Source organism: Hemiscyllium ocellatum, chromosome 29, assembly GCF_020745735.1.
Source record: "Hemiscyllium ocellatum isolate sHemOce1 chromosome 29, sHemOce1.pat.X.cur, whole genome shotgun sequence".
NCBI lineage: Eukaryota > Metazoa > Chordata > Chondrichthyes > Orectolobiformes > Hemiscylliidae > Hemiscyllium > Hemiscyllium ocellatum.
The window spans coordinates 41473091-41545179 of NC_083429.1; positions in this window are offsets into that span (position 1 = coordinate 41473091).

The following is a 72089-nucleotide window of genomic DNA, read 5'->3' on the forward strand; positions in this document are numbered from 1 at the left end:
TTCCTATTCCTTTAACAGAACTTCTTTCCTCTTATTTTTTCTATCATTAGTACCTCCATGGATCATGACAACTGAATCTTTCCCCTCCCAGTTCAAATTCTTCTACAGCAGATGAGATATCCTGAACTTGGAGACCTGGAGGACAACATAGTCTTCAGGACTTTCGATCCTAGCCATTGAGAACAGTGTCTTTCCCCGAGTATGCTATCCCAGATTACAAACCCATTTCTCTTTTCCCTCTCCTCATGAATGACTCCCTGTACCACAGTGGTATGGTCAGTTTGCTCCTTCTCCCTCCAGCCTCCACTCTCATTTACACAGTGAACATAATCTCAAACTGCTTAGATACGCTCAAGAGTTGAGGCTCCTTCAACACTACCTCCTAGATTTTCTACCTGCTTTGCTGGTAGTTCCACTCTCTTATTACTGGCCACTGACTGAATTTGAAGTAATTAGCCTAACAGTTGTGACTGCCTCCTGAAATATAACATCCAACTAAGTCTTCGCTACTGTAATGAGTCACTGTGTTTGATGGTCAGACTCCAGCTCATCAATTCTGAGCCAGAGTTCCTCAATCAAGCAACACTTGTTACAGATATAGTTACTAATGGAGTCCAGCAGCTCCCATCATCACCTAGGTCCAACACATTACCTGGCCTGATGTTTTTATTTTATTTTAGTTTCCAATGGTCTTTTAGTTTCTAACCTGTCAATATTTCCCCTAATTAATTTCAATCTGACAGTAATCTGTAATTGTCAAATTAATAGATATCACTAACCAATGATGGATTTAACTGGATTTTCTGTAATTAAATGTTCATGCTAGTGGAGGAAAATGAGAAGATGAGGCATTTCTTTTTAATGATTGTTAGGTTTCAAGTCCAATTTAACTCTCTTCTTTGGAAATCAAGAGTATTAAAGAAGAATGATACTGGACCTGTAATTTTTATTTTGGAAAGGAAGTGAAAGAAGCTGAACATTGTGGATCTTTTAGAAAATACTTTTACTGTTAAACTTCTGATGGACAGTTGAAGACTGTTTCCCTGACGATGTCTGACTTTCCTCTGACAATTAGGCAATCTTCCATTGACTTTTTTTCTTATTCATTCGTGGGATGTGTCAATGGCTGGACCAGCATTTATAGCCCATCCCTCATTGCCCTTGTGAAGGTGGTGAGCTACCTCCTTGAACCATTGCAGACTACATGCAGTAGGTTGATCCACGATGCCATTAAGGAATGAATTCTAAGATTTTGACCCGGCGACTGTGAAGGAATGGCAATATATTTCCAAGTCAGGATGGTGAGTGGCTTCAGGGGAACTTGCAGATAGTGGTGTTCCCAGCTATCTGCTGCCCTTGACCTCCTAGATAGGGGTGGTCATGGGTTTGGAAGATGCTGTCTGAGGGTCACTGGTGAATTTCTGCAGTGCATGTATACACTGCTGCTATTGAACGCTGATGGTGGAGGGAATGGATGCTTGTAAGTGTCGTGCTCTGGCTGGTGTTGAGCTTCTTGAGTGTTGCTGGAAATGTACTCATCCATTTCTTTAAACACACTGGAAATTTGCTGGCTTTTTCAGAGGCTGTGCTGTTTGCTCTTTTGGTTTTTTTATGGAATGTGGCCATTGCTGGCAATCTTTGTCCCTCAGAGTCGACCACTTTGCCATGGGTCTGGAGTCACAAGTACTCTAGGTGGATTTCCTTGCGTAAAGGGTATTAATGAATGAGATGGGTCTTTCTAACAATTGATGATTGTCATGCTCACCATTACTGAGAAGTGTCAAGACCGTGGTGGTGGAAAAACACAGCATCCAAGGAGCAGGAGAATCGACATTTCAGGCATGAACCCTTCATCAGGAATGAGATCTGTCTTTCACTCTAGACTTTTAAACTGCATTCAAATGCTCCACCAGTTAGTCCAGTGGGATCTGAATCCATCTCCCCACAGCGTTACCTTAGGAATATGGATTACTGTGACCATATCACTACTCGGTCATCTTCCCTTTGAAGAACTAAATTACAAAACAGAAGTTTCCACATTACCAATTATACTTTTGAAAATGTGTTGCTGGAAAAGCGCAGCAGGTCAGGCAGCATCCAAGGAACGGGAGATTCGATGTTTCGGACATAAGCCCTTCTTCAGGAAAGGCTTCCTAATTCCTGAAGAAGGGCTTATGCCTGAAACGTCGATTCTCCCGTTCCTTGGATGCTGTCTGACCTGCTGCGCTTTTCCAGCAACACATTTTCAGCTCTGATCTCCAGCATCTGCAGTCCTCACTTTCTCCTCAATTATACTTTTGCTCAGTTTTTCCACTCACTCTTTTCTGCATTGATCACAATAAATCTTCTGTATTGCTCTGGCAAAGTGAACTTCACTCACTTTAAAAGTGCAAGACAAATTGAAAAGTGTTAGAGCGTAATCAACCCACAAGAGGTGTTATTATAGTCATTGGCAGACATATATATCATTATAGTTGTTTCTAATCAACCCATTTGCACTTATCATGACCCCTTTGAAGCAGATGGGATTTCAGGCTGAGAGCTCAGGACACTACCGCCATGTCACAAGAGTCTTTAAGGGCAGTAATTAATATTTGTAATATCCACATATTTTTAAGCAACCTGTTCAGATACTTTATGACATGTCTCTGGGGCTTGAACCTATGTCTCTTCACCCTGAGGTGGAGATACTACTACTGCACCCCACAATCATTCTGCGAAAAAAATGTGGTGAGATAATGAGGAACAGGGATCTTGATTGGTCCCTCCTGCTTGTAAAATTTGGTTAATTGAACAATGAATCTATCTGTGGATAAAATCAAATAGCATGGATTAGGCTGCATCATGCAATGCATTTAGTCACAGAGTTCTGGTCAGACATTCTAACCATCTGGACAAATGTTAAAGCAAATAATGGTTACTCCCATTTATTGTAACATGGAGTTGTCTTGCAGCCAGCACCAAATGAAGCTAGTTGTTCAGCTGTTTTGATCCAACCCAGAAACTTTTCATGATCTTGCAGCATTGTTTTCTCAGCAGTATTTCATCAGAGAGGAATGAAAGAGCGCTATTTTTTAACTTAAAATCTAAAAGGTAATAACAGTATGTCTTCTTTTAGACTTATGTCAGGAAAAGCCTTGTACAAAAGTTTTCCAAATTAAATTTGGTCCTGTACATATATCCTAGTTGCCCATTTATAACAAGTCAATGGGAGCAGGTTACAAAGCTCCGAATAGAAATATTATGATTAGCATTCACTTCACACCATCATTTGCCATTTGTTGTTTGTGTATTGTTCAATGCTGACATTCCTTGAGGCATAAGTCATATTTAAATAAAAAATTTCCTTTTGTAATTACGTACCAGCAAAATAAAAGAAAAATAGAGACTAACAATTGGAAATAAAAGTCTCCTTCATTATCATGACTTTTGAACAGGCATTACCCACAACTGCTGTTTATTTCCTATCTTCTTTAAATGAATGTTTCTAATAATTCATAAACGTTATGCAAAGCCATCTCTTGCATGTAAAAAAACCCACGATGTCAGGATTAAATAGGAATTCATCTTTCTTTGGTTCTCTCCCATCCCAAGTATGCATGGAGCAAACAAAGCACATGCTCCCATTTTATTCCATGGCTGCGTTTTCTTGGACCATGTTGCCAGCCTTTCACCAGAGGTTAGAAGTTAATACCCTTCATCAAGCAAGGCTGACTGAGGGATCATCTTTCTCATGCTACCTACCAGCAGGTTTACTGGAAGCATGTACAGATTGATAAACAACCTGATAGCTGTTTTATGAATTAAACTTCCTTGAGTCAAAGGTGGGACTTGAACTCTTCATAATAAATAATGCAGATAATATCAACTGTCCCAAAAATGCATCTACTACGGCCAGGTAAGACATAAAATCCTTTTAAAATCTCAAACATGGCCTTATTTTGCCTCCACCCAGCTCACTTCCATGAATACTGGAAGCCTTGTGTTTAACCAGTTTTATTCATTTAAATCTGCCCGGGTGGATTTTCTTGATCTCTTGATTCCTAGCAGCTTATCAATTGCAAGATGAGCTTTAGGCAAAAGATACATACCTTAATAGCATTTCTTGCGAACTGAAAAAAAACAGTCATGTTTTCTCCCAATGTCCCAAATTAATTGTTTCTGTAACATTGAACAATCCTTTTCCCAAGCAGGTTATTCCCTATTCATGGCTTTCTTGTCTCCTTTTGGAAAGGGCTGTTGTGGTGCAGTGGCAGTGTGCTACCTCTGGGCCAGGACACCCAGGTTAATGTCCCACCTGCTGCAGAGATATGTGATAATGCCTCTAAGCATGTTGACATAGACAATATCGATCCCTTCTGGGGCAGAAATCATACTCAATCCCCATCCTCTGTCAGCCACCACAAGGCTATTGTTAATGGTGTTGTTTCAGGCTCCCAAGCATAGCGGTACCCTGCTTCATGGTAGTCCCTTCTGATTGAGGTCAATTCTGTCAATCAGGCTAACGATTAGACAAGGAACCTATCCGAAATAAAAGAGGTGCACTGTGAAGTTGAAACTCAGTGGCAAGCAGAAAAAACTGTCAGAGTTGTGACTGAAATTTCCTCTCCTTGACAAATCTCTTTTTGCTAATGTGGGGCCTGTATTTGTTAGCAACAGAATACATTTAACGGACATGCCTGACAGGAAATCCACGGAGATCTTGCAATTTTGCACCCCTCAATTTTGCTGTACATTATCAAAACTGGAGGGAAGCTGAACTGCACTCACTCCGATCCATTTCAAGGTAAACAGCAAAGGTTTTAAATGTCGCATTGGAACCACTGGCATGGTGAGCAATTTGCACTCTGAATCAAATTATTTAATGATTCAATAAGAACAAAATTGCTGTGGTGATTTAGCAAATTTTCATTTTGCAAAGGCAGTCTGAATCCAACTAAAGCTATTAGGTGTAATTGTCTTTTGAACTTTAACCTTTGTTTGTAAGGCTGGTCAATTCTTTGTCATGAGACTGGACTAAGAGAAACGAGCATAGTTGACTTTTCTTGATGAAAATACCTTTATTTAGATGAGAATCGTGAAATAACATTGATGATAGCAATGGACATGCTTTGTTTACCTCAAGAAAGCAGTGTGCTCTTGTATAATCTGTATTTACTTAAACTCTCAGTTCTATCCATGTAAACAGCACTTTGTGATGCTAATGATTTGGGGTTAAGCCTTTGTCTCTTGCAGTAACAGACAACAACATTACCCATAATCCTTAGGCTCTAGCTGATTAAGATTAAGAACAGGTTTAAGGTTCTTTAAGGCCCAGAGCTCAGTTCATGGTGCAGATGTTCAGGTTTGATTATATTTGTTCAAATCAATTCCAGTGAGGATGTTTTGACCTTCTAGCTGTGATCTTTATCCACTTATTAGACAACTGACAGAGAACAGAATGTTACACAATGAACATGGGACTTTGCAAAAAGAAAATTGAATTGTTTAGTAGTTGGATTGTCCATAAAGAATCAACCAGATTAATTGTTGAATAAGTTGTATTTTCACATTTCTCCTGATTCAAAGAAACATGCAGAATAAATTATAATGTAAGGTATTGATGATCATAATGTGAGGGTCTTTCTAGGTGGAAGAAAAATTAAATTTAATAAAAAAAACTTGGCTCCAAAATGAACTTTGCCCAGAAAGCCAAATTCACAATAATCTTTTTTTTTGTCTATTATGGTTTCAGGTGTTTAATAGGGCATCAGTGGTACTTGTTCCAATTCTAAGCTGATCAGACTTGATTCCTGATGAAGGGCTTGTGCCCGAAACGTCGAATTTCCTGTTCCTTGGATGCTGCCTGACCTGCTGCGCTTTAACCAGCAACACATTTTCAGCTCAGACTTCAATTCAGCCTCGTTAATTTGTAGTGGGAAGATTGGCTCAATGGAGTACCTAGATATGCCTTTGGGCTGTCTGTGGAGATATTGGTCTCCCTTACTTGCCTCTGTAATATATATGGCTGCCAGCAGGGAATCCACCTACACTCTGGCAGGGACAATTTCCTGAATAAATCATTTTACCACAGTACATACCTGGTGCTTTCACTGCTGGTGCTTGGTTGCTTTAATAGAAGAGATTTCTCAGCTGTCTGCACCATAATGTCCATGTGGGGACATTGAGAAAATAATTGTATACCAATATAGTGAAATACAGCATGGAAAGGTAGTGAGAGAGGCATAAGTCATTGAGTCACAGCCAAACATGTTGAAGTTAATTAATCATAAACGCTAACTTCCATGGCATATCTCTTCATTAACAAATGTGTTATGCAAGTACAAACATAGAACACCAGCTTTTTATATTTATACAACAGAATATCAGATACATCAGTATGATTTATAAAACACATTGCAGAATTTTTATCTTAAAAAAGTGCAAATAATTAAATACATTTGATAACCTGGAAACTTGCAAGTGGCATGACAACACCACCTAGATATCCATGTGGCAACATTCCCAAAGAACAAATATCCCCAGGAATGGAAACATGCATACATTTTAGAAAATACAACTTAAGAAAAGGAAGACAGGAACTGTGGCATTTTGACCCAACCAAGACCAACAATGGCAATAGACTTTTTAAGCTAATCTGCTGGGACTCAACCACTTGTCTTTTTCCACTTTTCTCACACATCATTAACTGTAATAAACTGTGAACAGTAGCTCGAAGACATAGCCAGCTCTGAAAGAATTCTCCTTTTTATTGTAGTCAAACTTTAAAATGTCAATCACATACCAAAGATTGATTTTTTTCTTTCCATTTCCTGCAACAGTTTACATTTTGCATGTTTCATTTACCTACATTTAAACAAAAGATGTATGTAAATGTGATACATATTTAATAATTAAGTATTTTGATCATTTTCTTATTAAAGTCCTTTGAAATCCTTTACACAGTGATAGGTTTGTACTTGACACAAATCGTCTGTAATATTCTTTAAAGAAAAAATGTAAGTATATATACGAGCCAATTTAACGTAGATTGTCTTGACGTAGGTCTCCTCCTCTTTTATGTCACTAACCTGTACTGAGTGTCAGACAAGGCTGAAACCTAAGCAATCCAATTCTGATTTAAGCCAGCACAAAATGGAAGAACATGTTAACTATTTTTAGATCTCAAAGGGAATATCAAAGAGAATTGCATTCCTGTTATAACAAAATTGAAGCAATGCAGCTAGTGTGGAGAATGAAAATGAGATCAGGTGCATCAAAGGCTTAGAGAGAATTTCTTTGAGGGATTGAGATAAGCCAAATTAACCTTGATCATCAGAGGCTCAAGTGCAGATAATGGAGTTTCTTCACGTTAATTTTCTCATATTGTTATTCTAATGTAACTGAAAGAAGCCTTGAGGTAAGTTAGACGGGATGAACTCAAGAGAACTGAGCAAGTCACAGTGGTGGGGAAGAGAGATGTGAATAACTGTACACTTCTCTTCAGTGATCCACACAATGACAAACCTTGCATCGAACATATGCATATCATATTTCAAAGCACAAACATGAAAAGGAGATGTCGTGTCACAGGTCTTTCTTTGCCTATAATGTCATAATCTAGTTTTTTGTGTCTGTCATGAACTTGAATTCTTTCCACTGTATTGAATACTTCCATTTCTTAATGTGCTTGGTAAGAGTACATTAAATATTTCAATAAGTAGACAACAAAATAAAGCAGACCTTAATGAAATGAAACATACCTTTCCTATGATATATGATTCCCTTAACTCTGCTGTTTGCCTTCAAGTAAATTTCCATTTCTCCAGGTGATCCTTTGTTTCGAATGTAAAAACAAGTATCCCTTGATTTTGAAAAAGCACAAGAAATAGAAAGAGGAGTCTTATCATTTGGCGAAAGTCAGAACTCACACAACACAAGGTTATAATCCAACAGGTTTATTAGATATCACAAGCTTTCGCAGAGCTGCTCCTTCATCAGGTGAAGTTTGATTTCTGACTTTGTCCACCCCAGTCCAACACTGGCACCTCCACATCATGGCTATCATTTAGCTAGTTGAGGCTGGTCTGCCATTCAATGTTATCCTGGCTGATCTTGGACACCAGCTTCACCCTCCTTTTACTCCCCAAATCCCATGATTCTCTGAGAGACCAAAATATGTCTATCCTACCTTTGAATTAACAACATTAACAGCATATGAGTAAATCTGTCCCATGTGGTGCAAAAAGCTTGCTTTGAGTCAAACAGCATATTTATCATGCGCCTGAACAAATCATCTAGGGTCACATTAAATAATAATGGTTTCAGGGGTCCTGCAAACTTAAGGTAGAGGTAAGGAGATAGTTCTTCTTTCAGGAGGTTGTGCATCTGTGGAATTCTTTACTGCAGAGGATCGGTGAGGCTGGATCATTAAGTCTATATGTTTGAGATGGACAGGTGTTTAATCAACGAGGTAAAAACAATGATTGCAGATGCTGGAAACCAGATTCGGGATCAGTGGTGCTGGAAGAGCACAGCAGTTCAAGCAGCATCCAACAAGCAGCGAAATCGATGTTTCAGGCAAAAGCCCTTCGTGAGGGAATCAAGGTTTATGGGGGAAAGGTAGGAAGTTGAATTGCGGATTGTCAGATCAGCCATGATCTCATTGAATGGGAGAGCAGAATGAATGGCCTAATTCTATTCCAATATGTTATGGTTTTATAATCAGGACAGATAAGTTCAAATCCAGCCATAGCAGCTCAGATTTGAAACTAAACTGTTTGACCAAAACTCCAACTGAAAAGGTGGTGTAAGTTAATTGTCAGCATGAACGTCTGCAATTATTATGTAAATCCATCAGCAAAGAAAACTGCCACCTTTACACAGGCACAGCTATATGTGATTCCAGACCCACAGCAATGTGGATGATTTTTAACTCTTCACTGAAATAAGCTACTTTCAATAAGATAGCTCTCCATCACTTTTTTATGGGCAAACAACGTAGCCTTGCCAGAAAACTCCCAATTCCTATGACTACATTTTTTAAAAGTGTGCACACATGGATGTTGGAGAGGTCGCACTGTCTTTTTGATGTGATTGCAATTACAAAGTTGAGGTTTAAGCAAACCAATCTAGTTGCTGCATAGTCGAGAGTGTGGTGCTGGAAAAGCACAGTAGGTCAGGCAGCATCCGAGGAGCAGGAGAATCAATGTTTCAGGCAAGAGTCCTTCATCAGGAATTCCTGATGATGGACTTTTGCCCGAAACGTCAACTCTCCTGCCCCTCGAACGCTGCCTGACCTGCCGTGCTTTTCCAGCTCCACACTCTCGACTCTGATCTTCAGCATCCACCGTCCTCACTTCCTCCCAATTTAGTTGCTGCAGTTTTGTACTTTTATCTAGTGCACCTGTACCAGAGTTGTAGGCAACTAATATTGATATTAAATGACAGAAGTGGCTGAGAGTTCTATAGCTCAGTGACACGTTCATAAATCCACCAAAAACACAAATTAAATCCTATCCCCTGGGAAGGCCATAGCTGTTTCAAATTGTGAAATTCATGCCATTATTTTAAAATCCACAGAGACTCGTGTGAAGTGCTATTGTTAGAGATGAAATACTCCAGTAGGAAAAATATGTAACAGGCTCGTACCCAACAATCCCCCGACTCCCAACGTCAACGTAGGGACCGAAACTCAGACAAAGTAAAATAGTTTTTCTAGCATAACATTTACTTGGCACCTGACAGCTCTATTGTCATGGGAAATATAAAGGTTGCTTTAGCTTGTCTTGATCTAGATGTTTTTTTAAGGCAAACAACATAATGTGCTTTTTTTTCACATTGAGCTTTTTCCCAACTGCACAAAATAGTTCATTGTCCAGAGCTCCTGGGATTGAAGATCAACAATCCACTACCAAGATGAAAATGAAAATGAAATGATACTCACTCAGTACAAAGAAACAAATTCCTCTGGTATAACATTGGCTATGATCATTGTACCCAGGAATATCTGTGGAGAATATAAAACAGACGTGTTCTATAGATTATTATTGTCTCACTCCTGATGATATTATGACAGTCTGATAGCTGCTTCTCTTTTGATACTAAATGTCAGATGATAAGAAAGGAATATTAACATTTCAAAATTCTAAATATGGTAAATACCATGTACAATGAACATCACTTAACAATCACTGATTGCAGTTATTCATCCAATACCTAACTGATTGCATTGACTATTAAATATATTTTACTGACCAGGTGTATCTTGGGACAGTTCAATACAACAGAAGTAAAATAAGTATTCATAACAGCTTCCTTCCTGAAGAAATGATATGTAGCCCATTTATGAGGTTTCGCATTGAATCCTTTATCTCCTTATTCCAGGTACGTCTGAGAAACATCGACCAAACCTTCCTGCTCAAGAGTCTTGTGGGTGGAAGTTCACAAAAAATATCATTGTCCATTTTGGGGAATTTATGAAGGGTTTCTCACTATGAGCTCTTGTGAGTTCTCTCAAGTAATTCATGGCTGCTTACTGACATTCACTGAATGCACCATCCTTCTCATGTATGAATCTTGTGTCAATGGTGCCATTCTTCTGCTGTTGTGCACTCACCAGCTTTGGGAGCACTAGTGTTATGGACCAGACCAAACCCCTTCAAAATATTTGGAAGACAGTCCGGACCCTAACCTTTTCTTATCATAAAAGTAAATATAAGACGTTGTGTTCCTGATGCAGTTCAATTGGTCAAACTGCCAGATTTGAAACAAAGCACACATTATTAATTTGTTATAGTTAAATACAACAAAACAAAGAAGGAATTAGAATAATTGAACTCTACTGTAAAATTTAACAGAATAGTAGACCCAATAGCTATTACTAATTAACTGTACCGGTATAGTAACATCCCATGAACACACCCTTGACAAAAGGCAAATTGAGAAAATTTCCCTCCCTATCCCTATCAGTGTTCCATTAAAAACCATTCCCTTCGCAACTCTCATGTCAGGTCCACGCGGCCACACCAACCCACACTTCCCTCCCAACACTTTCCCTTGCCACCACAGGAATTGCAAAACCTGTGCCCACACCTCGCCTCTCAACTCTGTCCAAGGGCCCAATGGAGCCTTCCTCAACCATTAGAATTTTACCTGCATTTCCACCCATGTCATTTACTGTATCCGATGCGGTCTCCTCGACGTTGGAGGAGACAGGACGCCTACTTGCAGAACATTTCAGAGAACACTCCAGGACACCTGCACCAACCAACACCATCACCCTATGGCTGAACACTTTAATTTCCCCTCCACCAAGGACATGCAGGTCTGGGTGTCCTCCATCGCCAAGCCCAAACCACCTGACGCCTGGAGGAAAAACGCCTCCATCTTGGGTTTCCAACCACACAGGATCAATGTGGATTTCACCAGTTTCCTCATTTCCCCTCCCCCCATCTCATGCAAGTTCTAACCTTCCAACTCAGCACCACTTCATGACCTGTCCTCCATGTCCATCTTCCTTCAGACCTATCTGTTCCACCCTCCTCTCTGACCTATCATCATTACTGCCACCTCCATCTACCTATCTACCGTCCCACCCCCTCCTATTTATCTCTCCACCTCCTTGGCTCACAAGCCTCATTCCTGTTGAAGGGCTATGCCGAAACATGGATTTTCCTGCTCCTTGGATGCTACATGACCTGCTGTGCTTTTCCAGCACCACACTCTTGATTCTAATCTCCAGCATCTGCAGTCCTCATTTTTTTCCAAATTCCAAAAACGGTTTGTTTTAAATGCAAGTCCAGCAGCAGGAAGAGAAACCCCAGTTTCTGGCTATAACTGAGAGAAGGTACAAAATAACTTCTACTTATTCAAGACATCAAAAGGAACTGCTTTGAAAGCTGAAAGTAAAAGTTTAGTTTCTGTACTATCTTGACACCACTCATCCAGGCTGCTTCTATTGTTCCAATTTTTTAAAATGTCCCAAGACCTCACAAGTTGTTTACTCTAGTGGCTCTGATGGACTGTTCATCATCGTTGACTTAAAACCTTGCTTTAAAAACTCCAGGACCAAATAACCTCTTATAGCCATAGTATCACTACACTAGCAGTTACTGGGAAATTCTGGATTTCTGCCAATGGCACCATATTTAAATCCTAGCTGTGTACCAGGTCAAACGTTGCCAGCCACAAACAGTCCTTTGTAATGCACTGAGGTAGCCAAAAAACAAGAGTTTCTGAGGTCACACTCATGATACTTCATGAGAAATTGAATCTCTCATCTGTAAAAAGATTGCCATTTACATGTCTAATCAACTGGTATTATAACTGCAGTTACAAGAATGAAGGGACATGGGCTACTCTTCTTCATTGCCATACCATGTTATAGCCATGTCTGAAGGAGTGCCATTATTTTCCTCATGCCCAGAGTTGAGCAATGTCTTGTCATTTTTTCAATGTGGCAGCATCACATGTTGGAAAGCCTTCCCACAGTTGGGAACATTAACCTTAATTAAAAGACAGCATGGTGAAGAAAGAACAATCAAACAAAAAGATGCATTTGCTTCTGGGACTGCTTGGCTTCATGCAACAACTAATTTTCATTAAGTGAATGATCACTCCATACGATGCAGGACTGTTGGAAGTAAGTGTCAATTCAGTCCTGTCTGACCATTGTGCCTGATGCTGCAGTGCTCTATCACACTGAACCTCCGCTCAATGTCCTCATTTTCTCCTCAGAAGACTGCCATCAATCTTCCAGCTCTTCAATGTCAATCACATGCCCAGACTCTGCTGGTTCCAGTTGAGCAGAACAGAGTTAGAAAGGCTTGCACAACACTCTTGAACTGGAGCACACATTCAAGTTCCCTCTTCCCCCACTGTTCAACCAATTCAAACTTTGCAACTTCATCTTCAGGTAGACCTGGTGGAAGAATGGCCTGCATTGTGTCTATGTTTGATCGAAAAGGGGGGGGATGCATAATGGAACCATTAGCCATGGTTACAGAGAGTAGCCAGCTTTTTGCTCTCAGGCTTCATCCTTACAAGATATCAGGTCATTGAAATGCTGCGGGAACATAACAGTTAGCAAGGATTTATGAATAATGGCAGCTTCCAATGTATTTTGTGCAGATCTCTATGATGTGATGCTGATGATTACAGAAGATCTGAAGGTTCATTTAAAAGCAAAACACTGCAGATTCTGGAAATCTGAAACAAGTTTGGAAAATGCTGAAGTATCTCAGTGGGTCAGGCAACATCTGTCAAGAGAGGAACAGAGTTAATGTTTTGAGTCTGATATGACTGTTCTCCAGGATTCAGACTTGTACATTGACTGAAGGGAATGCTTTTCAATTGAAGAACTCCAGTACTGGCTCTTAAAATGATATCTGTGCAGTCTATAGCACTTGCACTTGGGAAAGACAACAGTGTTATCAAAGCCTATTGCCCTGGCTGTAGCACTGACACAGTGTGATCTGGCAAAAATTGCATCGACAACAGCATTGATACGTTTGTGTGTTGTGGGTTGAAAGATCCCATACAGGACTTCAGTGGATATTTAGAAGCATCAATTTGCATAAAAATGTAGCCCCGCTGTCAGCTTATTGGCAGCTGGAATAGAATGAACACGCCACAGTTCCAAGTTTTGGGTTCCACTTCAGGAAGTGACATAGGTATGTAATGCTGTTCTGAACCATCCTCATACTTTGCCCGTCTGGAGGAAATTGCATTGCGGACGATAGACTCTGACCCTCCTTCACTACCTTCTCATCCTGAAGGGACATTCTGCTGCAAAATCCTCATGTGGAACTTAATCCACTCGTCCTGGATTTTCTAAAACATTTTTTCATTCTCAGTTTCTCTGTACTTGAGCTGTGCAGTTGCCACAGAGATGACAAAACCTACTGAAACCATTGGTAATGGTTTGAAAGAATCAAGGCAGGGAGTCATAGAGTCACAGAGATGTACAGCATGGAAACAGACTTTTCGGTCCAACTTGTCCATGCTGAACAGATATCCCAACCCAATCTAGTCCCATTTGCCAGCATTTGACCCTTATCCCTACAAACCCTTCCCATTCATGTACCCATCCAGATGCCTTTTAAAAGTTGCAATTGTACTAGCCTCCACCACTTCCTCTGGCAGCTCATTCCACAAACGTACCACCCTCTGTGTGAAAAAGTTGCTCCTTAGTCTCTTTTATATAGAGTCATAGTCATAGCATCAGAAACAAATTATCTCCTTAAGAATATGAGCTGCCAGCTTTTGAATCACACACAAATCAGAGTTTGCTATTGACGTGGATACAATAGGACAAGAAGGAAGGCCATGGAATGTCTATACTTGGATATTTTGACATCATTGACTTTATTTTGATTTATGCAGCACTGGCCAAGTCACTCAAATATCACAGAAGATTGTAAATCCTGTAGGATGACTGAAGCCTGGCATCTCCACATCCTCCAGGGAAGGCAGCATTGCATCGTAGAACATATGCTGTCAAATGTTTGCAGTTCAAAGCGTGAGGAAATCAATTGGGTACCCATGAGTAGTCTATGAGATCTCTGATCATCTTTGTTGATTATGGCCTATAAATGCTTCTGTTTCACTGAGATGACTATGATTAATTTGTAAAGACCAATAACAAGATTGCTTCTGGCCAGGATTTGTATTCAACATCATTGATCATTGTGGTTCACATAAGCAGGAGTGGATACTGCAGATGCTGGAGATTAGATTCAAGGTGCTGAAAAAGCACAGCAGGTCAGGCAGCATCCGAGGAGCCGGAAAATCAATGTTTTAGGCGTTTTCTAATCTTGACTGTGGATCACATGCAGAGCTCTGTCATTACAAAGGTTTAAACCTGTATGATGCAGGCATTTCATCTATTCAATTGCACCTCGAAGGTCCTCACATTACTTACAGGTTTAGCCCTTTTCCTCAGACAGAAGAGGATACTTGCACTGCCCACTCCAGGTTTGGTGGCATCCATTTTTCATTTCCATTGTGCATTTGTACTTTGAACAAGGACAGGAGGCAGCATAGATTGTTCTTTACAGAGTGAGTCATTGATTCAGCTTGTCTTTCCCACATCGTAATGTTCCTTTCTTCTTCGAATGCCTTGTTGGTCCCATCAGGTCTGAGTTTGCACACATCCTCAGCCAGCTCTCCTAGTCTTCATCTCCTCACTTTACCCCCTGAACCCCAGGCCTACAGCTTATTTATGCAAACCATTACTGGGACATCCTAGATTTCCTGGTGCCAGCACCATATTGAAAGCTCAACCAGGCACCCAGTCAAGTATTGTCAGTCAGAGTGTATAATAGAGGAGAACCAAAACCAAATCTTTCTCAGAACACAGAGGTGACACGGCTAGCATCACTGCTAATACAAGAGCACAATCATAAATCTATTATTATTGAAGAACCAAGCTGCACAGATTATGCTGTCTTACCGTCATTTCACCTCAAGGCCCTGTCTAAGGGGAGTGGTTCTCCCTACCCATTGTCCAATGTAGCTACTACTTATTTATGTTAAACATTTTCTGCACTCTCTAATCCCTCCCAATGCATCAATTGAGGCCAGGGTCATTGTAACCAATGATCTCCCTTCCTGCAGTAACCCATATCCTCCAGTGCACTGTTATCAACCCCCTCCTCACCAAGTATGTTGAGTTTCTCCTTTCACTGTTACAGTCTTATAGAATCACGGAATCATAGAACCACTACAGTATGGAAGCAGGCCATTGAGTCCACACTTACGCTCTGAAGAGCATCCCACCCAGGTCCAACCCAATACCTATCACTTTAACTGTGCAATTCCCGTGGCCAATACATCTAAACTGCACATCTTTGGACTGTGGGAGGAAACCGGATCATCTAGAGGAAACCCACAGAACCATGAGGAGAATGTGTAAACAGTCACCTGAGGGTGGAATCAATCTGGGTGCAATCAGAGGTACTTGTAGCTATATCTGTTGAATGATATTATTGGACTCACGTCATCAAGCAAGCAAGTAACCACAGGGGGTTTGCAGCCTGGGAACGTAAACAAAGAAGAAGATGGGCCAGAAGATGTTTAAATGGTTAAATATTGTCTGGTTTAATCAATGGCACCAACAGATCATGAGTACTCCCCTGTGCTCCACAAGGAATACTGATGGCTTGGTCCCTCCCAATCACAGCACCTGCCCACATCCCCATCTTCCTCAGATCAAATCTTGATTAAAGTCGAAATTAAATCTAAATTGAGATGTTGCGTGTCTAGCATATAAGTGCTACATGAAAGATGAAAATGTATCTGTTTGTTTATGAATTATACATTGTAGGATCCCTACACCTTTGAGTAACAGAAAGTGATATTTTATAAAGAAGGAAATGTCATACTGGTTTATGCAGAGTTTATTTTTCTCTGCTGCTGAAGTCTGCTAGGAGTCACATCTAGCCTTCCATGTCACTGAGATATTTTCTGTTACAAGTAGAGTTTCTCTGTCAGTTCTAAGTCATTGACTAGCTTTCTCTTTAATAGAATACTTCTTGAAGTGCCACACATTGCAAAGTGAAAGACATTTGCATACAGAGAAAACACATGCTAGAGCATGACATGCATTTTATTTCTTTCTTCTTCATCATTTGTTTGTTTAAGTGAATTTTCTTGCATTAACAATGGTATGTCTGATGATAGAGTCATGGAGTCTTACAGCGTGGAAACAGGCGATTCAGCCCAACTTGTCCATGCTGACCAAATTTCCCACTTCCACAGTTTTTACTGTCTCTCTCTAACCAGATTTCCTAAACCAAATAATTTGCCTGCATTTGGCCCATATCCCTAGAAACCTTTCCAATCCATGTACCTGCTCAAATGTCTTTTAAATGTAATTGTACCCACCTCAACCACTTCTTTGGCCAGCTCATTCCACACATGCACCCACCCTCCTTGTGAAAAAGCTGCCTCTTAGGTCCCGTTTAAATCTTTCATCTCTTGCCTTAAATCTATGCCCTTTAGTTTTGCACTCCTCTGGGGAAAAGATGTTGGCTATTTATCTTATCGATGCCCCTCATAATTTTATAAACCTCGAGAAGTCACCCTTCAGCTTCCTATTCTCCAGGGAAAAAAAGACCCAGTCTATCCAGCCTCTCTTTATAACTCAATCCCCCCAGTCTCAGCAACATTCTTGTAAATTTTTTTTGCAGCCTTTCCAGTTTAATAACATCTTTCCTGTAGCAGAGCGACCAGAATTTTACACAGTACTCCAAATGTGGCTTTACCAATTCTTGTACAGCTGTAACATGAAGTCCCAACTCCTGTACTCAATGCTTTGGTCAATGAAGGCAAGCATGCCAAATGCCTTCTTCACCACCCAGTCTACCCTTAGGCAACTCTGTTCCACAACAGTCCCTGAACCAACAAAGCAACATTCCACCAATCAAGGTGTTAAATTGAGAAGTCAATGAGAGTCAAGGTGAAAATATAGAACCCTGCCATTAACTGTTAGTCCTACCCTGGTTTGTCTTACTAAAGTTAAATACCTCACACTAATTTGATTTGATTTAATTTGATTTATTATTATCACATGTAACACAATACAGTGAAAACTATTGTTTTGTGTGTTAACCAGACAAATCATACCTTACATGAAAACATATAGGTAATAGAACAGGATGTGGTATACAGTGTTAGAGCTGCAGAGAAGGTGCAGAGGAAGATCAACTCTGATATATGGGAGGTCTGTTCACAATTCTGATAACAGTGGGGAAGAATTTGTTTCCGAACTTTTGTAGCTTCTGCCCAGTGGAAGAGAGTATAACTGTGGTAGGGTTGGTCTTTGATTATTAGCACATTTCCCAAGGCAGCTTCCCCAAGTAATATGTTGAATAAGACTAGAGCTGCTTTTTATGAAAAGTATAGACTTGGGCAATGGGATCATGTGGTGCAGTGGTAGTGTCTCTAACCCTGAGCCCAGGTTAAAGCCCTACTCCAGAGCTGTGTCTTAACACCTCAGAACATGTTCATTAAAAATATTTGGACAGCAGGAAGTGTTGACTGAGTCAATGGAAGGAAGGCTGATTTCATTGATGGACTGGATTGCGTTCACAACTCTCTGTAATTTCTTGCAGTTCTGGGCAGAGTAGTTACCATATGTGAATTAAAATCTATCTGTCATTCCTCAGCCCATTGACTGAGTTGATCAAGATTCCATTGCAATATTAGATAACTTTCTTCATTTTCCATTACACCACCAATTTTGGTGTCACCACAAAGTAACTAACCCAGCCTCCTATGACCATTCAAATTGTTTATATAAATGATGAACAAGTGGACCCAGCATTGATCCTTTCAGCACACCATTGGTCACAGGTCTGAACAAGAACCCTCTGTCTCCTACTGTCAAGCAAATTTTGTATCCAGTTATCCAGCTCCCCATGTATCCCTTGTGACCTAACCTTGCTAACCAATCTACCATGTGGGATGTGTCAAAGACCATATAGAAAACGTGTGCTCCTCTGCCTTCATCTGTCCCCTTGTTCACCTTCTCAAAAAACTCAAATCAAATTTGTCAGACATGATTTCCCATGCACAAAGTCATGTTGACTATCCCAAATCAGTCCTTGCCTTTCCCATGTGCTGTATGAGGACATTATTTAATGCACTACCATAATATCAGTGATGATCTAATTTGTTTCACTCTATGGGACATTGAGCAGCTGATCGAATATATGGGACTCAGCAAACTCAACGCACACTGTTGATATTCTTGACTGTTTTACTGTCAATCAAAAGTAGCCAATTTCCCAGGCAGACAATTCCAATGGAGCTACAGTGCTAACATCAGGCCAATATGGTCTATTGCCCAAGTCTAGATATTTCTAATGAATGTGTTCAGAGATATTAAGGCACACCTCTGGAGTAGGACTTGAACTTAGGCCTCCTGACTCAGAATTAGAGACACTACCACTGCACCACATGAGCCCATTGCCCAAGTCTATACTGTACATAAAAAGCAGCACTAGAATTATCCAAAATATTACTATCCTATTAGCCTTCTGCTAATCAGCTCCTTGAACTTAAAATTTCTACATCTATTCACTGATGGGCAGCTCAATTTATGCAAAATCAATCAGTTCCACACCTGAGCATAACCTTGATGAAGGCAAATGTGGATACCTTAACCAACAAAGCAACTTTCCACCAATCAAGTTGCTAAATTGAGAGGTCAATGAGAGTCAAGGTGAAAATATTGCAATATCTAGAGTCATTCATCATAATCCAATGTCACGTCGAATGCTGATCAAGGCATCAAGGCAGTAGTTAAGAAGATATAGGATCAGTATGAGGCCATTTGGCCCATCAAATCTGCTCCACCATTTGATCGTGGCTGATATGCTCCTCGCTCCCATTTTCCTGCCTTCTCCCAATAACCCTTCAACCATTAACAATTAAAAACCTGTCTGACTCCTCCTTAAATTTAATTTACTCAATGTTTCAGCATCCATCCCACTTTGAGGTAGTGAATTCCACAGGTTCACAACCCTTTGAGAGAAGTAGTTTTTCCTCAATTCTGCTTTAAATTTGCTACCCCTTCTAAGACTGTGACCTCTTGTCTGTGACCCACAAGAGGAAGCATCCACTCAATGTCTATTTTATCCAGTAACTGCAGCCTATCAATCTTAACGTGCTTTGTGAATGAACATCAAGGAGAGTATTTATTGATAAATCTCCCATGACTGTACTTCTTCTAGTGATTTAGCAGCATTTGTCTGCAGCAGGACTCGACAACATCTTGGCCTTACAAGTAACAGGTAACTTGACATCCACCAATGTGCATTCCAGACAGTGGTTGTGACAGTTTGGGATATTCAACATTGGGCTTCAGGTTTCCATTGACATCTGAAGGAAAAGAAGAAATTAGTAATACTGAGAGACAGGAGAAGGTGTATCAAAACTCATATTAATATTAATAGAGTAAAATAAAATAAAATATTGGATGAGCTGAAAATCTGAAATCAAACTAGAACATGCTGAAAACACTCAGCAAGTCAAGCAGCAACTGTTTTCTGAGAAAGCATGAATGAGAAAACAACGAGATGGAACCTGATAAAGCACTAGTCACACAGAGATGCACGATTCTTTGTGTGTGATGGATGTGTTCTGAGCTGAAATAGTGACAGTTTCATAATAGTCTGATGAAAATAATCTTGCTCAAGGAAAGCAAAGCAAACCATCAGACATCATGTGATCACTTTCTTGAACAATGCGTGGCAAAGATTTGATTGCTTGATATAACCTGGTGGATGCTATTAATTTTGTGATGAATCTTTGTGTGTGATCAAAAGTGAATGAATTAATCTTATTCAACTTCCTAACTTTGGCAAGAATAATGACAACATGTCCAGATTTGCTTAAAGCTTTTTTGGGACATGGAGAGTTGTGATGTGGACCATGGGGAGAGAAAGCTATTGAATTAACACCAATGGTTCTCAAGTAGTCTTTTTTTGATACAGCTAATGCAAGCTGACTCGAATTATGAATTATTCATTATGTCACACTGCTATAGCTATGCTATGGCTTGCATTCAAATTTTTGTTTACAAAACTCTATCTGGCATTACATGTCTCGCTGATTTTCAATTCATCTTATAAATATTGTCAATTTAGCTTTCGTTTGTGGCTTTTCAATTCTATTTCTATGCTCAGATTTGCTCAGTTTTGCTTCACTGCTTGACTGCCTCAGACATATTCATGACTTTGTCCTAGTCTTGCCCTGAACCCACTGCCTTCAGTTGAGACTTTACATTTCACTGTTTGCCAGCTTCAGAAGGTGCATGTGGTGATTCCACAACATTCCCAACCCTGCACTTCTTAAGCATGACCCACCTAATATTTGGATTTTATTGAATAAATCTCTCAATCCGTTTGCTTTAATAATTTCTCTAATTGGTAGTATTTGCTGAGATCTGCGCACATTTTATTAACTATGCCTCATACATATTTCTCTACAGCATGAGATCATTAAACCATGAAAGCACACAGTGTGAATTCCATTTTAACCTCTTCATTTTCAGCACTGCCTTGCCAATGTTTGTTTTGAGATACCTAAGGTCAAAATAGAGCAAGAGCATCAGTTCTCATGAAAAACAATTTCAACTCAGAGGGATGTGAGGGACAAATTTTCATTCCTAGCTGCCAAATATTCACATATTGCATTCACTTAAAGCTTTCAAAGGCAATGTAATTCCGTGAACATATTATGAATGAGCGAGTTAGTAGACCCGCTCAAGGATGATCACATCAAAATTACCCAAAGTAATCCTTTTCAAATGGAAGTTTCAGTTAATTTCAAAATCAAAACTATTTGTTTTTGTAACCTGCACATAAACCACCATCCAGCATGTGTTTGAATGAGATGATCAGTTTTTCTTCTGGCAATGTTCCTTTACCAAATTATGCATTTAAAGCCTTGAAGTTGAGCCCTTCAAATATTTGTCTGCTATTCTAGTGGAAGGTTACTCATTTCTTTTAAGCCATGTTCGATAAATTATGGAATAGGCTTGTGGTAATTGATAAAGACAAGTACCTGCTCCCCTCTGGTAATGACAAAATACCAAGTTCATCATCCATACAAGCTATAGTGACTGTTTGTTTCCAAGACAGGACTATCCCACAATGGAACAAGCTGCCAAAGGAAATAGTCATAGCCCCATCGCTTTACAGTTTTGAGACTTAGCTTTAGATTATTTCCATTTATAAGTTTTCATTTTTAGGTCAACAGATCATGCCTGGTGAAGTTAGCATTACCCATTGGAAGGCTATAGATATGAGTCATAGAATCAGTCAAGTACCTTTAAAAGAATAGATAAATGAGTATCTCACAGGAACTTCTTAAATATTTCAGGATATTAAATTGAGTGGAAAATGATTCAAATTTGATAGCTTCAAATGAATAGAGTATAGAGTTAACACTTGCTTGAAATTTTCAGTGTTACTACCAATTGCAGACACAATTTTACCAGTACACCAACTTGCCCATTATTGACCTTTTGTGAAGCGTTATGAGTTAACCAGGAAGAATTATGTGCTACTTCCATAATTCATCACAAACTGTGTAAAATCCCAATTAGACCACCAAAATGACCAACTTGTCTGACAGACCTATTCAGTACAAAAGATATTCACATTAGGCTTTGTCATTAACAGAAATGAACTCTATTTATTGTAAAGCATTTCACTTTAATAAACGGCCAAGAAAAGAAATAACATAACCTATACCCTTTAAAAATCCCAATGTTACACATACATTTGTAATTAAGATTAATGAAAATTAGACTGACACAGATATAATGGGTGGGCAAAACCTATAGACAGAGAACAAAATTCTGAAGGTCAAAGGTCCAGATCACAAGAGTGGATTCATTTGCTTCTCTCAGATTCTTTTTATTTCAGCAATGATGACATACTGTCATCTAGAATGTCTTAGTCATTATTCACTAAGATAGTTGATTTGATGGACTTAGAATTTGAACAAGTAAAAACCTATCTTTTAAACTTTCTTGATTTTCATGTTCTTTCATTCACAGAGTCGGGGAGAAAGATATTTTCAACTTCAAGGATCTAAATATCTCATTGCTTCCCACGTACACCTTTAAGACAAAGTGCAGCTTAACCAATCTGAGGGCTGTTGTCAGGTAGCGTCTCATTGACTCAAAGTCAGTTGGTGCCACTCTATTCTAATATATGTGTCTCCTCCACTGATTCAAAAGTCAACATTGTCTTTCGCAGCCAGCTTGACAGCAATCCAACTTCTATTTCAGTTTATAGACCAAACAGGAAAAATAAGCATTTCATCACAGGAGGCAAACCTGCCTTAATTCCTGGAAAAGCTTACTTTGTCTTTAGTCCCATAACAGGATCATGACTGAGCAGCCATTATTAAGTAATCTCTTTAGTAAGTCACTCAGTTGTATCCAATCCTTATTGGGAAAATAAGACTCAGAAATAAATGGCAACATAATGAGGAACATCCAGATTGCAACAATAATAGATGGGCTACAACCATTCCTCTAACATGTGGTTATGTAGTTTATGTATGATGTGACTATCCTGCCACTACCCTGCGAGTAAACAAACCACCGTGAATGGTACTGGTCAACTACTGAGTTTCTCATTGCAGATGGTTTTGTGTTCAATTTCCATCCAGAATATGGCTGTGTACAATATCATAATTGTCATGATGCCAAGAGGGAAGAATATGCGCTGAGCAGGGTCATAGACAAGCTTCTGGAAAGAAATTGGCACTTGCTGGAGTGGGTCTCATGGTATGATCACCCCTTAAGGAGGGAAAGGAAAAACATTGTCTACATTATTTCCATTACTTCCATAATACTAATTCACAAATAATGTGCTCTCACACCTCTAACTTCATTTTAAAAAATCTGTCACTACAAAACAACTCGTTTCTATTATCAATTCTTATGCTAAAGTTGAAACTATTTCCATCAATGTTTAATATTTTATTCCCTCTTCATATTCACGTTACCTTATGGTACATATTCGTGAAAATTAGGGTAAATTTCTTATCCTGCCTTATTGCAAGTGCTGTTTTTTATCACCCAGGAAATCTATCAGCATTGCCTGGAGAAACTCTCACACTTAATGACTTTCATTCCTTTCAGAGGGTTCCAGGGATGTGCTGGGTATAATTTCAATTGCAAAATCAAGATGGTGAAGAAAATCAGGTGCAAAATAAACAATGGTACCAGTGCATTGCTCAGAAAAATGGTACCCTAATCAAAGGATGACATGTTACTCTTACTTCTGCATTTGAGCCAACTTCAATCACGAAGTGAACTGACTTGTTTCTGAGATTTAAAATGAACCATGGAGGAAGTGTATAATACAATAATGCTCAACTTCCGCTAATGATCATTAAGATTCTGAAAACTCTAACCAGTTTATCTTCAGGTTAACTCAAATACATTGAATAAAAGTTCAAAAATAAAAATAAGCATAAGAAAACTGATATATTCAATCAGTGTAGAATTAGTAAGAAAGATACCATGGATTTGAAGGACAAATTAACATTAAATAGTTTTCTCTGAGGAAGCCTGTTTTATTTAAGGCAGCATGACAATGAAGATAGAGATAGAAAAGAATATCTGTTGTATTGATTGAATTCCATGAATGATTTGTTGTTTGTCAACTTTAATACAAACATTACTCTCATGTAAAGCTTCGATTTGAGTCAGTGGTGTGATCAAAACAGTTTCTTGGATGGTTGCGTAATTACAGAAAAATAATCTTCCAGCCCAGCAACCAAGGATATTTATCTTTCCATTGAACTGATTCAATTTTTAATGTGATAGATGATTCCTTTTCCCAGAATAAGTATATATTTTAACATCATCTTCTGTTCCAGTGTGAAATAGACATCATAGTGGTGACTACAATTTAAAAACAACCACTTTGTACTATATAACTTAAATATTGCAAAAAAAATTGATATTGTTTTACATTACTCAGCATCAGTGCAAGAATGCCAAATTTCAAACAATTGCATTTATATAAGAGATATAAAAGGTCCTGATTGGTTAGAAAGTGTACTAGTAGTTGTATTAATGAGAATTTAAGATAATTGGTCAGACTCATAGCTCATTTATACAAGCTGGAATCATTGTAGAGTCATAGAAGTAACATATATTCAGGTTCAAAGATCTGTTCTCTACAAAGAAAAGGAATATGTTCAAGCCCTTACACACTACTGAATTATCCAGGAGCTTGGATAGTCTATAGTTCTCTATTGCTTTCTCCATGGCAACATCTCAGTCAATTCGAGTTACTTGGCAACCAATTAGCACCTTTTATTCTGTAATATAAATTGTTGTGACCATTTGCAAAATGGCATTTTTGTGTTTGTCCTGATGAGTACATGTAGAAAAGCTTTGGAAAGCTGCCTATCTTTTCAGCAACACTGAATTTACTTAAACTGGCTACAAAGCGCTTTGTAGCATGCAAAGATGTAGAAGACACTATATAAATGCAATAAATTCTTTAAGTAGCTTTCTTTTCTTTTCCCCTGACACTTGTTCCCACTTCCATTCTTTCTCAAAGCCTGATTTATCTAGATATAAAATCACCTTGTACCACTTTATTTTTCCCTCCAAAGCTTTTAACTAAAAATGTTATTCATCAATAACAGATTTTAATTATTGACTAAAGTGCTTAAGCACTGTCAAAGCACTATCATTTAAGAAATGAAATGTATAATTAAAGAAACAATGTTGAATATACCAGAAAACATTACAACTATCCAAAGAAAGTTAACTAATAAGAAAACAGATCAAAAGTTAGCATTTCTTAGGTATCCTCTAAATGCTTGATAGTGCTGTGTACAGAAGAGAAAAGCTGCAAGCAATACCTAATGTATAACGTGACCAGTGAGCTAAATGGTTGGCACTTAGAGCACAAAGAATGTTTAGGATAAATATGTGATCAGTTTAATAAAACTGCCTCGGCTACGGCAAATTATCAGTGCAGATGTAATTAAATCCACTCTTTTTCATTTCCGCTATGCAGGAAGACAGAATTGGATTTGCTGTGTAGTTGTAAAAAAAAATTATTGCCTCTGGAGCTGTCACTAAATGAATCATTTCCTCAACAAAATGCTACAAAGTGTAAAAAAAAGGGCACTTATTTGGAAATTGCAGCATGGATTTGCACGTGGCTATGTGGGTGCCAGGAAGAGCATTAGTGCGCCAAACACTATCATTAATAGATGATAAATATTGGCCTTTTCATTTTGATCAAGCACTAACTGCTTGATTGTGCAGCAGTTTTCTCCAAATCCTCTCCTTGCATCTTTCAGTATAATTAATACATCTGCAGAAAAGCCTGATTAGTCAACTAAACCATGGGTCAGATGATATATGTAAAATCAGTGAGGGCAGTGCATTGCAAGAAACATATGCAGGTTCAGACAAGAAAAGGAGGAAATAAAAACAGCTAGATCAATAACTTCCTTTTCCATAGTAAAGTAACCATTGTCCCAGAGGGCTACAGGGCTGCTCTCTCATTAGAGAGTACAGCTGGTAGTGGTTTAACCCAGGGGTCACCATGCCTCAGGTTGAAGGGAAAGGTTGAGAAGGAGGATCTTTATGATAACCTCAGCCAGTGCAGAGAGTGAGCCCATGCTGTTGGTATCACTCTACAATGCAAACCAGTCATCCAGCTACCTGAGATAACTTTGTTATGAGCCCTTCTTGGAAAGTTCTTCCAGTGTCATCGATCTCATTATCTTTGTTTTCTTCTTTCAGAAGTTTGTTCTTGATTTTTATATGCAGGCGTTGTTTCCTACTTGGTTTCCTACATTTTTCCAGTGTATATATCAAATTGTCACTTTCATTGCAAAATTATCTATAGGTACATTCTTGACCTGTTCAATATCCAGTCATCCACATTGTCACTGCTTTTACCTTGATATTACATCATTTGTTCAACCTCTTTATTGATCATAAATGCATGATTGGTTCATCAATATCAACAGTAAGCACCTCTTTGATATCTTTAACCTAAAGGTTGTTTACACGATCCAAAGTTATATGTTTTGTGTACTCAAGGAATTCCCTTACAATCTGTTCTTCTTTGCTCACATGAAAGCCTTCAAAGTCTTCTTCCAACCTATCATCTTCTTTCAACATTATTGCAGGTAAAATATTATGCCATACATTTGTCAAGGTTATTTCATCGTCAAAGCCACAGACATTAGCTGATGCATACAGGGTGTTCTTGACAGTAAATTCCTTTTAAAAACAGTCTAACGTCGGGCCTTTGTTTACAAGGCCAAGCATGCGAAATATGGAAGAGTCTCTACATTTACATTTCATGGGCCAAACGATGTCTTCGCCTGAATTAATGATTTTGCATCAGTGGGAAGTAAACAATGAAACCATTGTTCTTCACCAACAGTTCAACAATGGGATGTACTGAATAGCTATCCAGGAGCAACAAGATTTCACAATGATCTTGAAGTCCAGCTGCTTGACAATGTTAATGTGCCCTGGGTACAAATTGATAATGAAACCAATCAGTCATTTCATTGATACCCAGGCCCTCTTATTAGCACAGCAGTGAGCTTGTAATGTCTGAATTCCTTTGAAGCATCTGGGATTTCTGCTCTCCACAATTACATTCAAATTAAATGTGTGCGTGCCAGCTGTATTGGCAAATGCAAAGACTGTTCAACAAACTTTTGCATCTTTAACCTGCTGGTGCTTCCTCTTTAACTGTTGTTAGCACTTTCCTCAGGACGTATCACCAGAACAGACTAGTTTCATCTGCATTATATATTTGTTCAGGCGGAAAATTATGGTCCAAAATTAACTTGGTGAACTCATCAATAAAGATTTCAGCAGTTTTATGGTTTGTAGATGCCTTATCACCAAATAGCTTTTAAAACTTGACACAGTGACTCTTTTTGAATTTCTGAAACCTCCCCGTCATGTACTCACATGCTAATTCAAGCTTTGGTTCTACATGGGCAAACTTGACTTGCTTTGTGGGCCAGAAATGGAAGCTTTTTACTTCTTCACTGATGGATCCATTTCAACTTAACATGATTGGTTTCGCCAATTTTGATCTATGCAATGTTTTTCTATTGATCATTAATTTTTGAGATTTACCTTCCTTATAAGATTTCAACAATTGGTCTTTCTGCTTCTTTAAATCATATATGATGGTGACACCTACCCCATTCTCCTCACTCAGTCATTTTGGACACATATTGGTCAAGTCATTGCAACATCCCCTTTGCTAATTATTTTTCTTACACCACCTGTAGGGGTATAAAATGGTTTTTCTAGCATGACTATTGGAAGAATAAAACTGCTTTTGCAATAAAAAAGGACTAAAAAGCCAAGGTAAAGCAAACGTGTGACTGTCAACAGTATTGCTAAAGAGATGATTTTTGATGGACTTCAGGTCAGAACTGGTTGAAGTGTCAGAAGTGAAAACAAGAGAACTCCAGCCTGATCCTTGTGAGTTTTCTGGGACTGCTTCAGTACCTATAAGGTAACACTGGGGTTCTGCCAGAAGGAAAATGGCCAGGCAAACAGGCCACCTCTGGTCGACATGGTTCGAATGCAGTTTTCCCACATGATTTAGAGGTGTACTTGAAAAATAAAACGTTGGTTGTTTCGCCATTTCAATTTTTGGACATGCTGTTAAAGAATACCTGAACTATAGTTGTTTCTAAAGAATATTCAGAATCACCTTTATAAAACCTAAGTCATAATATTGTTGAAGCTCAGTAGTGGTGTGCCACAAGGATAGGTGCTGGGTCCACTGCTTTTTGTCATTTATATAATTGATTTGGATGTGAAAGTAGGAGATATAAGTAGTAAGTTTGCAGATGATACCAAAATTGGAAATGTCATGGACAGCAAATAAGGTTACCTCAGAGTACAATGGGATCATGATCAGATAGACCAGTAGGCTGAGAAGTGGCAGATAGACATTGATTTAGATAAATGCCAGGTGCTGCATTTTAGAAAGACAAAACAGAGCAGGACTTATACACTTAATGGGAAGGTCCTGAGGAGTACTGCTGAACAAAGACACTTTGGAGTGCAGGTTCATAGCTCCTTGAAAGTGGAGTCGCAGGTAGATAGGAATGCTTTCCTTTATTGTTAGAGCATTGAGTACAGGAGTTGGGAGGTCATGTTGTGGCTGTAAAGGACATTTTTGGAATATTGCGTGCAATTGTGGTCTCCCTCCTATCGAAAAGATGTTGTGAAACTTGAAAGGATTCAGAAAAGATTTACAAGGATGTTGCCAGGTTGGAGCATTTGAACTATAGGCAGAAGCTGAATAAGCTGGTGCTGTTTTCCCTGGAGCATCAGAGGTTGAGGGGTGACCTTATAGAGGTTTATAAAATTGTGAGGAGCATGAATAAGATAATTAGGCAAGGTCTTCTCCCTGGGGTGGGGGAATCCAGAACTAGAGGGCATAGGTTTAGAGTGAGAGGGGAAATATTTAAAAGAGACCTAAGGGGCAACGTTTTCACACAGAGGGTGGTACATGTCCAGAATGAGCTGCCAGAGAAAGTAGTGGAGGCTGGTAAAATTACAACATTTAAAAGGCATCTCGATGGGTAAATGAATAGGAAGGGTTTGGAGGGTTATGGGTCAAGTGTTGGTGAATGAGATTAAATTAATTCAGGATATCTGGTTGGCATGGATGAGTAGGAATGAAGGGTCTGTTTACGTGTTGTACATTTCAAGGACTTTGTGACTCTAAATTTGGTATATAGTCGATCTCATGTAAAGGTCGACATTTTTTTGGTTAAATAATCTGGAATTTTCCATATATCATGTGTAAAAGTTGACCCTAGTTCTTCACAAATAGCAGATCAATGTTTATGAGTCAGTGTGCCACTGTCACAGCCCACTCCAGCATTCCAATCTGCCAGTTGTTCCACTCCGCTCCTGCTCTTCCGGTCCTCTGGCTGTTTTACAGTCACAGAGTCATAGAGATGTACAATATTGAAACAGACCCTTCGGTCTAACCCGTCCATGCCGATCAGATATCCCAACCCAATCTAGTCCCACCTGCCAGCACCCACCCATATCCCTCCAAACCCTTCCCATTCATATACCCATCCAAATGCCTCTTAAGTGTTGCAATTGTACTCTTCCATGCATGTACCACCTTTTGCATGAAAATGTTGTCCCTTAGGTCGCTTTTATATCTTTCCACTCTCACCCTAAGCCTATGCCCTCTAGTTCTGGACTTCTCCACCCCAGGGAAATGTCTTTGTCTATTTATCCTATCTATGTCCCTCATAATTTTGTAAACCTCGATAAGGTCACGCCTCAGCCTCCGACGCTCCAGGGAAAACAGCTGCTAAAGAATACCCGAACTGTATTTGTTTCTAAAGAATATCCAGAATCGCCTTCAGAATCACCCCAGCCTGTTCAGCCTCTCCCCATAGCTCAAATCATCCAACCCTGGCAACATCCTTGTAAATCTCTTCTGAACCCTTTCAAGTTTCATTACATCTTTCCGATAGGAAGGAGACCAGAATTGCAAGCAATATTCCAACAGTGGCCTAACCAATGTCCCGTTTTTCAGAATCACCATAATTCATTTATTTTATTCAATCATTTATTGGTCAGCAAGGGGGGTATGAATTTTGACAGGCATGAATTTCAGCCCCTCAAAAACTGTATCCATGTAATTTTCAACCCCATACATTTAACTTTAAAAATTAGTCAAAAAATTTGACTATTACTTGAGTATATACGGTAACTTAGATTAAAACCATAAAAATAGCAACTAAAAAAAAAATTCATTTTATTATTGAAAGTAGTTTCATTAACAGTCGTGAGAAAGTTTGATCCAATTCCCAATACTCTTAATTTGGAACTCTGGAGGAATAGTCTACCTGTTTCAGTAATAATAGCAAAGGTTGCATTCCTGCTGAGGGGCATTTTGTCCATAACATCGATTCACCTACTTCTTGGATGCTGCCTGGTCTGCTGTGCTTTTCCAGCACCACACTCATGACTCTGAACTCCAGCATCTGCAGAGCCCATGGCATTGCTTGAAAAAGAGCAATGAACTTCTGTACAATCTACCCAAAATCTAATAAGTTGGCCCATTGTACCATACTGTCTCTTTGGTAAAGATGCCCAATTATTTATCAGCTTTTTCCCCTTGTTCCTGTTTTGTTTTCCCTTTCACTTATATATCCAATTGTCTTTTGAAGGTTATCATTGAAGTTGCTTATCCCCTCTTAGGTAGCACCTTCTAAATAACTTGATGTTTAAAAACATGTCAGTTCATGTCACCTATGACAATTCATTTAAATCGTATCCAGCCAGGTTACCAGTTCTGCTTGTTGTCACTAGTTGCCACTTATTTATTCTATCCATTATTCTATTTACATCTCAGTCAAATCTCTTCTTAACCTTATATCTTCTGAGGAGAAAAAAATTAAACTTCTCTAGTCTGTTTACACACCTGAAGTCCTGATTGCTGGTAGCATACTTTGATTAAGTATGCTGCCCAGAAGATGATTCTGTAGTTACTGGCTTACCTGGTGTTTTCTTAAGGTTCAAAATATCTTCCTTTGCACTCCAGAATTTTATTGTGCTCTGAACTTGTCTTTTCATCTTTAAAGATTTCAGTACAGTTAGGTAAAGTGAACAAGTTCTGTGTTGACTAATATATTGGATTATTTGAGGATATAATAAACTGTGGATAAAGGGGATGTTGCAGATGTGCTATAGTTGGTTAGGATTTGCAAAAGGCATTTGATAAGCTGCCAAATAAAAAGTGACTGCACTTGAAGAGAGTTTATGGTGTTGGCACTGACATATCAGCAGAGCACTAGCTAATTAACAAAAATCAGATCAAAATTTGTGATAAATTAGCTGTTATCAGTTTGGAAAACTAACTAGTGGAGTGCCACAAGAAACAATACCGGGATCTCAACTGTTTATAATTTATCAAGTTTTGAGAAGATCTTATAGCTCAGGTTGAGGTTCTGGTTGTATGTTTGCTTGCTGAGCTGGAAGGTTCATTTTCAGATGTTTCGTCACCATGTTAGGTAACATCATCAGTGAGCCTTAGGTGGAGTGCTAGGGTTATGGTCCACTTTCTGTTTATGTGTTTAGATTTCCTTGGGTCGGTGATGTTCTTTGGGAACTTCAAACCAGCATCTACAGAAAGTAAAGACATATGGACCCAATACTAAACTACAGAAGCAAGCATCTCAACACCCACAAATGAAGCTGCATTAGAACATTATTTCAATAAGCCACCACACACTGCAACACAGAGGGATAATGAGGAGCTAAGGAAAATCACCTATACAGTGTTTCAAAAAGAATGGGTGCCCAACTGTCACAAAACCAGTCCTTTTTCTCTAATAAGCTGTTCCTTTTCTCAAGGATACTGTGTCCTTCATTCTTCTCAGAGAGGTCTAAACAGGTCCCAGCTCCAAGATGGCTAGTTTGGTACAGAGATAGAAAAGGATTTTAAAAGGCCTTTTGTTTATATATACACAGTTGAGACTTCAGGCCGAAGTGGTTATGTTTTAGAAATGACCTGTATATTGAAAGGGGAGTGGTCAACTCTCTAGCTGGGTAGTTCAGTCCAGACTAGTTAGGGAGTTCAGCTGTGTGGAAAGAGGCTGCAAGACCCTCTCTCCTTCTGCCCTTCGAACTTCAACCTGTAAGCATTTGTTTCATTTTTACTGTGTTTCAGGGGGTTTGCTTATTGGAACTGTTGTGTATATTCGGAACAGTATAATTAAGTCTAGTTTGGATAGACTGCATTCTGTAGGGATTCTTTATTCTGTTCTTTGTGTATCATTGTGTAGTTATGTGAATTTTTGTCTGTTTTAAACCTTGGTAGTCAACGTAGCTAACTTACTCTGGGGTAATTTTCACTGTACACTTACAGAAACAAATTGCAAAGTTATGCTTTTGGCTGCCGGCTTAAGAATGTTTTGTATGTTCTGGCCTAGTCCATAATACAATGAATACAGTCCGCAGATTTCTCAGCAATAGACTCAAACCAGCAGACAAAATACATCCAGAAACCATAGTCACTCTCCCCTACATCAAAGACATCTCAGAAATGACTGCCAGGCTACACAGATCTCTTGGCATCATGGTAGCCCACAAACCTACCAACACCTTAAAACAGCAGCTAATGAATTTAAAACATTGTATACAGATAACAAGCAAAACAAACCTCATTTACAAAATACCTTGCAATAACTGTACCAAATACTACATTGGACAAATAGGTAGAAAAATAGCCATCAGGATACATGAACATCAGCTGGCTACAGAAAGACATGACCTACTCTCACTAGTATCCTTACATACAGAAGAGGAAGGAGACACCACTTCAACTGGGATAACGCATCCATTCTTGGACAAGCCAAACAGAGACATTCATGAAAATTCCTAGAAGCATGGTATTCCAACTGAAACAAACACATCGACTTGGATCCATTTTCCATGCTCTCAGAAAAAGAACAGGAAATGACAACACCACAGGAAATGACTTCACCAACACAAGGAAGTCTAAACAGGTAAATCTCAACCTGAGCTACAAATTTTCTCAAAACTTGCTAATCCTGAAGTCTATTGTTATTCTCCTTCTTGTGTACTACATCCCTAAGTTTCATATTATCACAAAGTTTTGAGTCATACAAACGTCTAGGGTGTTGAATATTTATCAAAAAGAATAGTGGTCTCAATGGTGACACCTGGGGATTATCACTGTATCATTCCTGAAGAAGGGCTTATGCCCGAAACGTCGAATTTCCTGTTCCCTGGATGCTGTCTGACCTGCTGCGCTTTTTCAGCAACACATTTTCAGATCTGATCTCCAGCATCTGCAGACCTCACTTTCTCCTCGATTATCACTGTATACCACTTTCCAGGCTGAAGACAAACATCTGCTTACTATAGCTCCCTGATTTTAGTCCTTTGCCAATTTCTGTGCTATCAATGTCTCTCTTATCTCTTGGACTTTAATTTTGTTAAATCCATTACGTATTTTGTCAATTGCGTTTTTGGAAGTCCACATGTGCAATATCAACTGCACTGTGCACATGAGCTATTTCTGTTATGTTATCAGAGAATGCAATTAAATTAGTTCAGCACAATTTATCTTTAACAAATCCTTGCTGACTTTTGTTTAATTGCCCTTCCTTTTTCAAATGCCAATAATTCCAGATTGGTGCCTCTAAATGTTTCTCTACCATCTACAATGTAGTTCCCATGTTTATTTCTTTTTAAAACAGGGTTATAACATTTGTAATCCTCCAAAACCTTGGTGCCAACCCGACACACAAGGAGGATTAGACAATTTGGTTTGAGCTTTCTCAACTTCCAACCTTCCCTTTCATTTAATTCAATCGGCACGGTGGCACAGTTGGTTAGCACTGCTGCCTCACAGTGCCAGAGACCCGGGTTCAATTCCCGACTCAGGCGACTGACTGTGTGGAGTTTGCGTGTTCTTCCCGTGTCTGCGTGGGTTTCCTCCGGGTGCTCCGGTTTCCTCTCACAGTCCCAAGATGTGCGGGTCAAGTGAATTGGCCGTGCTAAATTGCCCGTAGTGTTAGATAAGGGGTAAATGTAGGGGTATGGGTGGGTTGCGCTTCGGCGGGTCGGTGTGGACTTGTTGGGCCGAAGGGCCTGTTTCCACACTGTAAGTAATAAAAAAAATCACGGGATATGGGCATCATTGGCTAAACCAGCATTTATTGCCCATCCCTATTTACCAGAGAGCAATAAAGAATCAATAACATTGCTGTGAATCTGGATTTATATATAACCCAGAGCTGTTCAGGATGGCAGTTTTCTTCCCTAATATGCATTTATGAACCACATGAGTTATTTTCGTGACAATCAACAACAGTTTCATAGTCATCAATTGACTCTTAATTCCAGGTTTTTAGTGAATTCAAATTCCATCATCTGCCGTCTCCCAGCACATTTCCTGAATCTCTGGATTAATTAACTTCAGTTACTGAGGATGCTTCTCATCTGGAATGTGATTTTTAAATTTCTACTTTGAGGATTGGCAACCTTTGAAGTATATCCTCTTTGATTATTTTTATTTTACTCAATATTGCTACTGCCTTCTTATTTATTACTTTCATTGACAGTGTCTTCTTTAGTGAAGACAGATTTAAAGTACATATTTAGTATATCAGCCACTCTTTGACTCCATTAGTAGATTTCTCTTTGCCTCTTGTTTCTCAACCTTCTTTTAGTTACTCTTTCACAATTTATGAATTAATAAAATATATCATGATTCCCATGCAAAAACTATTAGCTTCTTTTCAAAATTTTCTTTGCCCCTTTTGTTCCTTTTTGTGATATCCTTTGTGCTTTCAATATTCAGTTAGCTTCTGAACTATATTATGAACTTTATAATTGTCGTAAGTTGACCTTTTCTGCCTCATTTTAACACATTTATCTTTAGTAATGCAGGAGCCTCTATCTTTAAACATGCCTCAGTCACTTATCTCCTCTTTGAATACCTCCCATTGTTTAGTTATGGCTTTACCTATCTGGTATTGTTACCTTTTCTGGTCAGCATTAATCCCTCAAGCACTAATAATGATGAAGATATCCTGGTTGCACATCTTGTTACAACTTATGAGATCTTGTTATCTGCACATTATCTTCCACATTTGTAAGAAGAGTCATACTGGACTTGAAATGTTAATTTTGTTTCTCTCGCCATTGATGGTCCCAGACCTGCTTCATTTCTCCAGTATTTTCAGTTTTTTAATATTTCAGATTTCCAGAATCACAATATTTTGCTTTAATTATGTTCCACATTTAACTTCCTAACAACAATGACCATATTTCCAAATAATTTAGTTCATATGAATCACTTTGAATCATGTCTGAAAGATTACAGATTTTGAAAATATATACAAATAGGATTTCTTTATTGGTCAACATGAATTCAGAACAAACACAATGTTGTTGGAATTTTTCAGGATTGTAGTTTTGTTGCATATTATCTGGTGCTGAAAGTAGGTCTACAATGGAAACCAATGTCTTCCTGGTGTGATTATATTAACTTATGTAACAAGAACATTGAGACCAAGTTCTTACCAAGAAAACCTATCAGAAATTTTATTCACAAATCAATTAAATGTATTACAACTCTATCACAGACATAATAATATTGTGGACTCTATTGCATTTGGTTGACCAACTAATTTCCCTGATGGATTTTGAAGTACAGTGGCAGTTATTAGAGATGGGGTTGATTGATACCTTTATATGGACATTTTACATGGCAATATGTCTCATTCTCAATTGTGATCATGGTAATGTCACACTTAGCACTGTTAAAGTTATATGTCTGTCTGATACTAGAAGGGGGATAAAGTGAGGATTGCAGATGCTGAAGATCAGAGTTGTTAAGTGGGGCGCTGGAAAAGCATTGCAGGTCAGGCAGCACCCGAGGAGCAGGAGAGTCAGTGTTTCTAGCACATTGCTAGACACATGTAATATTACAATAGAGACAGTCATATTTTCCCAAAGAAGTAATTCATTTTTTGAGGAAATTATTGAATTGAAGCTTTTGCTAACTAACCAAGTGGAGATTCATATTTGGAAAATTAAAAGTGCAAAACACAAAGTTATGATCAACACTTGTACAGCTAAATGTGATTGTTTGACTTTGAAATTCAATTATTTCAAACTTGAAGCCAAAAATTGTGGTTGTAAATTCACTCTCCTAGCTATGTTGCAATTGATCTTTGCATGTGTCTCTGAGAAGTCTATGCTGTGCATTAAGAGATCATGATTAATGATTCTCACTGAAACTATATTGGGAGACAACCTTTCAAAGGAGAACTCTTGAAGTGAGTTCCAAATTGTTGTCACAAATAGGCTTCAATGTAATTGTTGTCTTTAAGCATTAGCTAATGCACCAGCGAGTACACATTCCCAGAACTTTCACACGTCAAAGACTCTGATCATATCAGTGCCGCTGCTATTTGTTCTAATGGAGAACCATTTATAATGCTTAAAATGTGTTGTGATATGAGATAGTTAAGCGATGACTCACCCAGGAAATTATCAGCCGGTGAGACAGTTAAATTATTGTCCTCACCTCGGGGTGTATATCTGACACCACATATGCTCCATGCTCAAAGGAGCATTCCACCCCTATCACAGTCTGCAATATGATAGTGATTCACAAGTAAATAATTAGCTGTGTCTCTTTCACTATGGCAACTGTAACGACTTTAATTCTGATCTTACAGCAGTCATAAAGAAACTTTAAACTTCTGACCATATCTTCCATTTCAATAGGTTCTTGAAATTCTGCTCAATGTTTTGCATGTCAAGGTTGGTTAACAGATGCGCAAGTGTCACGCTGGAAATGTACTGACAGCTTTTGATCATCAGCACAAGGCCTCAAAGTCTTCTAGACAACCACCATGAACTGGGAGAATTTCTTTCTTTGCCAAATCCATCCATTCTGATCTGTACTCATGTCCAATCTAATCCTTTTCCTAACAGCTGAACTGAAAAATCTGTTGCTGGAAAAGCGCAGCAGGTCGGGCAGCATCCAAGGAGCAGGAGAATCGATGTTTCGGGCATAAGCCCTTCTTCCTGAAGGAGGGCTTATGCCCGAAACATCGATTCCCCTGTTCCTTGGATGCTGCCTGACCTGCTGCGCTTTCCAGCAACACATTTTTCAGCTCTGATCTCCAGCATCTGCAGTCCTCACTTTCTCCTAACAGCTGAACTCAAACCTTTTGAAAAGCTGGGGAGAAACAAACGCTAACATAAATTGAGCATAACTATACCAAACTAAAGCTATGTACCTTTCACTTAACAATCTACAATAAAATGATCAATTACCAAGTGCAAAGAACCACACAGCTGTGCAAAACTTCACAAACAATAGGTCAGCCTGCAGATGGTTTAAGTACAGATCCATGCAATCTACCACATGGAGACAATAATTATTGCACTACTTAATGTGATGAAATAAATCAGCTTGAGTGAGTTAAAAGCTAATTGCAGTGAGAGTGTTGAGTGCCATCTTTATACCTGCAATCTCTGGCATGCCTGCAGAACAACTGCTGTGGTGTTTAAGTTGATGCACAGAGTAGGTGAAATTTTAAGCTGTCTTATTACTTAAAGCTTGCAATGTTAATCTTATGCTTCAGTTCTGAGACCTATTGCACTGTACTCATGTCAGCACCTACTTATAGAACAACACAAACATATCTTTAAATATCTCTTCTCACCCACTTTAATGTCTTATTTGCTCCCTTTTAAGACCTGGACTGCAATGTTGGTCTCCTTCCAATTGTTGGACAGGCCAGAAATACATGGACTCTTGAATACTTTTTGAGTGGATATGAGAACTCCAGGGAATGTTCAGCGTTGATAAACTTTATGACAATTTAGCTGCCACGTGCAAAATAGAAGGACAGTTTGGCTAATGTTAATGCTAATTTGTGTATTTTCAGGTAGATTTACCAGAGCAGTAAGCAACTCAAAGCAGTAGATATACAACTATTAACAGGGTTCATTGTTGGGAGCAGGTGTGTACATAGTTCACTCTTCAACTCATTCAGTCTGAATTGTGATGTGGACCAGACTGTAAAATGTGTTGGGCAGGCAATTTCAACTTCTTTCTCAATATATGAGAGAATTATGATTGTAAGATATAAGAGTAGAATTAGACCATTTGGCCTGTTGAGCCTGCTCCATCAATCGATCATAGCTGATATATTTCTCAACCCATTCTCCTGCCTTCTCCCTGTAACCCTTGAGCATTATGTTAAACTAATGTTCCCATCCAAACATGTGTGGAAACATCATTTAGAATTAGAATTCGCTCTATTGTCACATGGGCTCAGTGAAACATTTACAATCACTACCTCCAGTGCCATCTTAGGTACAAATGTACCTAGGACAGAATTTTAAGTACAAATTCTTGGAAAATAAATTGGAAAAGTATAAAAATAAAAAGGCCAGTATTTCAGAGCTTCACAACATTTTATTTACAAAAGTATAAACTCATTGAATAAATGAGAAAAATAAAGAAATAAAATGTTCAAAATAACAGTTCTTCCAACCCAGTTTGCACCAGCACCGAACATCCAGACTTTGCCGGGCCTCTCCTTCAGTCCAGACTGGGCTTCACCTCGAGATCAAGAGTGTCGGAAGTCCATTCTGGATTGACGTCGAGGCCGGGATTTCATGTTGAGGCCAGGAGCCCGCACTGAGGGCGGGCGTCCGTGCTGAGACGTGTAGCCCGCACTGAGATGTGTAGCCCGTGCTGAGACCTGGAGCCCGCACTGAGCCCGGAGTCTGTGCTGAGCTCGGGGGTCTGAGCTGAGACTGGGGATTCGAGCTGAGATCTGGAGCCCGCACTGAGGCCAGGATTCTGTGCGAGATTGGGAATCCGCACTAAGACTGGGAGCATGCGCTGAGGCTGAGAGTTCATGTTGAGGCTGTGAGTCGGCGCTGAGGCCAGGAGTTTGTGTTACGGCCAAGCGTCCACACTGGGAGTCTGCACTGAGGCCGGGAGCTCATTTTGAGGCTAGAGCTTGGGCTGAGGCCAGTAGCCCATGATGAGGCCAGAGGTTTGTGTCGAATCCAGGAGTTTGTTTTGAGGCTGTGAGTCCGCACTGAGGCTGGGAGTTAGTGTTGAGTCTGGCAGTCTCTCCTGAGGCCAGGAGTTCATGTTGAAGCCGAGAGTTCGTATTGAGGCCGGGAGCCTGCGCTGAGACCTGGAGTCTGTGCTGAGTCCGGGAGTTCATGTTGAAGCTGGATGTTCGTATTGAGGCTGGGGGTCCACACTGAAGCCAAGAGTTCACGTTGAGGCTGGGAGTCTGCACTGAGGCTAGTAGTATGCCTATGCGCTGAGGCCAGGAACACGCACTGAGGCCGGGACTCCATGTTGAGGTTGGGAGCCCTTGCTGAGTCCGGGAGTCCACATTGAGACTAGGAGTCTGCGCTGAGGCCAAGAGTTTGTGCTGAGGACAGGAATACGTGTTGTGGTTGGGAATCTGCACTGAGTCCAGGAGCCCTTGCTGAGTCTGGAAGTCCGTGCTGAGGCCAGGAATTTGTGTTGAGGCCGGGAGTCTGTGATGACTTCACTTGAGGCTCAAGGATGAGAGATGAACAGAAAGAAGGAAAAAAACAGTCACAAAAAGAGAAAAGAAACAAATAAATACTTCCATCTGAGGAGTCCAACTCCACCGCTATAATAACCAGCTTCTCTCACACATTTAGAAATTCAAATGAGTTTTCTAAACCCTGCTGCATTTTACAACAAAAGCTAATTACATCCATTATTTACCGATGTTATTCTGTATGGAAATTGATGCAACAGTCTAATGGGAAAATAGACTCTGAATTTCTTATTCAAATGGGCATAAGAATACCGAACTGATTTAGCAAAAACTTTGGTTAAATTTAGTCATTGCCTTGAATCACCCTTTAGTGGTGGCAAAGTGTAAATGTTCTTTTGAAGAATGGGAAAATTCCATCCAGTTGTGGAACTACCAGGTTTTTTTTCACCATTGTAACCAAGCTCTGCTGAGTATCAGAGAGACGTGTGTGACTCACAAATCAGCTTTAAAAAGTCTGTGAAGCATTGTGAGTGGAATACATTGAATGAGTGACACAGAAATAAATGATTCAAACCAACTGGTCTACACCAGTCATTATGCACCTCGCAAGTTTCCTTCTACTTAACTAAACGCAGCACTGTCAGAATATTCTCCTATTCTCTCGCCTCTGTTCACTTATGTAAGCCTCCATATCATTATATTTTTGTTATAAAGATTAAGTATCCATATAGATATCAAAGTCTTTATTTTGCAATCTGCCACAAAATGGAATGGGAAGCCTGACAATTTGGAAATTTGTCAGCATTTATTTTATAAATAAGGATTGATCATTACACTCAGTTAAGCACTGAAATGCTACAGTGATTTTGTTTTGACTAACCTATGTTGCAAGCATCATCTATCCAAAATATTTATATGTTCCCAACATCAAGAAACGATTTACAGACAGGACTGCAACCAGTGTCCGAGTAGAAATAGATCCTGATCTATGATATCAGTTGCAGAACAGAACTGAGGGATGTCACTTATTTATTGGCATTTGTGGGAGATTGCTATGCCCAAGTGGTAATGCCAAAAATGTATTTAGAAGTTTGCAAAACATTAGGATTTCTCGTAGGAACAAAAGGTTCTATATGCAAGCAATGTAGGTCTTCCTCATGTTTAATTTTCTGAGGTTTACATCACACGTAGATCCTAAATTCCTTGTTTTGCTTCTAAATGAATCCCTGAGCACTCCAACACAATGCCCAGGACAATCATTTTCAAACGTCGGAATGTTTGGAAGGCATTACACATCCATTGTCAAGTTCTCTCATTCAACTTCATGGCATAAAGCTGTAAAGGTGAGGAGCTCTGAATGTGTGGGAGAATGCACTGCTGGTGATGTTGCAATGCCTCACAAGACAGGAAAGCTACTCACAAAATCTCTGCTACCAGCAATTTCCTGGAATTTTAGAATGAAACAAATCTTTAATACTACAACTGGAAGAACAGTCAACACATGTAGGTTTTAGCTGCTTTCTGATGTTGGGGCTTAGTTTTTGGTTAAATGCCAACTTGTCTGCACTGAGAGTGCACTTTCTCAGTGTCAGCATTGTCCTTGCATGCAGTTACTGTATTAGTAATTGTGTGCATTATTAATACTGTTCTTCAAAGGACAAAGTATCTCTAGGCAAACGTTTTGAAAGCAAAATAATTAACTTATGGGATGCGAACATTGCTGGCAAGGCCAGCATTTTTAGCTGAATGTTAATTGTCTTTGTGGAAGTGATCGTGAGTGGCTTTTTTGAACTGCTGCAGTCCATGTCGGTATAAATACACTCAGTGCTGCTCTGAATTGAATTCCAGGACTCTGAGCTAGAGAGAGTGAAATAGCAATAATATAATTCCAAGTTAGGACTGTGTGTAACTTGGAGGAGAACCAGCATATGGTAGTTTTTCCTTGCATCTCCTGTCCTGTCTTTCTAAGCATTTGAAGTGATACATTTCAAAGTGACAATTGAAAGAGCCTTGCTGAGTTGGACTGAACAGTGTAGCTTGCAGGTTGTACATGCTGTTTCTGCTATCCATCTGTCGTGGAGGGAACCAATGTTTGAAGTGATTGTTGATGTGTCAATCAAGCAGGCTGCTTTGTCTTGGATGTGTCAATCTTCATGCTGGAACAACATAGAAAATGCTGGAAAAACTCACCAAGGCTAGCAGCTCTGAGGAGGGAGAAATAAGTGTGATATGTCTCTTCTTCAGAACCAACAAGAAATTGCCTAATGTGCAATTTTGGTCTTTCTCTACCTGCTCACTTGTTGTGTATCTCATTCATTATTGTCTGTCCTTGAAGAAGAAGGTCCTGTACCACAATGGTTTTACGGCTGGTTGCTGAACAACGTGGTTAATACTTGCCTTCAAAGCAGAAGTCATGCTTGAATGGCAATCCCTTCTCAATTAGTGTGCTCAAAAATACAGCCATATAATGAAAAATACTTGTTCTTTTGTTCAACATGTAATACCTATTGATTTGAGAGTGTGTATCATTAATTCTACTAGATCTTATGAGCATGGACAGTGGGTGACAATTTGATATATACCTCACTCCCCACTTTCACATGCCTTGAAATGGCTTACCAATAAGATGTGGTCTGTTATTAGAACTATCTGATCTGAAACTGAATAATCTGATAAAAAAAAATCCTATCATGTCAGTGATGGATAAGCTCACTATGTTGCTTAGTTATTGAACAGCAGGAAAATTGGGGAAATTATCTTTCTCAAGGATGCAATCTTCGTCTTGCACTACAAATAGCTTTTTTTGCTACTTTCATCTGAGGGGTCAATAGAACATCTTGTTGATGTAAAGGATCCTTCTGCCATTAAAGTTAATATGTTTGGCATGTTTCACATATCCAGGAGTTCTTGAACATTCTGATTCATCCCTGACCGGTTAACAGATCATGTGCTTGATGCTGATGCGTTCAATGACCACATACCTCTGGTGCAATTTGGACATAAAATCTCAATGCAATACTTTTCATATTTGAATTCCTTTACTCTTAAAAATTATGTATTATGATATACAAACATTGATTCTCCATCTGCTCAGTGATTAGATTAGATTCCCTACAGAATGGAACAGCCCTTCTGCCCAACAAGTCCACACCGACCCTCCAAAGAATGACCCACCCAGACCCATTCCCTAACCCTATATTTACCCCTGACTAATGCACCTAACACTACAGGCAATTTAACCTTATAATGTGAACATGGTGTGTGAAGATAACACTATGGAAAGCTTGATCACTTTGCAAGATGTCGGTTTTACTAAGTTGACTCTGAACCTTATTGATCTGTTTATATTTGGGAATCTTCTTCATACTTCCCTGGTTGCCAATATTGTGATGCCATACCAGCTGGTTGGTTACCAGTGTTTTGGTTTGTTCTGGGATCTGTCTTGGTTTTGTGCATATGCATGCCTCATGTTTTCGAGTGCTTTATGCTGTATAGATTTCATGGAAAGCAGGACAGCTTTTTTTATGTGTGACAAACTGCATCTGATATAGATTTTGTTGGTTTCGTGTACTTTGACGACTATAATAATAGCGCTGGTCACACTTGAAACATAGAACTGTCACTGGGCTGCCACTACAGCTTTATACTTGTGGACATCCTCGGGTAATATGTCAAAGGTATGGCCATTTTGCTTGCCTAACAGATCATTCTTAAAGGTAGACAAGCAGGAGGCTGGAAGAACACAGCAAGCTAGGCAGCATCAGGAAGTGGAGAAGTCACTTCAGGACTTCTGAAACATTGACTCCTCCAACTTTCTGTCACTTCCCCTTCAGAAAAGTCACATTCATGCCTTTTGCTGTGAGATCTTCCAACAATTGCTGAGTAGACTTTTAGGATATTTGTCCCATGACTGTAACATGAGTTACAGTCTGTTAATCCTGACCTTAATTGTGAGCATGAGCTGTTTTTGCAGAACCTTCCAGATCTTTTCTGGATCTTTTCTAAGTCTTTCTGACATCCATGGGCAGCATGAATGTGCGAATTGTTCACATCAAAGACAAACACTATCATCTATATGTGCATGTTGCTTGCACTATTATAATTCACTGAAAGTGTTACTGGTTACGCAGTTCATCAATATGTGTCTGCATTCTTTTTCTCTTGCCATTTTTGTTCTAAAGATGTGGAGTACTGTACAGAGTTTATTTATTTCTTTTATTGGTCTTACTTCTCTCTCCTTTTATTCTCTTTTTTGCTTCTGGTGCCTTTATTTTACTCTGCTGTTGCTCCTATTATTGATCTTGGAGCTTTTAATACTGTTGCTTTAAGAACTACTGGTTGTAGTTTAAGAATTACAGACTTGGAATCTTGCGTGCAATAGTAGTGTACCTAAATCTGAGGTAGGAGACCCAGGTTCAATTTTCACCCACTCCAGAGATGTGTAATAACATCTCTGATAAGGTTAGGAGCAAATTACTGCAGGAGCTGGAATCTATATTGAAATAACAGTGTGGCATGGTGGCTCAGTGGTTAGCAACTGCTACCTCACAGCGGCAGGAACCTGGGTTTGATTCCACCTCAGGTGACTGTCTGAGTGGAGTTTGCGCATTCTCCCCATGTGTGCATGGATTTCCTCCTGATGCTCCAGTTTCCTCCTACAATCCAAAGATGTGCAGGTTAGGTGAATTGGCCATGCTAAATTGCCCATAGTGTTCAGGGATGTGCAGGTTAGGTGCATTAGTTCAGGGGTAAATGTAAGGAAATGGCTGTGGGTGGGATATTCTTCCGAGGGTTGGTGTGTACTTGTTGAGCTGAAGGGCCTGTTAATGGACACAAGGAGAAAGAGCAACCTAATGTTTCGAGTCCAGACAATTCTTCACCGGAGCTGATGCGAAGTGTGGAGGGGACAGCATTTATACAATGGTGAGGGGATGGAGTGTTGAGGGAGAAAGGGTGCTGATAGCGCAGATTAAGTGATTGGAATGTGAGAATGGCAAAATAATAGTGTGTCTAACTGCCAGATTGGAAAGAACAGATGGTCTCACTGGAGTGGGGAGGGGGAGAGAGGACATAATGATGGAGAATGCAACAAGTAAAGCTAAAAGAAATGGGACTGAGTTCACAATTTGAAGATGTTGAACTCAATATTGAGTGCAGAAGTTTGGAAAAATGCCTAGTCTGAAGATGAAACATTGTTCTTCCAGTTTGTGCTGTGATTCGCCAGAGTATTGGAGCATTTTGAGGACAGACAAGTGGGCACGTGAGCAGGACGCTGTGTTAAAAAGACCAGCTATAAGGAAGGTCAGGGTCATGTATGTATATGGGCTGGAAGTATTCTGCAAATGGTTACCCAGTCTACATTTAGTTTCTCCAATGTAGAGTAGGTCACATTGTGTGCAGCAAATGCAATAGTTCAGATTAGAGTTGTTGCTTCACCTGGAAAGATTGTTTAGGCCCTTGGATGGTGATTGGGGAGGAGGGGAAGGGACAGGTGTTGCACATTCTGTGGTTACATGGGAAGTGGGGGGCGGGGGCTTATCATGGTGGTCTAGGAATGGATCAGGTTGTTCCAAAGGGAATGGTCCCTGCAAAAGGCAGCCAGAGCTGAAGATGTGTTTGTTGGTGTCTTTCTGCTGGAGCTGTCTGAAATGACGGAGAATGATCTTTAGAATGTGGAGGTTGGTGGGGTGAAAAGTGAGGACAAGGCAGGGGATCCAATCGCACTGCTGTGTATTCTTCTCTGTCACCAAGTCCTCTCTCCCCTCCCTTCACACGAGGGGAATTGTCTGTTCTTCCCAGTCTGGCAGTTTGACACTCCATTGTTCTGCCATTCTCACATTCTGCATGCTTCATCTGCACAATCTACCCACCCCCCCAACTCATTATTGCATAAATGCTGCCCCTTCTACACTTCACGTTATCTCTGATGAAGGCTCATCTAGTCTCAAAATCTTAACTTGCTTTCTCTCCAAGGTTGCTGCCTGACCCACCGTGATTTCCAGCACTTTTTATTCTCTAAACAGATTGATTCACAATATTTAAGAATTGCAGACTCATAGCAGCAGATATCTACCTGCAGGTATGATTGGCACCAAAGCAGCAGCATTGATGTCCCAGAAACTTCTCTCAATTTTGCAGCAATTTGTAGAAAGAAACTTGTAGAAGTATCTGAGGTCTGGATCCAGGTAAATATTGTTAATGTAGAAAACCACTATTCCGAGCCTTTGCAGTTGGCTCTTCTTTGATGATGAGTGCTTTGAAGCTGTGTTGTCAGGATCATTTAACATCAAGTGACCTAAGTCAGGATGAAAAATGAATTATTTATATTCTTATGTCAAATGCTATGATACAGTGATGATATCAGGAGCATGAATCGCAAAGACATTTTAAATACTGTGCCTCTTAACTATACAATGGCAGACTGACCTTGAGAAATAACACAACATATCTAATCCCTGGACTGAATACGTGAGTTTGAGATGTAACATTAGTCAACTTTGTTATTTGTTAATAAACTTCCTGACATTCATCTCAATAAGAATTTTGTATATCATATAAAAAAATACTGTCACTCAGTAGTAGCAGCAAATGGGCACTAGAAGATGGTCATTACAGGTGAGCACTAAAGGCTAATGACAACAAGTTGGTATCAAAGGGTGAAATAAAGAAACAGCAGTAATAGTTGTGAGAAAGTTATTTTCCTTACTGTCGCAAATGCTTGAGTTCAGAGTTGAAGTTTCCATTTAGCAACCAAGACTGGAGTCTGTAATGACTGTGAAGCATAGCAGCACAATAGGAACTGTTGTGAGTACTCTGCCTCTCAAACAAGAGGAGGCCACAGTCCGTCTGATATTAAAAGAAAACCATTTACAAGAGCCTGAGGACAGCTGTAATCAGGAAAGTAATCTTTGTGTAAAATGCAGCTTAAAATGCTCAAACAAATTCGTCCTGTGACTAAGGCTTGTCTGTATTTTTCTGTTGATTCTGCCATTCTGTTTATTTTAGAAATAGGATGAAAATAGAAAAAAGTACATATGCCATCACTCTGATATTTCTTGGTGAGAATGCCATGTAGGTCCTGCTTAGCTATTTGCTTTAAAAACATGTATAAATAGAAACAAAGCAGCAACAAGGAGATAAGCAAAAAGACAGAAGGCAACAAAAAAGGAAGCATTGTATTGAAATGCAGATCCTTCACATGTTGACAATTTTTAAAGACTGCAGTAAGGATGGAAACCAAAGACCTAAACTTGGAATGGCACTCCGATGATATTTTGTCAGAATTTCAGTTACTCAAAAATAAAGAATCTTCACTTTAGATTAGATTACTTACAGTGTGGAAACAGGCCCTTTGGCTCAACAAGTCCACACCGACCCTCCGAAGAGCAACCCACCCAGACCCATTCCCCTACATTTACCTCTTCACTTGACACTACGGGCAATTTAGCATGGCCAATTTACCTAACCTACCTGCACATTTTTGGATTGTGGGAGGAAACCAGAGCACCCGGAGAAAACCCATACAGACACGTCGAGAATGTGCAAACACCACACCAGACAGTTGCTTGAGGTGGGAATTGAACCCAGGTCTCTGGTGTTGTGAGGCAGCAGCGCTAGCCACTGTGCCACAAGGTAAGGGAATACATGATGAATGTTAGACACCTGGGAAACATCAGGAATCAGATAGACGAGCACATGTCCATCAATCCCTGAAGGCAGCAGGACAGGTAGATAAAGTAAAAAACAACCTGCTCAGTACATAACCCCCCCAAAAATTGTTTTAGGTGCCTCCTTTTTCACAATCGCTGCATTACCTGCTATTATTGGAATAGTGGTGAGAGCATTTTAATTATGAAAAGAGGCTGGATAGACTATATTTTCAGGTTGGCAAACTACAACCAGTGGGGCTCCACAGGGATCAGTGCTGGGACCACAACTGTTTGCAATGTATATTCATGACTTGGAAAAAGGAAGCAAATATACTGCAGCCACATTTGCAGATAATATAAAATAGGTGGAAAGGCAAGTTGCAAGAGGGATACAAAGTTCATACAGAGATATTGTTAGGTTAAGTAAATGGGCAAAATGTTGGCAAAAGAAGTATAATGTAGGAAAATGGAAGGGAGAACTTAAGAACAGCATTATTTAAAAGAAGAAAAGCTTCAGCACAAAGGGACTTCAGGGTCTTGTACATGAAACACAGGTGCAACAAGTAATCAGGAAGACTAATGGATTGTTGACTCTCATTTCGAAAGAGCAGTGAAGTCTCACTGCAACTGTACAAATTGGAATTAAAAGTCTAATCACTACTATGAAACCATTGTCAATTGTCAGAAAAACCCACCTGATTCTCTAATGTCCTTTAAGGAAGAAAGCTGCCATTCTTACCCGGTCTGATCTATACGTGACTCCAGACCCGCAGGAATGGGGTTAACTCTTACCTGCCCTTTGGGATGGGCAATAAATACTGGCCGAGCCAGCAATATCATCATCCCACAAAGGAATAAAAACAAAGGAATTGGATAGATAAGCAAACAAACTTCTTATCACTTTTGGAATGTCTCGTAATGACTGCAAACATGTGAAAAAAAATCTTTTCAAAGCTAAGCTTATGGTTTGAATCATCTTCAGGATTTACAGGTTTTAATTTATGCTGCATGTGCATCAATTCACAGCCAATTAATGCAAAGATACAGAGTGTGATCTTGCTGAAGCAAACTCAGCTGAAAATCTGATGGAGTTGGTCATTGCCTCTACACTCAACAAATCTTTCAAAAGACATTTCTGGACAAACTTAAAGGTTGACATCATCAACACACTTCTGGAAGAAGGATGCAGGTTTGAAGTAATTGCAGCACAACAGCAGCAGCATCCACAGGTGTTGAACTCTGTAACAACAATTCTAACAATCAAGAAAGGTGAGTAAAATATCCAAATCTTTTATGAAGTCTGGTTTGTTCAAGATGGACCTCCAACAGTATAGGCTACAGACATCAGTCGGATAGTACATCTAATCAATTTAACATGCTACATGTTAGAAAGGCTGAAGATTTTACCTCTATTAAAGTGGGATAACACAAAATACATCAACTTTATAAGCTGTATGCTAAGATTGAACGAATTGCACATGTCATCCCTTTACGCATCTAATTTGATAAATTACTGGCACAATGTAACGCAGTTCATTCATAATAAGCTCATCTGCATATTGCAGGTCAGACAACAATTGCATTGGAATTATCCAACTTTAATTTCAAAATAGTTCCTTGTGATGTACACATCAAGTTATAGAGTCATACAGCACAGAAACAGACCCTTCAGTCCAACGACTCCACACCGAACATAATCCCAGACAAAACGGGTCCCACCTGCTGGCTCCTGCCCCATATCCCTCCAAACCTTTTTCTATTCTTGTATCTATCCAAATGCCTTTTTAGATGTTGTAATTGTACCCACATCCACTACTTTCTCAAATGAAATCATTTATACCTTGAATCAGTTGGATTTTCTATCATTGGTCTACCAGCATGCAAAGATTCCATGTTATTATGATCCTTGAAGCAACCAATATGTCTATTCCAACAACAATGATGCAGACATTGCATCATCAAGAGTATCTATGATCTGACTAAACTCTATCCAGACTGCTCCGGTTTGACTGGCAACTTCAAAGGTGATGTAGTATTATACCTGAAAGGTGATGGCAATGAATGTAAGATTTTTTTCTTTGTGTGTGCAGTCATCATATTCAGGATAAGCTCAATCTGAAGCTGGATTCCATGGTACAAAATGTTATTTACAAAGTTAAGAATTACACTGATTGGTGCAACTCCATTATATTTTGTGTTTAAATCCGAGCTGATTGAACATTGTAAGAAAGGAATACATGCATTCCAGATTCCTACCTTGGAAAAGCTTAATCCCAAATTCTCAGGCACAAAGTGCTATTCCATGTTTGATGTCACAAATGCATGTAGATTCACCTTTTCCAGAGTTACAGGAGCTGACAGCTTTTAGAGCTTCATTTGTTAGGACACTGTTTTCTTCAATTACCAATTAGAATGTATGTTAGCCAGGTTATATTTGAATAACATATGAATCATATCATAGTCAGTCTACAGGAGCAAGAAAGCATGGTTTCATGGTCAATAGCAAAAATTATTAAATCAACATGAGCCAAATCAATCTCTTTGTGTAAATCAACTCCACAAACTGTATTAGCTATCACCTTGCCAAAATAGAATTTATACAAAAGGTATTTCACTATTAGACAAAAGTGACTTACAAAGGTGTCGTGGTTCTTTCAATTTTTAATCTCTGTATACTCCAAATGCTGTAACCAAAACACCTTTTATATCAGATTTGCGGAACAAAGGTACGTAATAAATGTTATAAGATGATCACCAACAGATTCTTCACTCTCTAAAACAGATGATCATCCAGCAAGTGACTATCATGATTTCTCAAAGCTCACCACTTTGACAGTAGATGTATCCCAGAAAGCCTTAAAGCATACACGTTAATTGTTAATAAGACTATTGTATTTGGTTCTAAGATCCATTTGACACTTCTGGCTAACCACTCCAACATAAAAAGGAGAGCCCTAACTTTAGATTTCAGAAATCAAAGGCTCTGCACAATTGGCAGGCACTTCATTATTCAAACTGACTAAAACTGTTTGAAGTTATTTGTTGAAAATCTCTCAAAAGTGCACATTCACAATTGCGTTTACTGGTGAATATCCAATGATATCACTTTGGAGCATAACAGAAAGCAAGCCCACAGCTAACTCTTCCTGATGCTTTCAGTTGACTTCCAAATACCACTAAAATGAAAAATATTGTCAAATCTGTGTTTGAAGATCTTCACATTGATGGGATTTATGCTTGGTCAAGCGGAACGGATTCAACAAGCTATGCATGATAAGATCTACCTTCACCAGCCCAAGAGGTCATCGTTCAAAGGTTCCCTGATGAAGCACAATCTTTGTGTCATTCAGAGGTGAACTAGGAGTCTCTAGGAATTTAGTTTTCAAGAGTAAACAAGTGTTTATTTCACAAATTCTACACTGACATTTGTTTGACCATATACATATAGGTCACATGGATACAGAATAAAAACATAAAAGTGGCACGTCAATCCATCTTTTGGCCCAGTATCAATAAGGACATTGATCAAGTCATGTGAAGCATGTCAACTCTATTAGCCTTACATTCAAAAGATCCACTCATTCCATAGGAAGTTCCTTCTAGGCCATGATGCAAGATGCTTTCCATGTCCAAAGATATGAATACATCCTGGTGACTGACAATTATACCAAATTCTCTTTTGTGAGACAATTCAAAGATACTACTCATGTTCCTGACAGGTTAACAGCTATATTTGGTAAGTTTGATGTTTCCCAATAGATCATGTCTGACAATAATACATCAGTGCACCCTTTCAAGAGATATGGAAGAAAAGGTGTATTCAGCACGTTACCATCTCTTCTCACTATCCTGAATCTCCAGGTGTACTGTTAGTTCAGCGAAGTCCATGATCATTAAATGCAAAGCTACTTGCTCAGATTTTCAGGAAACTATGTTTAATCTACTTCCTGCTTCTCAAGGCAATTGTTGTCTACTTCCTCCTTAAACAAGTTAGACAACTCCAACCAGAATATTGCCTTTTACGTCATGCTAATGTCATTTGCACCTGGCTGCTGTATTTTCACTGTATCTGGTCTGTGAGTTTTTTTGATTTCAGAGTTTTACTTGGCCTCTATACCCAGCATCCCTTGCTGTTTAGCAATGTGTGTTTTAACAGCCAGGAGGCTGTTCAACAATGGTCTACCCATGGTTTGCCCCACCAGCAAATCTTGTGTGTCATGTAGTGTCCTTCATATATTGTAACTATACCTGCATCAACTACCTCCTCCAGTAGTTCATTCCATAAATGCACCACCCTCTATGTGAAAAAGTTGCCCATCAGGTCCCTTTTAAATCTTTCCCCTCTCACTTTAAAACTATGCTCTCTCATTTTGAATTCCACTACCTGAATGTAAAAAAACCTTTGCTATTCACCTTATCTATGTCCCTCATGATATTATAAACCTCTATACTCTCACCCGCCTCTGCTCAATTATGCCTCTTCTCCCATTGTAGACCTCAAGGGATTCACTTAATCCCAGCTGTCTTTGTCTCATATATGTCTCCTTTTTCTTCATCAGAGCTTCAATGTCTTTAGTCATCCAGTGTTCCGCACTCTTACCAGCTTTACCCTTCCCTCTAACAGGAGCATACTGTCACTGGACCCTCGCCATCTCACTTTTAAAAGCCTCCTACTTGTCAATCATCCCTTTACCTGTGAACAGCCTATTCCAATCAACTTTTAAGAATTCCTGTCTAATACCAACAAAATTGGCATTGCTTTTGTTTAGAAATTTAATGTTTACACAAGGCCTATCCTTTTCCATGGGTGAAAGTGAAAATGGCAGATGCTGGAGATTAGAGTCGAGAGTGTGGTGCTGGAAGAGCACAGCCGATCAGGCAGCAACCGAGCAGCAGAAGAACCAATGTTTTGGGCAAAAGCCCTTCATCAGGAACTAGAGTTATGGTCTCTAGTGACAAAGTGCTCCCCTACTAACTGCATGGGTGAGTTGGACTGAAGAGTCTGTTTCTGTGCTGTATGACTATGGCAGCATTGATGAAGAGAGAAACTGAGTTAATGTTTCGAGTCTGGTGTGGTTAACTTAGAATGGATCCTCATCCAAGCAGTGAAATCAGCACATTTTATGGTCAATACCTGAATGGAACCACTTTCCTGTTGTCACTGCTCTCATCTGTTCACTTGTCTTTGAGTTACATAAAAAAATATGTTTTTAATTTTCAAATCAACAGTTCTACCATTATATTAACTACGATGTGATGAGTGTGTGGGTGTGGATAATTATGGAGCAGCATGCATTGCAATAGTTTACAGGTCAGCTGCAGATTTTTCATCACTCAAGATAGAAACAATGGTATCTGACTGACATGAAGATAAAAAATAATACAAACAAAGTTACGTCTCAGTGCAGTGCACTACCATTATTTCCACCTTCCATGGTGCATTCTGTAAAAAAAAAACTTGAACCTCAGGAAGAGGTATTTAAGAAAAGTTGATTAAAATGTTCAGCATTTATAAAAAGAATTCTAATTTTAGAATGTTTCAAACAATAAACCTTTGGAAAATGTCACAATTACTATAGATGTTGGGGACTTAAAATGTGAACTTTCACTACATAACCGAAAGGATGCCATGACAAGGTTTCATGATTTAAACTGGCTTCTATAACAAGTAAACTAATAGCAACATTGATAAAAGTTATTCTTGGAGACAGTTTATAAATTGCAAATCAGAACTTAACCACTTATACTTTTAATAGAACTAAAAATCTACTCCACAGTTTAGATCAGAGTGGTGCTGGAAAAGCACAGTAGGTCAGGCAGCATCTGAGGAGTAAGAAAATCAACATTTCGGGCAAAAGCCCTTCAAAGATTCCTGATGAAGAGCTTTTGCCCGATACGTCAATTTTCCTGCTCCTCGAATGCTGCCTGACCTGCTGTGCTTTTCCAGCACCACACTAATCTAAACTCTGGTTTCCAGCATCTGCAGTCCTCACTTTTGCCTACTCCACAGTTGTACCTTATGCTGCCCCTTAAATTGTGATGTGATTCTCCTAGAACCAATCCAAAGTGATGGCTAGCTCCAAAGAGTTTACTTCCTAATTTTCCTTTTCTCAGCAGTTAATGTGTGACTCTACCTGGTCTTTAACAGTAGGGAGTTTTTCCTGACAATGCATTCTTTATCTCAATCTAGATCACTATCTCTATCCAGATGGATCCTCCAGTCCTATTTTAAATTGTCATGATTTGATCTTCCAGACTTGTTTTAAACTATCATGATTTAGACTTGTCAAATTCCCACTGACATTCTGTGATGTGAACCATTGAGACTTGTCAGCTCTATCTGTTCTTTCTCTCTCAAGTTCTGGCAGACTACCTGTCTATGATGTTCCTTCATATCTTTCTGATAGCTTTATAATCTATGGCTTCTGTTACCCCCTTCCCAAAGCCCATCTCAATGGCAAAGTGAATAACATGGACTCTGTATCCTGCTAAAAATGTTGATTAGCTTTTATTTAGAGGAGTCCTATTCTAGTTGGGAAATAAGTAGCGAGTTTAAACTATAAGCATTTGCAGGCAGATATTTTTAACACTTCCCTAAGACTTGGGAATTAATTGTTTATTTGCTAACAGCATAGCTGTGTCTGCCAGTGGTGTAGAGGTGCCGGTGTTGGACTGGGGTAGACAAAGTCAAAAGTCACATGAAACTGAGTTATAGTCCAACAGGTTTATTTGAAACCGCACCAACACTTCAAACCTTCTTAGTAAAACATCCTGGGCTACTAATTACATCATTAATAATACTAGCACCCAAGGTTGTTGTCACCAGAATTCATAACAGGTCAATGACTGATTCATTCCTCTTTTTACCCCACATTAAAACACAATTCCATACCATAAATACCTTTTAAAACCTTGCGCTTGGAACAAAGGAGTACAATGGTTGGTGTACAGCCTGACTTTTTATTGCAAATTCCTTTTCAAAATTAAATTTTGTTATGAATTCACTTTACTACAAATAATCCAATTATCAGTAATTGCAAGGAAACATTTGGGATATTTTGCATTTAAATTTTCTTATTACTTGGCAGTGTTGAGATATTTTCATCAATAAGGATCAATTGTTTGTTTGCTTTTACCTTCCTCCCCACCGCTGATTATAACATTCTATTTAACCTCACATTGTATTGATTATAATGTGAGTCACGTGTCCTACATTACTTCAGAAAGCTTACACATGTCCACCCACAAGCTGAGTGTCTTTCTGGCTACAGAAGGTAATGATGGATTCTTCAATATTGTTATTTAAATGCATGGTACAGCTTGTTCACTTTGAAACATTGAACAGCATTCTGGGGATATGTATCATTCATGCTTGCGTTTTAAATGGCTGGTTACTCTTTATTCCCACAATCACTAAGTTCTCAATGTCAATTACGTTCTCATGGGGAAGATTACGATTTCCCTGTAGCATGAAGGGGGGAAGCAAAGGGATGATTTCTCTGTGGATAGTACTGTGTCTAATGTCCTTTAAGGAAGGGAACTGCCATCCTTACCTGGTCTAACCTACATGTAACTCCAGACCCACAGCAATGTGGTCCTAATTTACATTTTAAAATGTAATAGATGATCCAATATCAACAGGATTTGTCTATTATTATCCAACCTTGCACAAAATGTTTCTACTGAATATTATTCTACTCATATGATAGGTCAATAAAGAGAATTAAAAATGTTTTTTGTATAGCCAGCACATTCTCTCATTTTATACTTTCTTTTCAAATAACCACTTTACAAATCACAGTGTACATAGTAAATGAGGCAATGCAACTGCAAGACTGATTCTCCATTTGCAGTGAGGGAATCAAATGGCAGGGGGTACTTGGGAACTATTTGAATGATCAATGCATTATGATAAAATGGAAGTTGATCACCACTGCCGATTATAATGGAATCCAAGCTTCCCTCCCTGGTGCTGACTCATAGGACATGACTCAATCTTCATTTATTAGTTTTGCATGGTGAGGGAAAGAAAGTTTGTTATATGCTATGCCTAAAGCATCATCAAAAAAAAAGTCATATGTACAAATTAGGAGTAACAGCTATTTGGCTCCTTGGCTTGTTCCACCAATTGATAAAATCATGGCTGATCTGATTTTGGCTTCAACTTTACTATCGAGTATCTATAACCTTTGACTCACTCACATTATTAACTAACTTAAGCTTGAAAAAAATCAGTGTCTCTGCCTCCACTGTTCTCCTGGGAAGAGAATTGCACAAAGACTCATTACTTACAAACAGGGTGCCCCCCAGTTCTAGTCTTTCCCACAGTGGGAATCTTCGACTTAGCATCCAGCCTGTAAAGTCCTCTCAGGATCTTATACACTTCAGTAAGATTACCTCCATTCTTCTAAACTCCAATAAATGCAGGTCAACTCTACTTAGACCATAAAACAGACAAGTAGAAAGTGTAATCATGTACTGTAACATGGCAGTTATGAATCAGATTTAGACTCTGTCCAAGAGGGGACTGAGCGGAGCAGGAGAGAGAGGTCTGATCTAAAGATAGCTGTCAATTAAAAACTACTAGGATATATTACTAGGTAATCACTTGAGTAAATCTGCCTTGATTTCTTTGCATTTGGGATAACTTAAGTTTTCTTCCTTTAAAGCTGAACTGTTTGTTTGATGTTCATTAAAAGAACCCATTATTGTAGCTACCATGATGTAATTGAGCCTATAGTCATGTTATGGAGCTGGAGAATCGCAGCTGTTCTCCCTGGTTGCACATTAAAGCACATATTAAAAGAACATTTCTTTTGGACAGTGACTCCAGTTAGGTCACATGCAGACCAATTAATTATCAGCCTGGATCCTGACAGCTTTCTGGAATTGATCATGGAAAGTTAGGTACCTCATTAACATACATTTGGGGCCGGGTGTCCCCAAATTTCATGGTCACCTGAAATAATGTGTCTTCCAGCTATGTTTCAGTGACAGAACTATCTTTTAAAATTGATGCTTCCCTCTAACCGCATCCACCACCACCCTCACATCAATTTTGTAACATTTTCCCCCTTTTTTTACATTTAGAAATAAACTAGTCAATTTAGATGTTTTAGCAGAATCTCTCTGCTTCATCATTATCCAGTGACTTGCACAGGTGAGTGAGGATAAACCATAATTCTATCCATGACAAAGTTACCATTCATTGCCTTGATTGTATGTAAGCAAGAATAACATGGGTGAATTACTGATGAATGTGCAACAGTACATATTAAATTGTATTCCAACAAGGCAAAACTGGGGCAATGAATAGACACTATTAAAAAGAAATTTTAAGCTCTTTTGAAATCAGTAGTTTCTTTCACTAGACAGTTTAGTCTAAAAGGGTCATAGCAGTACAGAGAAGTAAGAAAAAATGCCAAATGGGCACTATTAATGCTGACGATAGTTGAACTTTGAAAACTAATGTGCAGGGCAGTAGGTCCTTTGGGAATTTGGAGAAAAACTGGCACAGCAAATCCTTCTTAGTAGGATTTAATATCACAGATCAAACCAGAGGGAAGTGAATAAAAGTTTCCATCATTCAGAAGGCAGGAAACTGACAGTTTGGTAACTAATTGTGAAAACACACGCAGAAAATGCATCAATGATTCATTTCAAGAGCAACATTGAATTTGAATCAAATCTGGCCAGTCCATTTTATTTGTGCAAGGTAATGCTGTAAAAATAAATTGTGTGTATTTTGTTAAATAAAATTCAAATTGTCAATTATTAGCCACATTGTTCTTTTAGCACATGAGTTTTGCACATTACAGTTCTATGAGTGTTCTCTGTGGTATCTTTTACAATTCCTGTTGGTTTTAGTTTTATTCAGGAGCCTGGGCCACATTGTAATGATGATATAATTCAGGTGACAGAGAATTGGTGGAAGATGAGAAATCACTGTCGCCCACATTGTTAAAAATGTTGAACTCTTTCTCTAACAGCATCATGAATATATCCAAAACACCGTTCAAGCAGTTCCAAGCAGATGACTCACCCATATGGGAATAAGTGCTGGTCTTGGCAGCATCGTTCACATCAAATGTGCATGGCTGAGCTTGTATCTTCTTGAGAGGTCTAGAGTTAGAAGCACGCAGAACAGTAAGAAAGGAAATGACATTCAAGAGAGAGTCACAGTGGCAAAATAAGCCAATCACTATGTTTGTTGTAGCTGGCAATATGTAAAAATTTTACTCTTTCTTTGGAAGGGGTTCCATTGTCATCTAGAGAAACCACCTTTCAGCATCCTAAAAGACAAGGGCAACAAATTTTTGGAACACTATCATCTGCCAGTTCTCTTCAAAGCCACTCATTGTCCTGACTTGGAAACATACTGTGGTTCATTTGATGTTGCTTGGCCAAAGTCCTGAATGCCCTTGCTAATGGCATGGTGGGTGTACATACACCAAATGGATTGCAGAGATTCAATAAGGCAGCTCACCATCTCCTGCTAGTTGGTAACTCCAGACAGACAATAAATGCAGGACCCAGCTAGCATTGCCCAAGTTCCATGAGTGAATTTAAAAATCAATTTCAGAGATGAATTTTAAAACACTATGCCCAAAGAGAATGGGTATAGTCATGCACAATTAATTTTGTGGAGGTATGTTGTACAAATGTCCTCTCAGCAACTTTGCACCATGTGATGCTACTCAGACAGTGATACTGTTTTAACCTTTGGTCATGTATTAGCTGGCAGTACTCATCAAGAAAAGATTATCAAAGAATATTCTTTCAGAGGGTGAGTTTTGTCAATTAAGACAACACTTTTCTGTCCATGCCTGTTGCCTTGAGAAGGTGGTAGTGAGCCACAGTGCTGTTAAAAACAGAGTTCTAAGATTTTGACCATAAAACATGAAGAAATGGTGATATTGTTCCAAGTCAGGATGGTGTATGGTTTGGAGGCAAAATTGAAGCTCCCACTTATCCTACTGCCCTTATCCTTTTTGCTGAGATATGTCATGTATTTGATAGATATTTTCAAAAGAGCCTTGGTGAGTTGTTGCAGCAAGTTTTATACATGATACATGTTGCTGCCACTGTTTGTCAAGAGTAAAGGGAAATAATGTTGAAGGTGGTTAACAGAGTGACAATCTGATCTGCTTTGTCCTGGATGGCATCAAGCTGCTTGATTGTTGTTGGGGATGTACTCATCCAGGAAATTGGGGATTAACTTGTGCCTTGTAGTTGGTCGACAGTCTTTTATGAGTCAGGATGTGTGGGGCTTAAGGAGGGAGATCTGTTAATTCCCATAGTGACCTTATATAAATGACATTGTTTCTCCAGGGGCAAGAGGGCCATGAATTGCATAACATGTTTTATTCACAAAGAATAAGAAAGTTGCCAAGACACAACCCTGATATTGCCTTCTGTGGCAAACTGATTTAAGTGTGTATAATTTTGGAACAGGTAGAGATATTTTCTCTGAAAGTTTTAACTTCCCTTTATTATTCGCTATTGGAAGTGAGTAACACTGGATGGGTCAGCATTCATTGCCCAATTTTAATTGCCCTTGAGCATGTGGTGGTAACCATTGTAGTCTATCTGGTGTAGGAGCACTTACTGTGGAGGGGGTTCCCAGATTTTGATGGAGACACAGTGAAGATTGGTGATATATTCCCATGTTAGAATGTATATCACTTGGAGATTGTGGTGTGCCTATGCACCTTTCTGTCGTTAGCCTTCTATGTGATAGATGAAATGGGTTTGGAAAGAGCTGTTGAAGAAGCCTTGATGAAATGCTGCAGTGAATCTTGTGCAGCAAACTTATCAAACATTTTTACTAATTTTCCCAATGGGCCAAGAGATGCAAAAAAATACTCCTTTAGCACTCAGAAGGAACAATTAAGCTCTCTACACCATCTGGGGTTCCCGCTACTCTTCCTGCATGTTGATGAGTTGGGGTAAGCTCAGATGACACTCCCACCTGAATTCTCAGCCTGAGTTTTAAAAAAAAAAGCAGTCTGGTAGGCCAAGGGTCTGAACTCAAATATAAATAAATGGGAAGATTTCTCATAGTCCAGTCAATTTCTTGTCATCGAGATTGCAGTGCTGACAGCCAGGAATGGATGGGAAATCTTCAGATCAGAATTTAATTCAGGTAAGAGTCATGTTAGAAGTAAAAGTTCACCTTTCAGAGTTTAAGAGCAAGCTAAAACTACAAATTTATTAAACTATCTCAGGTTTACTGAAGATACATTACTGAGAGAGATCTGCACCACTTGTTTTTCTCAGAGGTTTCTTCTTGTTTGGGACAGAGAGAGAGATCTTTCATTTTGCAGCCACCTCCAAGGTTTGTTTCTTCAGCTGACTCCCTGACATGTACTGAAAACAACAACTTTAGTTGAGAGGCTGTTGTGAGGCAATGTTCAGTGCATGAGTATCATCTCTTTCCATACCAAGTTTGTCAAGTAATTAAAGACATAAAACATACCTGTTAAAAGCTTTGCTTGTCTACTTTCCAAAATTCATGATGTTTTGTAATCAATAGGTGGCTTACACAACTTGTTAAACTTTTTGATTGATTTTCAATAAGTCCCATGGTTAAAAGTCCTTTTTCATTCAGAATCACCAGTTATATATTCTAGTTCTTTGTGGTTCTTAAACAAAAATCTGTAATTCCAACATGTCCCTGGATGAAAATCCTGGAACTCCCATCCTAACTGTGAATATCTTGCTTCCACGTGGACTGTGGTATTTCAAGAAGGAGCTCACATTGTCCAGGGCATTTAAAGATGAAACCGAAATGCTGGTCTAACCATCAATACCAACATCCCAACAATGAATTATCTCCCCTTCCAGCCTTTCTCACCACTTATAATATTCCATATAATGATTTGAAAGTTTTTGTTTAGAAGATCTGTTTAATATTGGCTTGGTTGCTTCGGGAAAAAAGAAACAATTTAGCAATGAACATCAGATTTATAGCATTCAATAAAAGCTTTCAGGATCACCTCCATGTCATTTCATATTTGTTGAGATGTTTGTCTGCCGTGTAGTTGTGTTTCTGATGGACTTTCATCTGAATTGCAAATGTTACCACTGTGAGAGATGAAAGAAGAATTATGTCCTACATCAAGCTTACCTTCACAATTTCTATTGTGTAACGTTTGCTGCAGTGGTTACCTCATAAATTAAGGCGTTTACTTTTGACTCCAAATTATGCCAAAGCTCAGGGGTAGAACCGACAATTTTGGCCAGTTAGTGGTGATATAATTCCCAATAGTAACAATATGCACAGTGATTCTCTAATGAGTCAATGGGGAATGAATGCTGTACTGTACAGAGCAAGGAGGTTCCAGATTTTCCAACTGTGTCTGCTGAGTTAGCTACCTCAGCCAAAATTGACCTACATTTTCATAAGAAGTGAAAATTCCATTGAGGATGCTCTTTCTGAAAGCTAACACGTAACGCCTGTTGTAAAGTGCACATTGCACTCATCTTAATTATTGCATTGGACCACGGTTAACATTCACAAACACCAACTGTCTAAATTTGTTAATGTAAATTGGCCGCGAGGTAAACTGAGAGAATGATCCAAATGTGGAATTGGCTCACACATGAGTCTGAACCTCATTTAAGGAGAAAGTAGGTATGTTCTTGAGGGATAAACCAATAAATGGCTAAATTGATACCTCAAAATGAGATAAATTCAGTGGTGATGCCTGCATGGCCAATTAGCACCAGCAGTGACCAAATGGGCTCAATGACCTGTATCTAAATGGCAAATTATATGCAGTGGTTGCCTGTAGCTATGTTTCAAATCCAATGTGGAGTCAATGCCTTCAGGTGGGTTGGAGAAAATATAGGTAAGAAGTGTTTTGTAAACTTGATACCTACATTGCATTAATGAAATGGCACTAAATGTCTTTTTTCTGATACAATTTTAGTTTATTTACTGCTATAATACTTTGATAAAGTTGAAAGAGACAGCCTAAGCTTGATCTCTGACAAGACAGTGGTCCACAGATGGTACCAATTTAAATTGGCCTGGTGTGCAGCAGGGAATTCATTGACAGCCTTTGACAAAAAGCATTTAGCAAAGGAAATGAAAGCCTTTGGGCCTGGAAACATTTATGTATTTATCACCCCGCTGGGGCAAAAACCCAATGCGTGGGAATTTTTGCTTTGTCGAGAAACATTCAATTTAGTGTTATCATGCATAATTTACTGAGAGCTGTTTCAACTGCTTGGTGGGTGGCAGAATTGTTCAGGAGAAGAGTCTGAAGTTCACCATCTTTCCAAAGCACACAGTTCTGCTTTTATGGACTGTCATTTTGATGCTGAATTTAATAAGCATTCATTCCATCAGCTCATTTAATTGAGGTGATTGTCAATGTGTTAGTCAAATGTTGTCTTGCTCCTGCTTAATAAATAGTCATTTTTAAATGAAGACATTAAGGGAAATGATTTGGGTACAAATTATGCCAAAGCTCAGGGACAGAACCAACAATTCATGGTCAGTTTGTGGTGATGTAATTTCTAATGATATCAATATGTATAGTGAGTTCTCTAATGAGTCAATGGGGAATACTATGCAGTACTGTACAGAGCAAGGAGTTCCTGATTTTTCAGCAGCACCTGCTGAGTAATTGGGTCAACACATCCATCTTATACAAGCGAAACAGAAAGTCACACAAGAATTCCTAGAAGCATGGCATTCCAATCGGAATTCTATCAACAAACAAATTGACTTGGACCCCATTTACAACCATCCGAGAAAAAGAACAGGAAATGACATTACCACAGCAAATGATATCACCATGGGAAATGACATCACCAACCCAAGCAAACCTAAACACATAAAAGGACAGTAGGCCATACCACCAGGGCTTCACCAGAGGCTCACTGATGATGTTCCCTAGTATGGTGACGAAATGTCTGAAAACAAACGTTCCAGCTCAGCAAGCAAGCTTGCATCCAGAACCTCAACCTGAGCTATAAATCTTCTCAAAACTTGCTAATTGCCCAAACATTTGTCAACTTACTCAGAAAGGTCCATTTGGGAAAGGGAACTTGCACAATGATGCAGTAGAGTGTGCTCTCGCAGGATACTTTTGTACAGGGAGTTGTTTAGCTCAGATGGTTAGTTTGCAGTGCAGAATTTGGCCAACAGTACGGGTTCAATTCCCACACTGCGTGGGGTCATTATGAAACCCCTCACCTGTGGAGTGGTTACAATGAGGTGAGGTGAAAACTCATCACCAGCCATCTTTCTGTAATGACAGCTCTTTGGTGATTTTACCAGAAGAAGCTATGGTGAAGATATTCTTTCTGATGAGATTTCCAACTTCATCTATTGAATTGTGCATCTTCATTGCTTTCTCCTCCTCTGCATCTCTTAAAAGTATTTTTAAAAATTCCAACACCATTGCATTATGAGAAAGGGTCATACAGAATTGAAATGTTAAGCCTGTTTCTCTTTCCATTAAACTGCCAGAATCAATTGTAATTATTCTCAATATGAAATATTTTTTGCAGTTGTAAGATTATAAAATATAATTTCATAGATAGTTTCAATGTTGGTATTCAACTGTCTGACCTTCAAATCTGTTAATAGATATGAAATGTTCCATTCTTTACATTCCTACTCAGATCTGCTTATACTAGACAGATAAGTAAATAAAAGGAGACTTAATGGATGAAAAATATTTAATTGGAAAAGGACAACTACTTTTTATGAGTAACTGATCCACTTGTTCCTACGTCCTCCATTTCAGCACGTCGATCAAGCACTGATGGGCCAATTAGTGACAGGTTCCCGGGAATGACAACTGAGTAGGATTGTGAAGGAGGACGTGTCATGTGGTTGGACATCTGGTGGGAGGTGAGGATTTAGGCTGTGAAACAGAATTCAGTTCCAATATGACAGTTCACTACCTTCTCACTCTGTCCCCAGTTGCTATGTCATCCTTTAAGGGTTTAAGAAAAATGGCCTACCAGCAGTCAACTGCTGCCACCTGTATTTGCAGGCCCTGATTCTGCATGAATCTTTTCTTCAGCTTTTCTGTTGCCTCCTCATACCTAAAATCAATCACTCCCAAACTATTCCATGTTTAATTACTGAGAAAAGGGACTGACGTTTTAACAATGTCAATCACTAATTAGTACTTTTTTTTCCAAAGAATTGTTGGACTTCCGAATTGGGCAGTCACTCACCTTCTCCTCCTGTGTTTGGAGAGATTGGCAGAATGATGTTGGATTACTGTCCTGTTATCATTATGTTGTGTTTTACTTTGATGTAATGTGCTGGTGGCCTGTTTGACTTGTGGCTGTAAAACCCAACTCATAACATCACTTTAAATGTTGCGCGAGTTACTTTGTAAATGACAAATTGAGAAATATGGAATAATGTTAAAATGTTTGCAATTTTATTCCACAATGTTTCCAAAACTATTAATTGCATGCTACTTCCAACTGAAATATTCATTTAACACTTACTCTGACTGACCCCATTAATTTAAATGTGCCTATTTTTTGACGTTCAAACTGATGCTACCAATGCAAATTCATGTTTTTCAATTGCCTTCCACCTCCAATAAGTACAGCTTTCTTTTCAGAGATGAAGAGAGATGGGTTAAAAATCAATGTTTAAATTTTATTGGGGAATTTTGTTTAACTGTTATGCAAAATAATAAAATGACAATAAAATTTGTCAATTAGCACCTGAACGCTGAATGGCTGGTTTGTGATACAGAGTAATGCCAACAGTATCATTTGAATTCCTACACTGGCTACACATTCCTACACATGTTACCATGAAGGTCCCTTTTTTTCAAAGTCTCCCCTCACCTGAGGTGTGGTGATCCTCAGGTTAAACTGCCACCAGTCTTCTCCCTCTCATGACAGAGCAGCCCTATGGTCCAAATTCACCTTTAGCTATTTTGCAATAATGAATTGGGATTAAATACACAGTGAATGTACAAGTATAAAACTGTCCAAAATGAGGGTTATTTTGTGAGTAACCAGTTCATTGCTCACATGATTATTTTGGAGATTTTGTTTTGTTTTGGGAACCTCTAAGTCCCAGAAGTAAGGTAATTAAAACACTGGGCTTTAGAGATCACCCGATGCCTGAAGAAATGGCAATTCAAAAAGCTGACCCATGTTTATTTGGTAAAGTCAGAGTAGAAGAGATAGAATTATAAAAAACAGCAGGTAGATTTGCTTAGCTAGGGAATTGGAGACATGATATCTGCAATACTTGTAAGAATGAAAGCATTCTAGTGTTTGTATTATGGGACGTAGAACTAAATTAGTCTAAAATTATTCAGCAAATCATGAAATGTTGTAAAATCTATTTATTTAATCAGATAATTAATCTAAATGTTGACCCAGAGCAACTAGGCTACATCACTCTGGAGATAGTTTTTGATTTAGTTTTGTCCGTGCTTGCTAAGAGAGTTTTAGTTGTAGGCTAGAACTGGTTTGTGTAATTTTCAACTCACTCGTAGAAGATAGCCAAAGTAAGCTAGACCTATGCAGTAAGCAGAGTGGGAAATAAATCACTTACTTTATCATTCACTACAAGGATTGTGGTTGAGCATTTTTTTTTTGTTCATGGAGTCTGGGTGTCACTGACTAGACTGGTCTTTTGCTCTTCTCGAATTATGATGTGAAGAGTGATGCTGACCTTCCTTCTTGGGGTAGAGGAAGCCTCACAGTGCTTTTAGGAAGTGTATTCCAGGATGATGACCTAATGGCAGTTTTTGAACACTGGCTCACATAATTTGATTTGTTTCAAGGTCTCAAAGGCAGCCTTGCATTCGACTGACTTTGCTTGCTTCTTTAAAAAAATGCCCCACTCTCATGCTGAAATTGCAAACAAATTTACAATGAAATCCACACATTCCTAAATATTTCATGATTTCTCATTTAGTTTTAGGAATGGGAAATACTGTTAGAGCCATCAATTTCATTGTTCTTGGTAACACTTGACCTATAAAATGTGTTTGTAAGTTACTGCTGTTTTTTTGAATTTACTATTGGCTAAATTTATTATTAAGCCAGCCAACTCTAAATGTTTAAGCAAGTTTTCTATTTATTTCCCATGCGATTCCATATGTTACAATATACCACATAATTATTTAAATAGTCTACACAGTTATAAATCTTCATTCATAAGTATCTATAACGTAGCTGGGGCTTCATCTTGACATTGTTACAACCATTTGATGAAGCAAAAGTTAATATTTCTTTCGCCTTTGCTGTCAGTGGTGCTTGCCAGTACACCTTAGGTAGGTCAGTTTTAGAAAGGCATTGTCAACACAATCATTTCAGTCTTATAATAATGAAATTAGGTATGAATCTGTCTTTGTGACCCCATTTACCTTTCAATAATCTGTACAGAATTTAGTTGATCCATCTGGATTAGGAGTTACCATTGCCAGTGAACTCCAGCTGCTTATACTGGTTTCAAGTATGTGATTTCCAGCCTATGCTGAGCCTATGTTTCCTGCTCAGTTTTTTTCTGGGTTCAACTGATAAGAATGCTGTTTCATTGGTCCTGACTCTCCTACATCTATGTCATTTCTAGCTAATGTAATCCATCTAAATATATATCTCTACCTTGTGATTCCTCAGTAGTCTTACAAGACCCTCCTGTTGTTCTTTTACTGTGAGAAGAGTGTATAACTGTCACAGTAAAGCTGTGTTAGTGGAACTGTAGGAGGTCCACTTTCAGAACTGTCCATCGCTTCTACGTCATTCTTCTTGTCTGCATCATCTTGTACTACTCTTATCAATTGACACACTTTCCTCCTTATCTTCTTCCATACAACAAACACTTTTTCAGCATGCTTAAGTGATACAACTGAAACTTTCTCTTTCTATCAGGCATATTTGTCAGGTAAGCCATTTTGCAAACTCTCTTGACAATTTAACTAATAGCCACCACTGAATTTCACTTTCAGACATTCACTTTACAAAGGCAATACTTTATTGACATCTTGGATCAGTATTCCAACTCAACTGGCAAAGTACCAACTGCAATGCCATAGTTTCCCTTACAGAATGGATGCACTAAATGGCCTTTCTGTTGTATATTTACTGGCTGCTGAACCAGAATGGGAATGAGCATAATTTTCTTGCATATAATTTTGTGAGAAATGCATACATTAGTGGAGATTACAGAAGACAAAGGACTGCAATAATTCTTCCATCATGGTTCACAAACTGGCAAAATAAACATACTGAAGAGAGGGCAAAAAGTTGTAACTTTCAAAGTGTGCATTCTGTGTCTGCATAAAAATAGAAAGCAATTTTGATCCCCGCATACGTTTCTGTATCATGCTTGGTTGACACCATTTTTGATGTTTCATATGATAATTATTTTCAATATTTCACACACCTTTATCATCTTATTTTCCTTTTTCACAGTTATGGCATTTGAAACATAATCAAATTAATATTTTCATTAGTTCTTAATTATATGAAGCAAATTATTTTATGCTGAAGTAATTTTTGATATCCCCTAAGTCAAATTGTTTTGCTGGTCAAATTGCCAGCATGTACTTGATAGCATGGGGTAGACAATTACAAGTTCAGTTTCAGCACATAGCAGTGACCTGATGAGAGTGCGGTCACTGCATTCTTCTGACAGCAAGTGTCTGACAGTCCATAAGCTGCTGGCAATAACTGGTGATCTCTTCAGAGTATGAATGAATTAAGGTAAATATGTAAATGTGCCAATGTTCTAAACACAAATAATTAAAAATGTTGGTTGACTGCACATACACCATTGCAAAATCATTCGAAAAACATTTACTTTACACATATAAACAAATAATGACTGAAAGCCTTCAGTACACCTATAGTTGCTCCCAAATGTCTATGAACATTTACACTGTGCGTAGGGAGTCACTTCTTTGCAATATGTCCTACAAATAAACTGTTAATCTCCACAGCAACATGAAATCAGAATTTTTGTAAAGCAATGCAGAACTTGATCGGGAAGGTGAAAGCTAAACTATTTAATTCAATTACAAATCATATACAGAATGAGAAAGGAAGAGAGGAAAATGCGATGGTCTTGAATAAACAATGGTTAAATCAGATGCAAAGAAAAAGTTAAATTGACTTCATCCTGTTGCTAAACATGTTGTTCCACTGAAATGGTGGAACCTTACCATTTGGTCAATAGTATTTATTGTGGTAACTATTGCAATTTTGTACCACTCCACAGATTTAAATGCTAAGTTTCTTTTGTGAGATATTGGGATGTTGCAGCTTTTGGAACTAAAGGGCAACATGGGAAAAAAATCCTTGATTTCTGTGTTTAAGTGTCTATGTTTGGTCATTGGAGGTGAGTGCCTAACTTGCATTTTCATAATGATGAGCAATCATAGGCTCACTTATTTTTATTCTGGACAAAAATTTTTTTTGAAATATTTGCCCTAAAAGCCACATTTATTAGAGTTCTAACAACATGTCAATGATAAAAGTCCATCTTCACCCTTCTTTCTAGTAATATTATTTATGAACCAATGTCCTTTTTATACCAGTGGACTCAACCTTTCCTTCTGCATTTTCTCAAAATATTTCCAATTTTGGAAACCTCTAACATATCCCAGTTACTTTCTGTTTTCCTGTGAAAAGACAGATCCTTTTTTTGAGCCTGACTTCACAACTAATCTGTTGTTATTATCCTCTTCAATATTCACTTTAATGTACCCCAAACAATGTGTAATTTTTTGATTGAACATCTTGCATGAATTCAACATTGCTTAATTTCTTCTAACTGTAATCTTGCTGCTCTAAATACAGAATTTTATTTGACACTTTACCCCTTTGCATTCCTTACTTCTTCCAAGAGACTTTAAGATATTTAAGGTATGTTTGCTTTCACTGCCCTTTTCTCCCAACTGCATGACTTCATGTTTCCCTGCAATAAACTAGACTATCTATCTGTCCACCTCAGTAATCAATGTCCTTGTGTAACCTCTTACGTTCTTCCTTACAGTTTGCATGCCCTTAATTTGGTACCATTGGCAAACTCTAATGACATAAATCAGAAAGAGAAAAAAGATGCATGCACATATTCAACTGTCATACTGCTACCCACTAGCAGCAAGAGCTTCCCAGACAAAAGGATCTAGTATATGAACTACTCACCATGCTTTCTGCTCATTATCCATCTAAACCTCTAAGTTCTCTTTAAGTCTCTGCACTAAAGGGAAACAGCAGCCTAGTGGTATTATCATTGGATATCACAGGTAGTAATCTGGGGATTTGGGTTCAAATCCCATGAAGACCGATGGAGTTTGAATTCAATTAATTGGGATTTAGGATTATAATGATAATCACGAATCCATTGCTGATTGTTGCAGAAACCCATTTAGTTCACTAATGTCCCTTTGGAAGGAAACTGCCATCTTTACCTGGTCTGGACTACGTGTGACTGCAAATCCACAGTAATGTGGTTTATACTTAACTGCTGTTTATTACATATGCGTTATTACTGGCTAAATATCCACATATGCAATACTTAGGAAATTTCATTTATCTAGTTAATGGTTTAAGTTTGCCATTTATCTCAAACAGCTTAACACATACCTAGATGTTTCTTGAGCCTTTATTGCATCTTAGAAACATAGGAAAATCATGGCTCATGGCAGACTGGTATAAAAGGTGAAGTCACATGGTATCAGGTGTGAGCTGGCAAGATGGACACAGAATTGGCTTAGTCATAGGAGACAGAAGGTAGTAGTGGAAGGATGCTTTTTGGAATGGAGGGCTGTGACTAATGGTGTTCCACAGGGATCAGTGCTGGGACCTCTGCAGTTCATGATTTATACAAATGTTTTGAAGGAAAATGTAGCTGGTCAAATTAGTAGGTTTGTGAATAGTGAGGAGGAAAAGTCAGAGGACACAGCAGGATATAGATCAGTTAGAATTGGGGGCAGAAAATGGCAAGTAGTGTTTATTCTGGACAAATATGAGGTGATGCATTTTGGAAGGTCAAATACAAGTGGAAATTATAGAGTGAATGGCAGAACCCTTAGCAATATTGATATGCAGAGGGATCTGAGTGGGCAGGTCCACAGATCACTGAAGGTGGCAGTGCAGGTAGATAAAGGAGTAAAAAAGGCTTACAGCATGCTTGCCTTCAGTGGAAGGTACATTTGAGCATAAGGATAGATGAGTTATGCTGTAGCTTTATAGCACGTTAGTTCGGCCACATCTGGGATAATGCATAAAGTTCTGGTCACCACACTACCCAAAAGATGTGGATGCTTTGGAGAAGCTACAGAAAAGGTTTACCAGCTGGTTGCCTGGTATGGAGGAATTTTAGCTATGAAGAAAGGTTGGAGAGACTTGAGTTTGTTTTCATTGGAACACAGGAGCTTGAGGGGCTGACCTAATAGAAGTTTATACGATTGTGAATATCATGAATAGAGTGTTTTTTTTCCACAGTGTGGAGGGTCAATTACTCGGGGACAAGGTTCAAGGTGTAAGGGGGGGATGTTTAAAAGAAATGTGCAAGGCAATTTACTCACACAAAGTGTGGCGAGTGCCTGGAATGTGCTGCCAGAAGGGGTGATGGAAGCAGACACTATAGCAGCGTACAAGAAGCACCTGGATGAATATAGAAATAGGAAGGGAATAGAGGGATACTGATCCTGTAAGTGAAGATAGTTTTAGTATGGAAAGGAAAAATTTGGTCAGCGTAGGCTTGGAGGACCAAAGAGTCTGTTCCTGTACTGTATTGTTCTTTGTTCTTTATTTATGGCAAAGAAGGACATATAATTGTCCCTGTGAATAAAATTATCCCATTGTTCTATTAGGAACAAAGAGGGTGATTTATATTTAAATGCACAGGATAAAACTGTTAATATTTACTAAGAGAGAGGAACCTGGCAAAATATTGATAAAGCAGGAAATAATAGATTTAACAAAAGTTGGGAGAGAGGAGGTATTGGTGAAACTGGCTATGCTAGTATATATTAGAGTGCATTGATCTATTTTGGTTATAGGAGTTGTAAAGACAGTGGTTAAAAAGACATTTATTCTCTTGGCTTTCATAAGTTGAGTACAAAAGCAAAAATATTGGATCTTTATTCAGCTACTGTGTTATTGTTGGGCTCTAACTGGCATATTACATACAGTTCTGCACTTCAGGAAGAATGCAAGGGTCTTTGAGAACACATAGGGGAGAAATTCATACATTTTCTTTGAATAAATTATAATTGATGTTTTTTTCATTGCCCTAGGCACATGCAGTCAAAGAGTGGATGATGTGGGTGATTATCATTGAATCTTTTTGATTATATAACCCCTTTATTAAGCAAGCCTGAACTACCCATTCATTGTTGCATTCTTTGGAAGTAATCTTATTTTTAATTACTTTTAAAGATCCACTGGCTTCTTTGATCATTTGTAAATGCGAGTTTACCCTTCGTCAATAATCCTCTTCTTAATCACATGTATATGCAGACTTGCATTTTATTCACTTTTACTTTTTTATATTCTGCTTTTCCAGTTTATAATTTTGCAAAGTTTTCTCAGGATAAAACAAAAAGTCTTATTCTCTTGAGATTTATTGCTCTCTAAGTGAAGGGCATTCCATACAATGTGAATTTGCCTTCTGTGTGCTTTCACAGATTAGGCTGGGATACCATCTATGATTTTGTTTTCCTGTATCATTTACAATCTTCTACCCCTCTGTAAGATCTCCATTGAGACTTCTTCCTTCTGTTACAACATGGGGTAAACCCCTCTGCTAATTTAAACCAGCAATATAGAAAAGAGTCACGTATTTCTGTAATCTGTTCAAATTCAAGAGGCAAAGAGCTATCCCAGAGGTTACTACTTTAAGTAAGAATCAACAACTTTATTCTTTAAGTCCAATGGAGAATATTAAAACTAACAACTATTTACAACTCTTTTCTCTTAAATATATCTTTTCCCTCCCACTCTACAATATTAGTTTGATTTAAAAATCGTTATTAAGATTTACCAAAAAAATTCAGATTACAAGACTAATCAGTTGTCAAGTCATCTCTTTGTATCTTCCTCTGCAGATTTTCCTCTGTTGTCTTTTTGATGTTCTGCTGTGCAAACTTCTTATAAACAGGTACCTTTCAGAGAGCTATTCTGCTGGAAGTCTGCACTTTTTGGTGGCTTGGCAGTTCTCCTCCTAATTGTTCAAAGTGTCTGGTTTTATATCCCAAAACATCAGATCATTTCATTGGTTTTAATATTACCAAAATACTAAATTTAAATTTGATTGGATTCTGGTATCTTGGGGCATAATTTAAACTGATCGGCTGAATTTGAATTTGAAATTGTTTTTGTTTTCCAGAGCAATACAGCTGTACTATTAGTTTCGACCAAATGTTACATTGTTACCTTGTTCAGAACATTGTGTTCTGTGTCAGGCATTCCTTGGTAGCTTTATAACTCTGTTAAAAGTACAATACCTCTACACCTTCAGACCTTATGGTTAGCATTGTACTGAAAATAAATGATTTTTCTTTATATAGAATCTTCACAATGTGGAAACAGGCTATTTGGCCCAGCAAGTCCACATTGACTCTCTGAGGAGCAAATCACCCAGACCCCTACATTATCCCTGTAACATGCAATTCCCATTGTTAAAGGCCCGAACCTAATTATGGATAATTTAGCATTGTCAATCCACCTAACCTGCACATCTTTTGAGTATTGGAGGAAACCAGTGGACCTGGCAAGAACCCACACAGTTACGGGGAGAATGTGCAAACTCCACACAGACGGTTACCCGAGGCTCGATTCGAACCCAGTTCCCTTGCACTG